Below are 60948 nucleotides of genomic sequence, written 5' to 3'. Positions count from 1 at the left end.
AAAACTACCATTGAGTTCTGCAGCCTTATTCATACAAGAGCAAGAGAGTGTGTGCTTCATTGGGACTCTGGAGACAAAATGGTGGACATGAAGGCAAGTTTGCCCACTTAACTGTATGCTAGAAAGGAAAGCCATTTGTTGAGTACACTCAGTGAAAAAAATCTTTATGATCTTTTATTCTTCCCACAACAGCGTTGTTTTCTTTCTTTCATCTTGGACCATGAAAACCAATGGTGCGTGCTTTACTTCTGTCTACAGACAGTCTCACTTCAGGCTCCCAGTTATGGCTGAGAAATGTTTATTTGTTTAAAACTAAGTTGATGATTTCAACTGAACTTTTTTTTTTTTTTTTTAAAGACCAGCTCATGGAAGATCCCATTTTGTTCTAGGTCACCCACTTAATTGGTCTGAAAGTAGACAAAAGCCAAGTGACATGGAAAGAAACAACAGCATCTTTAAAAGTCACACATCTTGCATTACCTTATATATATGCGCATGTGCTCTGGATGAACCATAGCTCAGTGCTCCTGGAGCATATGCTTTGATGCAGAAGATTTCAGTTTCAAATCCCACAATTGGGAAGGCTGTAGCTCAGTGACAGAGTATCTGGTTTGCATGCACAAGGTCCCAGGTTCAATTCCCAGCATCTCCAAGTAGGAGATGGGTCTGAAATCCTAGAGAGCCGCTGTCCGTGTAGACAGTAGAGCTAGATGGTCTCACTCTGTATAAGGCAGCTCCCTCTGTTTCAATTTCACTCACCAGCATTCCCAGTCAAATGGTCAGACAGGTTAAAAACAGAAATCAGATTTGTTCTGTAAAACATCTGACACAGTTCCAAAAAAACTAAGGGCAGTTTATAACTGGTAATAAAAGTTAAAAAATCTAAAAATTACATAATACATCTATAATAAGTCGTTCATCTCTGTAGCAAACTTAACACATTCACTGCAGCCGCCAGTGAGGTGTCCAGCACAGCATCTGCTGTAACATCATGGGATCAGCTCTAGTTGATGCAGCCTGATGATAAGGGCAAGGTGCTTGTGATTAATGCAGCCAACCAAGTGTTCACGTGCCGCTCTTGGCTTATTAAAGCTTACCAAGGGGGTGTGGCTGGGTAGATGCAGGGGGTGGTCAATCCATCCCTGGAGAGAAGGAGCAGTCCCAACCATCTTGAAAAAGGTGGTGGTTCAGCTATTCCTGAAAAAGCCCACCTTGGACCCATTGTTTTGTGACAACTACTACCTAGCTACAAATACCCCCTTTCTGGAAAAAGTGATCATGATGGTTGTGGTGAGAAAATTGCAAGTACTCTTGGATGAAACCAGTTATCTTTACACATTCCAGTCCAAGCTCAGGCCTGGTTAGGGGTCTGAATTGGCCTTGGCCTTTATCAAGAGGACAGGCGGAGTGTGACCCTCTTATTACTTGATCGTTCAGCAGTTTTTAATGCCATTGACCACAGTAGCCTCTTGAACCAACTGTGAGGTTGGCATTAGGGACACTATCTCCAGGGTTGATTTTGGAGAATAACATTAGGTGATTATCCCTTGGCCCCATGGCTGTTGTGCTGTGGGGTGCCACAGGGTTCTATCCTGTCTCAGATGCTATTTAACATCTACATGAATCCGTTGGGAGCAATCACTGGGAGATTTGTGGTGAGGTTTCATCAGTACATGGATGATACCCAGCTCTATTTCTCTAACGTTTAAATCAGGAGATACTGTGCAAGCCCTGAACCAGTACCTGGGTTTGGTGGTGGGCTGGGTTGAGGGCCAACAGATTGACTCTGAATCCTGGCAAGACAGAGGGTGAACAGTTTCTGCATCCAGATTATTAGTCAATTTCCTGCTTTAGATAAGGTCATACTTCCCCTGAAGGAGCAGGTTCATAGTCTAAGGGTGCTCCTGGATAAACCTCTGTCACTAGAGGCTCAGGTAGCCTCAATGGCTAGGCTAGGAGTGCCTTTTACCAACTTTGGTTAGTAAGACAGTCATGGCTGTTTCTGGACTGGGGTAGCCTGATCACTGTTGTCCACATGCTAGTAACCTCCACACTAGATTACTGCAATGTGGTCCATGTGGGGCTGCCTGTGAGATTGACTTGGAAGCTGCAGCTAGTGCAAAATGTGGCAGCTCAGCTGCTCACTGGGATACAATATTATCATAATATTATGCTGCTGCTGCTTCAAGAATTGCGCTGGCTGCCAATTATCTATCAGGCTAAGTGCAGGGTGCTGACACTCGTCTCCAAAGCCCTATACAGCTTGGGACCAAGATATACAAAAGATTCCTTATATACTCAACATATCATTGCATTCTACAGGTGAGGGCATTCTGCAGATACCATCATATCAGGAGGTCCATTCCACATGATATTGGCATTTGGCCTTTCGTGTGGTGGCACCTACTCTTTAGAACTCCTTACCATTCTGTATCAGCCAGGGACCATCTCTATTGTCTTTTTGTTGCCTGTTGAACACCTTTCTCTTTCCACAAGCATTCTAAGTGGAGACTTTTATCCCAGTCAGTATCTGTATTGGATTTGAAATTATTTTTAGATATGCAGTCGTTTTATACATGCTTTTATTGTATTATGAAATTGCTTGAAGAAGCAATTCATACATGAAATTAATAACATGCTTCAGAATAGTGTTAAGAACAGCAGCAGATTTAAGCAGATCTAAAATATTAAAAGGCCTGGGCAAATTAAAAGGCATTTGCTTGGAGTCAAAAACGTGATACGTTTTTGCTGCATGCTGAAAACTTGTTTACTGAGGTGTTTGCTGGCTGCTGATGCCGGCTATTTTCCATCACTTTTTAAGTTAAATTCTATAGCGCCCTTTAAACACTTCTGGATTTATTTTGTTGCTGCTATTGTATTTTTTCTTGTAATGTATTTTTTCTTTTAATACACTGTAAATGTACAGCCTTCAAGTCGATTCCGACTTATGGCAACCCTAAGAATAGGGTTTTCATGAGGCTGAGAGGCAGTGGCTGGCCCAAGGTCACCCAGTAAGCTTCATGGCTATGTGGGGATTCGAACCCTGGTGCAGGTTGTAGTCCAACACCTTAACCACTAAACCTTTCTAATAAATGAAAAAAATACAAAAGTCAAAGTAAAGTTGTGTTAAAGTTGTGTGTGGGGGGGTTAAAGTTGTGTGTGGGGGGTTCCCCCCCCAAAGTGAGAGGGTTTATTTTTATTTTATGCTGTGTGAGAGAGACATCCGCCTCTAGAGTTTTCTAGCTAGACAGTGTGGGCTGCCTAATGATGTGCGCAACGGGCCGTCAGCAAAGCCCGGCCCCTCCCCAGCCAGGCAGCGCTCGCACTTCCTAGGGTGGCGGAGGTGGAGGTGCAGCCAGCCGTTCCGCTGTTAGTGGCACGCACCTTCGCTGTTTGGCTAGCGCCATCCCCTCACATCCTTCCTCCCCCACCTCCATCGAAGAATCGTGCCCTGAACTGCCAGCACCCAAAGCGAGCGTGTCCGTGTGGCTCGCCTCCTTCCTGTAGCTTTGCCCACGCTTCCAGCGACACGCCGAGAGACCAGGAGTGCCCAGAGCCACAGCGCTCGCTTAACCACAACACCTTCCATGTGCTTCCTACTGAGAGAGAGCTAAAGGGGAAAGGGGGGCGGGGTGATTCCTCGTCTTGTCTCTGCCCAGCTACTTTCTTTTAATCGATCTGGTCCAGCTCTCCAGCGTCGGCGCCCGCAGTCACACCAGAGAGGTTTCCCACGTGGGGGGGTGGGGGAGGGGAGAGGCAGTCGGGGAAAGCGCGAGCTTCCCATTCTCGATCCAAACAACGCACGGGGGCCCTTCTGCTCCTCGTCGTAGAGCTGTTTCCCTTCTTACCTGGTCAGAGAAAGCACAAGGAGGCTCGGCGTGCGTGTGTGGAGCCTGAGCAGGCGGGCTGTACTACCTCACCCGGCGCCTGCAGGGAATCCAATGCAAACGTTTTGAAGCCATTAAAAAAAAAAAAGCGCGCGCTAGAGATCTGGGCCAGGCAGCCAGGATCGCAGTGGTTCCCGCGGCGGATTCTTCCCCGTCGTCGGAAGACTGAGCTAGAAGGCAGAAAGGCGAGCTCCCCTCGCCCCCCCGGCTTCTCTTGCCGCTTAGTACGACCCCCACACACTGGGAACTGCAGCTCGCGTGGATCTGCCTTACTCCAGGGCAAGCCTCTAGTCCCGCGCAGGAAATACACCGGGAGGGAGAGCCTCACGCCCCCGCCACGCAGCTCGCCTTTGCAGATTCCATACTCGCTCCTCCCCTCCTTCCTACCGGCCCCAAACACGGATGGAGCACGCGGCGCAAATCAATGCCTAGTCTTGCCAAGGAGGCAGCCTCGCTTCCCCAGCGGCTAGCTGCCTGCGTTCGTCTTTCTCGTCGCCACACCACTTTTGGCTTGCCAGGGGAAACTCCGGTTAGCCTTGTTGTCACCCAGGAAGAAAAAGCCTCCCTCCCCCTCGCCTCCTCCTCCTCCTCCTCTTTCAGGGCTTGTAGACAGCGCTAGCAGGTTGATCCTGTGCCGGGATGCCGGGCTGGAGGAAGAATCTGACCCTGTGTCTGCAGAGAATGCAGGACGAAGGTAAGGTTGGTTGCAGGAGCCCCTTCGGGGGCAAATACTACCGCCGGAGGGCATGCGTATACCGTTGCCTCGAGGAAACGCCGGGAGAGCTGCCTTTGCATGGGGGTGTGTGCTCTGCATTGGTTTGTTTCTGTTGTTTTTGGGGGTATGCTTGGAAATGCAAGCTGTCTTCTGAGGCCCCTCTGAAGCTCTTTGTAGTAGTATTATTAATAATTTAAAACCAGCTACAAATCTCCTATGTATTAGGCGATCATGAACAGAAGTCACCTTTTCAAACTAGGGGGGGATCCTTTTTGCAATACGATCAGCTTTCTTGGTTGATGGGAGGTAAAGGGAGGGGGATTAGGACAGCAGAATTGTTGAAGTCTAGTGGGGTGTTGTGTGTGCAGATATATGGAGAGGTTTAGTTTGTGAAAGAATAGGGGCAAAGACTGAGAAAAGCTGGGGGGGGGTTCTTTTTTTGCAGCTTCAGCCAGCATTGTTTGCGTGTGTGGGGGGGGGCAAGGTTAGCTTCAGATGTGGATTAAGGTTCTTGTGAAATTCATGGTGATCCTGTAAGATTTCATGCAGGCCCCTGAGCTCTTGGAGGTAGGGAATGGGGATCTTTGCAGGATCTGCAATGGGGGATGTTAAATGAGCGCTGCACCCACAGCTCATAAAAGTTTGGGGAAATGTCCCACCAGGTGGCAGAACATGAAGGATGTGGAAAATCTTGCACATTAGTTGGTTTTGCTTTGTGATGCTAACAATGACTGCACTCATTGAAATTACTGGCTTTTTCTTTTTACTCTTAAGTGGCAAAGTCTCAAGTAATAGTCATGAATTTCACGGGGTGTGTGTCTGATGAAGGGGAGGTTTTCAGCCTGTGTCCCATGCTTGATGTGACATGAGAGTTCCTCTGACATGCATCTTTTTATGTTCTATCTTTGTTTCTAAAAATATTATGATACCAAATGGGGATTAAGAACTATGGTGAGCCAACCGTTTGCACACTTTCTAGCTAGCAACAATTGAGATAAATGCTTTCCGCTATCCATACTGTATGCATTAGATGAGGTCTAGATTCAGTATAATAAACCAATGGTTTCAAGACATCCCATTTCTCCTGTGGTTTTGTATCCAGTTTCTCCATTATATTTTAAACAGAGAATTTGAATACTTCTGAAAAAAATGCTACTTTTGTTTCAAGGCAACCTGTTTCATTTCAATGTTTTAGATGTGTTCTGCTGGTTTCTGTGGTCTAGGTGTATCAATGTGCCCTCTTCTGCCATTACTTGGGCGATATGTCCAGTGGCTTTTAGTTTTATGCAAACATTGGCAGTTTTGAGCATTTTCAGAAATAAAGTGGTTTATGCTTGTGTTTTTGTTGCATATTTTCCTCCATGACTTTCCCAGCAAAATAACTTCCTCTTAATGTGATCTTTTTATGCATCAAGGAACAATAAGTAACTTGGTTATCTGCTAGACATGTATTATCTGTGCTACTTGGATTTGTACAAGGTGTGCCTAGAAGTAAAATAGGTAACAATACATTTGTTAAATGATCTAAAATGTGTTGTGGACCTGTTCTCTAGCTGTTAGGAAACTGAATTGGAGGAGTAGGAGGAACAGATTATCTGGCATCTGGTGAAGAGCTGGCAGATGTTGCTTATTTTGACTTGCTGTCCATTGATTCCAGAACTTCACAGCCTTAGAGGACGTGATCGGCATATTGTGAGCATCGCATTGTTATACTTGACAGAACAAGCTCTTGCAGTGCTTCCTGTTATTGAAAGTTTGATCTTGTGGTTCTGTACTGGCTACTGTCACAAAACCTGGACTAAATGAAACACAGAATAGAGAAAACAAGGCAATTTCTACACAATTCTTTTTATTTCTCTTGATAACATTATCCTTTCCAAAGAGTACTCTCCAGAGAATATGCCTAATCAATTATGTGGTCATTCCCAATCTGTCAGCTATGTATCAAAAACTGAAGACTTTCTTGCATAAAAGTTTCTTAGATTTGAGGGCCCATAATGATTATCTAAAACTAGAAAGCACAATGAATTTGTTCGAAGTTGAGATAATGAGATTACATGCTGAATCCCTGGGGAAGGGATTCCCTCTCATCTTTTGAAATTACATCTTTCTTTTCTTCTTTACAAAACAGCACTAAGCAATAATGTTTTGTATTACCAACTGAGACAGTGCCTTTCCACCGGGAAAACCAGAGATGGCCCATCAGTATTGCACCAAGAGCACATTGTTCAGCTAGGCTCCAGAAAAACTTGCCACTATATCAGGACAAGATGTGAAGTCAGCAGCCCTAAACATAGCCTTATTCAGATATTCCATTTGAAAGCCCAGTTGACCACAATGTCCCTTTTCAATTTTCTTCGCTGCCGAGTATGTTATCTATCTCTGCCTGTAGTCACGGTATAATGGAGGAAAGATGGTATTTCCAGTTTAAACATCCATGACTTGGAGCCATAAAACTTAAATAATCTTTTGTGGGAGGTGGGGTTGGGAAAGAAAGTGTGCATTAAGCTCTGAGTCAAGGTGGCTTTACACAAACTGGGCTTATTGTTGTCTGCAAGGCATTCATGTGTTGATGGCACATGCTTCAAGTAGTTAAATGTGTCCTGATAAGACACTTGAAGAGGTCAAGCTAGTGAAAACAGAAAAAAGGTCAATTGTACATACACAAACTCATTCATACCACAAAATCCCATGCATGCTTACTTGAAAGCAAGTCCCACTTAGTTCTGTGAGACTCACTCCCAGGTAAGCACTAAATAGGTTTGCAGCACTAGCCCATCCCTAAGTATCTTTATTCATTGTAGCCTACACACCTACAGTGTTTAGGATTGCAGCGTTAGTGATGTAATATATGCATATCTACCGTTCTCTCTGTCTCTCTGGACTATGGCCAGTAAACCTACCTGCTTATTTCTTACGGCAGCTTTGAGTTGGGGCAGAGTTGTAGACTCGGTGTGTATAGGCTAACATGGGGTGAATTCATCCATAGTATTTTGGATCTATGTGATGACAGTATGGTGGAATTTCCTACCGTTTTATCACACCAAATTTCTTTGATAAATAACATGAGATTCTTAGAAAGTGTCTGCAGCTTGGTGCCCTCTTTATTACAGACAGAGTAGAATGTTAGCATTCATTCACATGGTTGTGTTAGCGTGTTGGAATGAGGGTGACAAATGAATGGTAAGCTCTCAACCCATGGAAAAGTAGCAATGAAATTTCCTCTGTGTACCCAGCTCTACATACTGTGGCCCATGTCAGTCCAAATCTAGACCACTTTTGTGATTCAGTGTAGTATTACAAGGCATGATCTAACTGCATCGTAAAGCAAATAGATGAATATTTTGCCTGGGATTTCTGCATCTGTTGGACTAATGTGTACATCAGAATGTAATGATCCTTGGGATTTGCTATATAGTTCTCTGTTAGAAAAGCATACCAAAATGCTTAAAACATGAGTATTTTGGATAAAATTATATTTATAGATATATATCTTTAAATATAAATTGCCCTGCAAAATCTGTGGATTTAATGTGGAAATGGGACAGAGTGGATTTGTGAATGAACACATGAAATTGACGTGAGCTGTTAGACTGATCTGTCCATCCCTACTTCTTACTAAGCTAAAATGGCCTTTCAAATTTGATCTAAAAGTCTTGCTCATGAACACAGGCAGTATCTTTGTGGTCATGTAGCTTGGCTTTTGGGGGAAGGGTCATAGCTCAGTGGGTAGATCTGCCTTTCATGCAGAAGGATCCAGGTTCGATCCCCAGCATCTTCAGATAGGGCTGGGAGGGACAATACTGAGCTAGATAGACAAGTGGGTCCAGCTCACTATAAGGCAGCTTCCCATGTTACTGCTGCCAACCTAGAATTTGACCAAGTAAATCCATCATGAAGTTCACCATCAGTGATACCAGTGGGCATTCCAGCATAACTGACTGGCTTTACTAACTTTGCTGCAATATGACGTGGGATTTCACTGTGCCATTCATAACTGTGTGGCTTTACTAACTGTGTATTTGCTGCAATATGACATCAGATTTCACTGTCCCAGTAGCTGCATACTTACTTACCCATTTCCTACTGCAGCCTTGCTTTATGGATGGGGTGCTTTGTCATTACCATAGTGTTTGTGAGTGTTTTGGCAAGTTAAGGCATGGCATTTTGCATTCATGGGTAGACTTATTGCAGTGTTCCTAGGGATGCACTCTCGTGAAAATGTTGAAATGTCACAGACGCACAATTTCTTTAAAGAAGATTCCATGCATCCAGTCTTTTCTCAGACCCAACTCCCAGAATAATTTGATCATAAAATTTAGTGTTCCTATTGTTCAAGGAGCTACATGTACATTATCTCAGGAATCCTTACAACAGCCCTGTAAGATAAGTTGTTATAAGTATCTTAGTACTGCAGATATGGGGGTGAGGGGCTGATACTGAAAGAGAGTCACTTGCCTAAGGCCACTTAGTTAATTGTGGCAGATGCAAGAGTTGAACTGGAAATTTCCTAATTCACAGCTGTCGAGACTAACCTATAGGCAGCTGTCACAGCTGAGCCAAGAGCTGGGAGTCAGAAGCTGAGCCAACAAGTCAGAGCATAGTGACCGCTAGACGTCAGAGTAGAGAAACACACCAGAGCAAGGAAGACTTTGTTGGTCAGCCAACAATTCAGCTGGAACATGAAGTCTTTATAGCCCTTCCAGTCCAACAGGGTTCAGTGGCCATTCTGGGTGGGCAGGACTAATCAAGAGCCAGAAGGTCCTTTGCTGCTAGGAATACATCCCTAGGTGCAGTTCTGATAGCTCACCATACAGGGCAATTGCACACAGAACTGAAGGTTTCAGTTGTAGCCCACGATGCTCTTGTCAATGACCCAGTCTCTTAGCCACTACCTTACAACAATCCTGTAAGGTCAGCTAGTATTATCCTCTAAGATTCCACCCACATCTGTAATATGAGAACAGAAATGAGTTCATGGTGGAGGTAAGATTTGAATGGGGAACATGCTAGATTTGAGCAGGGAACTTGGGGGAGGCCTGTAGTTCGGTAGTAGAGCATCTGACTTGCATGCAAAAGATTGCAAGTTCGATCCCTGGCATCTCCAGGTAGAGCTAGGAGAGAGTCCTGCCTGAAACCTGGAGGGCCACTATCAGTCAATGTAGACAATAATGAACTAGATGGACCAATGGTCTTACTCTGTATAAGGCAGCTTCCTAGGTCTCAAACTCTTGGCTGCAAGGCTACAGAAGCTCTCAAAATGTTGCATGCACAAAACATTTTGATGCCATGTTTTCACATATATGCATCCACAGGAAAACATCCCGGTGTCATCCTGTAGATGCAATGACTTAATGACAACTAGTCCACAGCTTCTGCTGAGTTTTGTAGCATCAGGGCATGTGGCAGGGCTCAGCCACACATGCCTCCATGTAGTGTCTTGATGCATACATGCCTGCCAGTGATTTTGGCTTTTCTGACAGATTTTGTGAGTCGCTGCAGCCGCATGGCTGGTGGTAGAGTGCGTCCCCCATTTTTCTTGTGGACATGGCACAGTTCTTCCCTGCTGCTCCTGTGAGATGATGAACAAATAGAAGTGGTAGAGAGAGCGAAACCCTCAACTTTGTGCATAACTTTCTCTGCATGAATCAGCTGGGAAAAAGTGGGGAAGTGTAGCAAGTGAAAGCTGTTCTTTAAAAGCAGAGGTATTGTAGGATTAAATTGCTGCTGCATTGTTCGTTTCTTTCTACTGTGTCTATCCAGTTTATATCGTTCTGTGATGGTTACCTAGGAAACAGCTGTAGGAGTGTACAGTGGAATTTTTTTGGCTGTATCATTAGGGTGTCTGTTAAGGTTGTGGACAGAGGTTTCTATTGGTAGGTTTGAGAAGTTAATCCCAGAGATTGTTCTGATTTGTAAGATGAAAGAATGTTGTTAAATCTTTGATAAGGTGTACCAGTAACCTGACTTTTCACTGTGTAAACCATACCTTAAGCAATCAAATTGGAAAAAGAAAGAATTTAAAGACAAATTAAGCTGGTAATGGATAATTTTTTTTAAAAAAGGTTCTCACTTATATTCCCATGTATGGATCTAATAGTGAATTGCTTTTCATCTGGGATTCAATGTTTTTTAAATTTGATTACAGATATAGTTTTTGTTATTTCAGACATTATTCCCATACTATTTGTTTAATCTGTTTTCTGCAAAAAGAGCAGAACACTGGAAAGGCTGAGAACTTGTTTTTATTTTTAAACAATGCAATACATTTTCATTCTTGTGGACTCAGTGCTGTTCATACTCAGGAATCTCATCAAAATGCCAGCCTGTCTTTTTAAAATATACTATCCAGATTTCCCCTTATCATGGAAAATCTAAAAGAAAAACAACCCATTGTGCATCTGGAGTCTCTCCTGGTGTGGAAGGTCCATATTATTGCCGCCTTGGGCTCCTACTGGGAGAAAGGGCGGGATATAAATCTAATCAATAAATAAAATAAATAATAAATTAGTGCTTTTTCTTTTTTGGTGGGCAGTTTGTCACGCATGTGGTGATGTTTCAATGGATGGCCTCTATTGCCACAACCCCTACTTCTGTGTGCTCCTAACATGAGCAGATTTGTACAAGACCTGTAATAATGATGATGATGATGATGATGATAAATGTGTGGGGCTGCTTAATACATTGAATGGAGGGGGGATATGCAACAGTCTTTCTGTAAATCAAGATAATTCCTCTCTCCCAGCCTTCTCCAACAAACAATGAGCTTCAGCATAAAGCACCCAGGGATCCAGCTGTGTTACCGAAAGGTGGGAGGGGAATCAAATTAGTCCTCCTGAGCCTCTTCTCACTGTTTTTTTTTAACTTCTCAAAGAATCTCCTTCAGCAGGAGATAACCTAACCACATGGCAGTACCAAAGAGCTAGGGGGGTGGGTGGGGGGAAAGCAACATGAAGAGGCAAGCATCTCCACACCACATGCAGACCTCTTGCTGCCCCTTCCTGGTTTTTCCAAACCTGTGTTACTGCAGGAGACTCTTTGAGAGCTTTGAGAAAACAGCTGAAAAGAAGCTCAGGACAGATCTTGCACAATTCTGTAAAATCAGAATTGTGCAAAAAACCACCCCTTTTTAAAGAACAAGCAAACTGTCATTTCATTTGGCAGGGCTGATGGGAGTTGTAGCTCAACAACATCTGGAGGGCCAAAAGTTCCTCACACCTGCTGTAAGCTAACTGAAGAAGGAAGGAGGAGTGATCGAGGAGAAGGACAAAAAAGCTCTCCCCACCAGGGATATTTTCTGTTAAGCTCCACTTGCTGGTATGGACAGCAAACAGTGGAATAGCAATGAATGTCAGTTGAGCACATCGAAAAATTGGAGCTGAATAACCAGTCTATGAAAGAATGCCCCTGTCTGGACACAACCCGTGTCTGTGATCACCGGGGCCGCACATTATACATTATGTTTGCCCATATATGTGTGTACCTGAGGAAGGGCATGAGTAATGTGTGAATCAGCCTGTAGAAATGTAAAAAATTAACAGTATAGCAGTATGTAAAAAAATTAATATGTAGCAGTAAAAAAGGCCATGCTCCCTTGTAGTTAAGCAGATGAGCAAATATTTGCAGGGCTGAATCTTGGCTATTAATATTCCACATATCCATTACTGGTAAATCCACAAATCAGCTAAATTGGAGAACTTAGATTTGAGCCATGACAGTCCCATTTAGCCAGTAGGGCCAAATCCTAGAATTTCAACTTAACTTGTTTGGTTGATTAGATTGCTAGTTTATTCATGAACTTTAATGAGATCTTTTTATCTATTGCCCTGAAGTCTCAACTGGATGTTATAAAGTACTACTTTACTGTTAGCCAATAATTACCTGGCTTGCTTTTAACCAACCAATCAATTAATTAACTGATTAAAATAAATTGCACCATATCTCAACATAGTGGCTATGTGGAGGACATTTAATGAAGACAACAGTTAATCTTGATTAAATAAGACACAGATAACAATTTTGGCAGGATTTTCTGAAGTGTCTGTGTGGGTGTAGATGCATGGAACCAGCCATCACAATATTGAACGTACACAAACAAACCAAGAGTCCTGTGGCATCTTAAAGACTAACAAATGTATTTATTATGGTATATGCTTCCGTGGACTAAAGCCCACATTGTCAGATGCATGGAGTGAAATCTTATTTGGTAAGTATATACACAAAAGTGCAAACAAGAAAAATATAAGGTGGGGACTGAATGGTAATGCCATGCAAAAAGTACAACAGATGATAATTCAGTTCCAACTTAAATGTATTTTAAATAGGCACAGTAACCTTTTACAGTGGGAGATTGGTGATAATTTACTCAGCATTGCTGGAATAATTGACTCTATTCTGACCAAAATGTTGTATCTGATTGTTTTGTTCACAACAGCAGTTCCAAATATGTGAATATATGGTTGCATCCAAACAAAGTGTATATAGAGGAAACATCCTGATTTCTTTTGACAAAATTTGTGCTGAGGTTATACAACATTCCCGTCAAGTGGTTGTTACCATGTAGTTGCCACAAGAGCACTCTGTACTGCTATTGCTATTTATCACAAGGTACTCCGTTTCTTTGCAGTGGATTATGAAGGTCTGCTGTGATTGCACAAAGGACATATATTGGCATCTACCTGAATGTCTGAGAGATCCACACAAAAATGCAACACTCTGGAAGTGCCTCTGAGTTGTGATAGCAACATAAAAATGGAAACCAAGGATCCTTAACGGATTGTGCTTGTGGACTATGGCAGGGTTGTTTTTTTGGACAGTGTCTTTGTTCATTGTGGGGCCTCACTTCTAAAAGGGGGTGTTTGGCCAAGTTCAAATTTGGACAGTCATTTTAAACTTTGTGGTCTGGATCAATAAGCTGCGTACTTCAGGCACAGTACAGTCAAAGCTAAACACTGTTCAGGCCCTATTGATCCCAAAAGAGGAAAATCTAAACATCGGTCCTGTTTATTGATGAAAGGCTATTTCCCACAGAAAGGCTTTCATTAAAATTTAGTTAAATTCATGTTTCCTGTATAAAAGAGCCCTCCTAGAGTAGACCAAGGGCCCATCTACCTAGTACTGTGTTTCTAACTTTGGCAAGAAAGCTCCAGAAAGCCTAGAAGCTGTCTAATGTAGGAAGACTCTTTTGTAATGTCACACTGCCAAGTCAAGGTAGGTGAGCAAAGAAGTTATCTTGAGCTAAATTGTCCTTTTTCAAATTAAAAGCCATTATTTCTTTTTTGTTCCAGTTTAATGTGTAACCTGATTTTTTTTTTTGTAGATCTTCATACATTGTTAAATAAAGAATATTGTCATCCACATAAAGGCTTATTTTCCACTGAGAGTCTTTCATCTTTATGCCACTTATTTTACTACATTGTCTGATGAAAATAGGCTAGTGGCGTAACAGAGGTGGCAAAGCAGACAGTCTCACTCTGGTGAGAGATGTTGTCAAAAGCTTTTTGGAAGTCCAAACCAATAATGCGCTCTTCCTCACCCTTCCCTAAGCTTGGGTACCCACCCAGATGTTATTGGCTTACAGTCCCTATCATCTCCCACCAGCATCGCCAATGGTTACCAGACTGCCCTATTTACATGGTTGCTGGCATTTTCTAAGAATTCTTGCTAGGCAAGGCTTCTCTTTGCATAAGCCATGCTGATTTATCACCAGCAAGGCTTGTTCTTTTATGCACTTAACAATTTAACTTTAATAATGCTTTCTATGAATTTACTTTGGACAGACATTTGGCTGACAGATGTGTAATTTCCCAGATACCTCTTTTAATTTTTGTTATTGTCTGGCTTCCAGTCTTCTACTATAGAGGCAGATTTTAATATTAGCTGTGTGTTATATATTTAAACATTCAGCCATTTTGCATTCGAGCCCTTTAAAAACTCTTGAGTGAATGCCATCAATGTTAGTTCGCTCTCGTGTTCATCCTTTGTCACTACAGCTTGACATAGTCCCTCAGATGGCCTCTGAAAACAATAGCTCAGATATGGGCATCTCTCCAACAGCTTCCACAGTGAAGGCCAATGTGAAGAATTTTTTAGCCTCTCTGTAATTTTCCCTGCAGTTAAGGAATTAACTGATTAATAGCAACAATTATTCAATGTAGTACCTCTGGCACGCATTACCCTGGAGTTTTTCTTTGCAGAGTTCCTTGGCACCATTTTTCCAGTAACTGGCACAGCACCTTTCTTAGCAAATACAGGGTTGCCACGTGAGTTGTTGTTGTTTAAGATTATAAATAGTAAACAGTTGGCTGCTGCAGGACTGAGGAGCCTTTATGGATGCCTTTATACCAGCCATGGCCAACCTGGTGTCCTCCAGTTGTTTTGGACTACAACTCCCATCAGCCTCAGCCAGCTAGTTTAGGCTTACGGGAGTGGCAGGGAAAAACATTTGGGGGGCACCAGGTCAGGCAAGACTACTTCAGGCTCACTGTTGTTTCTGCAGTTTCCTCATTTCCAGTTCCTAATTTTACACAGTGTGTCAGCTTTTGGAAAGAAAGAAGCATTCACACGGTGCTTAAGAATTTATAGGCTGCTGTTTTTGATATTGCTTTTAAAACAAATTTCTAAAATTGAGCTTCTGAACTCCAGCAACCCCTACAATGTATGGTGTGGAATTAGAATGGTTTTCAAAGTCTGAGTTGGTAATGCTTAAAGGCAAATGTTCATTCAGCAAAGTGATAGGACAATAAGAAACCTCCTCAGACCCTGATGGGCTTTTCCTTCCCTTTCCTTAACATGTAGAGTGGGGCTGGGTGCAAGCATAAATGAGGGACTGTTTGTAGCGCTTCCTTTAGTCAAGGCAGCTTCTCATGGGACATTTTCCCCACCATGGGCATAATCTTTCATAGAAAAAGGTCTGTACCCAATGATGCAGCTCTGCTCGCACAACAGATGTCTGTGCGTGCACCAGAGCTTCCTGTCCTCACCCTTCCAGCACCTTGTAGTCCCTCAAAATCAGCTTCAGAAGTTGGGGAGACCCTCTGGAGCAGACCACAAAGGCATGTGTAGTAGGAACTCTGCTCGCGCAGCATTGGATACAGCACATTGTGTACATGAATGTACACTGTCACTTGTCAAGATGGAGAGTGTGTTTATTTTTGCCAGAGTTATACATATTTGGAAGTTGTTGCTTGGAGTAGTTTCCAATAATATACAACAGTGTAATTCAGGAATAGGCAACCTTTTTTTTATCTCTTAGGGATAATTTGTGGGAGCTGCCTGCCGGCAGTGGCCATAGCTAAAGCTGATGATGGGCAAATTCAGTGAAAAAAGTATTCTCATCCAGAATAAATAGTTCCCTGCTTTGTTTGTTCTGTCTATCTAATCTATCTATCTAATCTATCTATCTGTCTATATTATACACACAGCTTTGGGGAATGTGCATCTATTGACTTAATCTTGTACATTTTCCAGCCGTTATTAATAATCTCCAACGGGCTGTGGGGACCGTGCATATCTTAACTGCATTTTGTACATTCTCTAGGCCAGCCTTTCCCAACCAGTGTACCTCCAGATGTTGTTGGACCACAACTCCCATCAGCCTCAGCCAGCATTGCCAATGGTCAGGAAAGATGGGAATTGTGGTCCAACAACATCTGGAGGCACACTGGTTGGGAAAGGCTGCTCTAGGCATTATGCACACTGTCTGGTCAGTATGCATAGTCTCCAAGGAACATGCCCTTTTACTGTCTCTTGTTCAGAAGTGTGCAGTCTATGGCCTCTGGGTCACTGCCTAATCACAACTTACCGTCCCATAGTGATCAGCAGAGAGCAGCAGGAACAGGAGGGGAAAGAGGGCAGAGAGCGAGCAATTGAGTTTCCCGCATTTGGGGAAATCAAAGTGCAATGGGTGAGACTCACTCTGGGAAAATCTCCTTCATGATCAAGGTATCTTCCCTGATCCTACCCACTGCCATTTCTGACTCAGTCCACTGCTGGCAAATTATCTGCCCTCTGCCTTTCACCCCAGTTGGCACAAAATTTTCTCTGTTCCTCAAACTTTTTCTTTTTGTGGTGGGACCCTGTACTATTGTGTGTGTTACAGTTTAACATAGTTGGATGCAAACAGTAAATCTATAATGTTTTGCCCATTTTTCATTCCCTGTTGTGAAATGGAAGTTTGGGTGACATTAGAAATGTTTTGAATGGCTGGTATAGCACAGTGGGGAGGAGAGACTGGCTGGGAGTCCAGAGTCTTTGAGTTCAAATCCCTGCTCCTGTCTCCTGGGTGTAAAGGGCCAGCTAAAGATCACCCCCACAGTGAGTGGCTCAGGGTTACGTGCCCTGCCACCTGTGCAGCTGTGGGTAAGCTGCATAGTCCCAAGAAGCCCAGTTGCCCCCCAGCTGGCAGTTGCAACAAGGAAGGGGCTGGCTTGTGAAGCTGTGGCAACTTGAACAGGCCCTAGCCAGCTGGGGAGGACTAGCCTCAGAGGGAGGCAATGGTAAACCCTCTCTGAATACTGCTTACCATGAAATCTCTATTCATAGAGTCGCCATAAGTCGGGATTGACTGGAAGGCAGTCCATTTCCATTTCAGAAATGTTCTGGACCAGATGGCTCTTCAAATAAAGACACCTTCATAGAATCACAGAGTAGTAGAGTTGGAAGGAGCATATAAATTGATCGAGTCCAACCACCTGCTCAGTGCAGGAATCCAACTTAAAGCATATCCAACAGTCCTTCAGATAGAGAACTACCCGCTCATAGCTCTTCAAACAGAAAACAGTTCTCTGTAAAGTAGAACACCTGGCCATCTTACGGAACCATGCAAATTCCATTATGTTAATTGGGGCTTACTCCCAGGTACTTATCCCTCCCTCTAGCGTGAGAGCCAGTAGTATCCAGCAGGTAGTGGCTTAGCAACTGGCCTCCCAGCAGCAGAGTCACTATCGCTTACTGGAAGGGAGAGGAGGAAGGGAATGTGCAGTGGGTGGAGAAGAAACAGGAACAGAAATGTAGCTCAGTGGCAGAACATCTGCCTTGCATGCAGAAGGTCCCAGGTTCCATCCCTGGCATCTCCAGGTGGGGCTGGGAGAGTTCCCAGGCTGAAACTTTGGAGAGCTGCTGCCAGGCAGTGTAGACAATACTGAGCTAGAGGGACCACTGGTCTGACTCCAGATAAGGCATTTTCCTATGCTCCTAAGGTGGCAGAGATGTCAATGTTGTGTGGAGACACTGGCAGAGTCAATACTTTGCTCCTTCTGATGTGCCCACACAGCTCCCTGTAAGCAGCAGGCACTCTGCTGCCAGGGAGTCAGGTGTGCGATTCTGCCCTTTGCTGCTGGCTGCAACTGGTAGCAGCTACGCCTCCTTTTTTCTTTCTTTTGTTGCTCCAGGTCTCAAAAACAGCTACCTGATGGTGGGCGAGTGAGGGAGTTCATGGCAGTGGCACTGAAAAAGGCTGGGAGTAGACTGTCCACACCTGCCAGAACCACTAGCTACTACATTCACCCTGAGGTTTCCTCCACCATGTGAAGCCTCATTCACAGACCCCCATGTGAAGTAGTCTCTAAGCCTTTTCCAAAATAGCAGTTTTATAGTGATCTCTTGGTTATGGCAACAGCAATAACTGAAGAAAGAAATGTTGCTTTGGATTTATGCCACTGTGTGTGAGATGAGAATTTGCTTCAGTCTTGCCTGAGAGTTATGATGAAAAATACCCGGAGGGACTACATTTGCACTAATGCTCTAGTCCTTATAGAAAGTGATGAGTTTCCTCGTCACCAGTGCTTAATTTAGCTGAATCACAAATTATAATAATAATTTAAAAGTTTGCATTTTTAAAAATTATTTCTTATGTTCCTGCGGGCACATTCCATGGGAAGGAAGAGTAATGAAACTTTATTTTTTAGAATTCAAGAGTAATATCCTTCCTTACCCCTCATTGCTCTCCCTTCCAACCTCTTGCATTTTTTTCTTCTGAAAATGACAGTGCTCAAATCGGATAAATGTAACATCGTCAAAACTGCAGGTTTTTATGATGATTCCCATTTTGCTTGACTTTTCCTTTCATTAACATTAGATGTTTTTGGCAGCCTGTAATTACCAGCTTTGGATCTGTAGCCAGAGCTGTCGTCGACTCAAACTGATTCCAATGACAGTGTTTAAAACATTGCCTTCCACTGGGGAATTCATTCAGTCAAATGCACTCTGCTTTGACACATATAGCTCCAGGTACTCTGCATTCTGACCACACTGGATGTAAGCAGAAGGAGGCCATGGTGCACCCTGTAAAGTTCAAGGGAATGCTTCTAGATCAGCCTGTGATTAAGTCCATGCATTAAGTAGGAGATGTCACCAACCCTGCCAACTGAATAGCTCCCTTCTGGCTAGCAAAGGGCAAAGATGATGTTGTGAAGACACACACTGTCTCTCAAAGTTGACAAAGCAATTTCTCTCACGTATTCTTCACATTGGTAAGGGGTGTCCTGTTAAATAATATACATTTTCCATCACACAGCTTTACTGCTACTGAGTAAAAATGTTTTAAGCCCTTTTCATTTCTACTGAGACATGTACAAATTTTGGTGTGATTTTTTGACTGCAGACACTGGAAATATTCTCAATTTGGCTTATGGATGCTGTCCCTGTTAAAAAATTTGGCTGATGCAGTGCTGTTAGCCACCTTAGTATTCAGTTCAGCATCCAGGACATTTCAAAAGAAAGAGGGAAAGCATTCAGGTTATGCTGTCCCCATGTTAACCAAAAATGGTGGTGAGTGATGGTGCTTTAGTTGTGAGGAAATTACTTTTGGAGATGTTTTGAACAATCAAGTGTGAGAGGTGCATTTAAAGACTCTGTTTTAACACAGTTTCTTGGTTTTCATATTGCTCATCAGTTCTTTGAATCGAAATACCACACATTTATGCAGTTGAAAAGCTAGAGAACAATGAGAGGCCATCCAAATTGGGTAAGTAAGCAGGAATTGTGATGAGGTGCTCCGTGAATGCTGCTGTCCAGTTCTCTGGGTGCTTGAGGCTCACAGGGGTTTCAAGCAATGTCCAGTCGCAAGACCAAGTCAAGCAGAGAGAATACAGGGCCTTGCACAGCTCCAAGGGACCATGAAGCTACAAGGTATTTTGTCTCTGTAGAGAGCTAGAGCCATTTGAAGCTTTATGTAGGCTAACCAGGGCTAGAGTGTGGTAGGCTTCATTTTCTCGAAGGAGCTGGCTGACAGATTAAAGGGCCATTGCCTTATTTTGTAGTCTTTGGCTTCTGAGAGGCTGGGAAGACAGAAGTACTGGAGGCAACTCATCCTCTGAGTCAGATGATGATGACAAGGCTATGTCCTCCAGGCAGGAGGGCCCTGATAAGGTACTATTGGTTCTGCTCCTGAGGAAGTAGCTTGAACCTAATCCTCATCTGGGCCCTCAGCTGCACACTGCAAGCCCCTGGGTCACAACACCTGTGACAAGGTCATAAACACCCACACAATTTCATTTTTCCAAAAGCAGCAGAGAGGCAATTCTAGTTGGCACTGGTGATTCCTGGTGCATTTTATGTTAAAAGTTCACATTGACACATGATAGTGAAAACACTTTTGTAAATATTCTGGATGAATACTTAGGATCATACTAGACATGCTGTTCCTAACATCATTGGCACCAGTGTAATATATTTTTTGAAAAGTAATCAGTGCAGGTGGAGTGGTGGTGAGCCAGTTTGAGCCAGTGGTGTGGGTAGAGGCTTGGCAAGAAGTATTTAAAAGAGCTTTCAGGAATCCTAAGATAGGGATCTCTCCTGCCAAACAGCCCAGTGAACACTGAGCATACTCAATGAACATGGAATGCCAACTGACTTTTGAGAGGGATGGGACAGAAAACGGGGTGGGATGAAAGGGAGTATTTGGGAAGAGGGCATAGCTAGCTGGCTGGAAGCCTGAAGAGATGCATTCAACAATGCAACATTTTGTTGCAGAAGCCACTTTTCAATCCATATTACACCACAGAGTTCTCTGTGCATACACAGCAATCTAATAGGCCACAATGGTAGTCTGGGGGCCTACTCAAAGATTCTAGGAAATCCTGAACTTACTTCCTTAGGGTTCTACCAGCCATCTCTTCTTTTTCCATTCTCCTTGCAAAATCTCTTAATAAAGGAGTAATGAGATCTTGCTGCACCTGAATGGTTTGGAAGCAACCCAAATTCAATATATCTTCTTAGATTTCTTACTTGACGTCCATCATAATTGCTCACCAAAATAATAACTGGCAAAATATGACTGTTGGTGCTGGGGGATGTCAACATTCATGCCGAGACCGCCTTATCTGGGGCGGCTCAGGACTTCATGGTTTCCATGACAACCATGGGGCTGTCACAATATGTTATTGGCCCAACGCATGTAGCAGGACATACTCTTGATTTGGTTTTCGCAACTGGACAGGGGGATGGTGATCTGAATATTGGGAGTTTTACATCAGTCCCTTTGTCATGGACAGATCACCACTTGTTGAGGTTTAGACTTACAGCGGCTTTTCCCCTCTGCAAGGGTGGGGGATCTATTAAGATGGTCCGCCCCCAGAGACTGATGACTTCTGGTGATTTTCAAAGAGCTCTGGGGAGTTTTCCGGCTGATGGGGCTGGTGCTCCTGTCGAAACCCTGGTTGAACTGTGGAATACAGAAATGACCCGGGCAGTTGACATGATCGCTACTGTACGCCCTCTCCTGTGTAGAGCTCATAAAGCTCCAGGGTACACTCTGGAGCTGAGAGCGATGAAACAGTCTAGGAGACGGCTTGAGTGCAGATGGAGGCGAACTCCTGATGGATGCAATTATGCACTGGTAAGTGCCTATACTAAGTTATACTTAGGGGCAGTGAGGGCAGCAAAAAAGCAATATTTTGCTGCCACTATTACATCATCCATCTCCCGCCCGGCGGAGCTTTTCAAAATTGTCTGAGGTCTATTGCATTCTGGCCCTAGGGACACGGTGGAGCCATCTGAGGCCCGCTGCAATGAATTTGCTAGGCACTTCCAGGACAAAATCTCTTGCATCCGCCAGGATTTAGACTCCAATGTTATAGCAGTTGAATCGAATGAGGTATCCAGAGCTCGGCCTTGTCTTGATTTTTTGGATGAGTTTCAGTTGGTACAGCTTGAGGACGTTGACAAGGTGCTTGGACTGGTGCGTGCAACCACTTCTAGGTTGGATCCTTGCCCCTCTTGGCTGATAAAAGCTAGCAGGATTGGGACAGCCGGCTGGGCCAGGGAAGTGATTAATGCCTCATTGCGAGAGGGAGTGGTCCCTAGCTGCCTGAAAGAGGCGGTAGTAAGACCACTTCTGAAGAAATCGTCTCTGGACCCAGAAAATCTTAATAACTATAGGCCGGTAGCAAATGTTCCATTCCTGGGCAAGGTCCTGGAACGAGTGGTTGCCAACCAGCTCCAGACACTCTTGGATGAGACCGATTATTTGGATCCATTTCAGTCGGGTTTCAGGCCTGGTTTTGGTACGGAGACAGCCTTGGTCACCCTGTATGATGACCTTTGTTGGGAGAAAGACAGGGGGAGTGTGACTCTGCTTATTCTCCTTGATCTCTCAGCGGCTTTTGATACCATCGACCGTGGTATCCTTCTGGGGAGACTCGCTGATTTGGGAGTTGGTGGCACTGCTTGGCAGTGGTTCCGCTCCTACTTGGCGGGCCATCTCCAGAGGGTAGTGCTGGGGGAGCATTGCTCGACATCCTGGGCCCTCCAGTATGGAGTTCCGCAGGGGTCAATTCTGTCCCCCATGCTTTTTAATATCTACATGAAGCCGCTGGGTGCGGTCATCAGAAGTTTTGGAGTGCGTTGCCGTCAGTATGCTGATGACACGCAGCTCTACTTCTCTTTTTCATCTTTTTCAGGTGAGGCTGTCAATGTGCTGAACCAATGCCTGGCTGTGACAATGGACTGGATGAGAGCTAACGCTTAATCCAGACAAGACTGAGATGCTGTTAGTGGGCGGTTCTCCTGACCGGATGGTGGATGTTCGCCCTGTTCTGGATTGGGTTGCACTCCCCCTGAAGGAGCAGGTTCGTAGCTTGGGAGTTCTTTTAGAACCATCCCTGTCACTCGAGGCACAAGTAGCCTCGGTGGCACGGAGTGCTTTTTACTAACTTCGTTTGGTGGCCCAGCTACGTCCCTATCTGGACAGAGAGAACCTCGCTTCAGTTGTTCATGCTCTGGTAACCTCTAAATTAGATTACTGCAATGCGCTCTACGTGGGGCTGCCTTTGAAGACGGTTCGGAAAATGCAGCTCGTGCAAAATGCAGCGGCCAGATTGATAACAGGGACCCAGCGGTCCGAACATATAACACCGATTCTGGCCCGCTTGCATTGGCTGCCTATGTTTCCGGGCCCGGTTCAAAGTGCTGGTGTTAACCTATAAAGCCTTATACAGTTCGGGACCACAATACCTGATGGAACGCCTCTCCCGATATGAACCTACCCGTACACTACGCTCAACATTGAAGACCCTCCTCCGGGTGCCTACTCATAGGGAAGCTTGGAGAGTATCTACAAGAAAAAGGGCCTTTTCAGTGGTGGCCCCCGAATTATGGAACAATCTTCCTGATGAGGTACGCCTGGCGCCAACATTATTATCTTTTCGGCACCAGGTCAAAACTCTCCTCTTCTCCCAGGCATTTTAGTATGTGTTAAAAAAATTTTTTTTAACTTTTTTAAGAATTTAAAAATTTTAAAGTTGTTTTAAATTGTCTAAATATGTGGTTTATTGTATTTGATGTATGACTGTTGTGAACCACCCAGAGAGCTTCGGCTGTGGGGCAGTATATAAATTTAATAATAATAAAAATATCAATAATTTGAGATATGCAGACAATACCATACTTCTAGCAGAAACCAGTAATGATTTGAAATGAATGCTGAGGAAAGTTAAAGAGGAAAGCACAAAAGCAGGACTGAACGTCAAGAAGACTAAAGTAATGACAACATTATGTAACTTTAAAGCTGACAATGAGGACACTGAATTTGTCAAGGATTATCTATACCTTGGCACACTCATTAACCAAAATGGAGACAATAGTCATGAAATCAGAAGAAGGCTAGGACTGGGGAGGGCAGCTATGAGAGAACTAGAAAAGGTCCTCAAATGCAAATATGTATCACTGAACACTAAAGTCAGGATCATTAAGACCATGGTATTCCCAATCTCTATGCATGGATGTGAGAGTTGGACAGTGAAAAAAGCAGATAAGGGAATAATCAACTCATTTGAAATGTGATGTTGGATGAGAGCTTTGTGCATACCATGGACTGAGAAAAAGACAAATAATTGGGTGTTAGAACAAATTAAACCAGAACTATCACTAGAAGCTAAAATGATGAAACTGAGGTTATCATACTTTGGACACATAATGAGAAGACATGTTTCATTAGAAAAGACATTAATGCTGGGAAAAACAGAAGGGAGTAGAAAAAGAGGAAGGCCAAATAAGAGATGGATTGATTCCATAAAGGAAGCCAGAGACCTGAGCTTACAAGTTGTGAACAGGGTGGTTCATGACCGATGCTCTTGGAGGTTGCTGATTCATAGGGTCGCCATAAGTTGTAATCGACTTGAAGGCACATAACAAAAAATTACTTGTTTGTACTGAGTGCAGTATTGAGAAATTGTTTAACCCCAACACAAACACTAATTTTATGAAAAATGTTTCATTCAAATATCTGTATTAGGATCATTTTTGAAAATTGCATTGACCCCTGCTTTAGTGAATGAAAAACTGGGCACACACTGAATCATTCAGTGGACTGGGCCTATTCGTGCAAATCAACAGAAAAAGTCAAACCATGTTGCCTTCCAACATACGGGGGGGGGGAATAGTTGTTAGAAACCACCTCAAGTCGTGTGTGCTTGTTTTATTTCAAATAACATTTATTGAAAGCATGATCTAGAAGAAAACATATCTAAGAGCTAATATTTGCCCCAACAAATAGGAGTGCTTAATCCTGAAAAGCTTTTCCCACTGAATCAGGATGAAAGACAATGGTCGCTTCAGCTTTGTAATGCAGAAATCAGTAATGTTGGCTGGGAAGTGAATGAATATCAAAGAAAATATTTTGGCCTTTCAGCTTTTTTTTTTTTTAATAAGCCTTGTTGCAGCCTGTGTTTGGCAAGGATAGCAAGATTATGGTCCTGTCAAATAGTAGTGTAGCTTGAGCCTCAGGCTCTGTGTGTGTGTGTGTGTGTATGTATATATAGAGAGAGAGTCCAACCTTCAGATTATATATAAGTCTGACATGATAGCAGCTAACTCATTTCCTTGAGTGTGGATCCTTATGCAGTCAAAACCGCACTATCCAACACACAAGAGTGGAGGGATCAGCAGGCTTGCAGTAATCCCAGGTTAAAAAAAATAGGAAAAAAACTTTGCAGTGAAGACTGGGAATGCTCAGGGAACACAGAACACTATAACTATTGGGGGAGAGGGATGGAATGGAGTTTCCTTGAAAAGGGCTACCTGAATTTCTGATCTGGAGAATTCCACACTTCAACATTTTCTTACAGGTTCCACTTGTAGAATCTAATTGTGGATGCCATGACAGGGTTTGTTTATTTAATTTACTAATTGCCCCACATCGCATGTTCTCTGGGTGACAAACCAATTCAAAACAGGCCATTTTAAAACAAAATAATGAAATACAATCAAAGAAAACCTATCAAAGAAAATACAGCACGATACAACTCTAAACATGCACATCTGATCACAGCAGCAGCACCCTTTGTGTTAGATCTTTTCACACCCTTTGTGTTAGCATTTTCAGGACTGAGCATTTCATTAGAAATGTATCATGAGATGGAGTGCTGCAGGTAATGTTTATATTATTGCTGGATAGAGTTTATAATGTTCATATCAGTCTTGTGAATATGGTTGCTGTTCTTGGGCCACACGTTGCTGGTTGTGCATTCTGAAATTGTTACTGTTCATGGTAAGAAGATTCAGCTAGCTCCTTAAAAATCTTTACAGAGATGCAGAAATCTTTATAACTGCTTTCCAGAGCAGGGGTTTCCAAACTGTGGTCCATGGACCACCAGTGGTCTACAAGCTTCATTCAGGCGGTCTGCAGAGTGTCTGTTGATTTGTGTTTGAAGATGGGAGAAGGCACATCCATCACACTAAACATTCATATTGATCTTTAATTATATTTTATTGCTTCTTTTATTTCTTATACACATAATAAGATACAACAGATAAGAAATAAAATAAGCCATACAAACACAGTTAAAAATCATACAGCATCTAGCATACTGCATTATGATTGCTACAACAGGCAGAAAAAACCATTAAGTGGCCCACCAAAGACCCTCAGCAATGTTCAAGTGGTCCATAGGCAACTACGTTCAGGAGCCACTGTTCTAGAGCATCTTCTTACTGGTATTTTTGCCAGAGCTTGGAAAATTTACTTTTTTGAACTACAACTCCCATCAGCCCCAGTCAACATGGCCACTGGATTAGGTTGATGGGAGCTGTAGTTCAAAAAAGTAACTTTTCCAAGCTCTGATTTTTGCTTCCAAATTGTTAGCATTTTTTTTACCATAGCCCAGTGGCAGAGTCCGTGTTTGCATGCAAAAGGATCCACATTCAGTCCCTGGCGTCTCCAGTTAAAAAGAACTGGGTAGTAATAGATGTAGAAGACCTCTGCCTAGAATGCTGGAGCACTACTGCCCATCAGGGCAGACCAGAGGTGGGGAACTTCAGGCCCTGGGCTCCCAAATGCAGGCCTAAAGGCCTTTCTATCAAACCCTCAGGCCTCTCACTTGGCCACATCCTCACTGGCTCTTCTCCGTGCCGCCTCCTGTGATTTTGCCTGGTTGGAATATGTCCTTGAACTGTGATAATGCCTCTTGCTCACCTGGATGCAGAGGTGTGCCTGTCTGCAGAAACCTCTGGATTTTGCACCGTTGGAATGTAGCCTACTTTACATAGGTAAGAGTCGCATCTGTTGCCTCGCCCACTTTTTGTCTCTGGCCCCACCCACCAGTGGCAAGCGGCCCCCAGAGGCTGCTCACAAATGAAAGCAGCCCTTGGTCTTAAAAGGCTTTCTCACCCCTGGAGTAGACAACATTGGGCAACAGGATGAAATAGTCTGGCTTGATATTAGGCAGCTTCCTGTGTTGCCATGTTACATCTTATTTCCAGGATCCCATGAACTAAAAACAGATTGATCTGAGCCTACATTTCCATCTCTATTTAGTATCATGATGAGTCCTTTTTATCATAATCTCTGTGCCAATTTGCTTCTTCTAGGCAGAGTGTTTTGGAGCATTCATAACACTCTTGCAGTTGCAATCTTGTCCTGTGTGGTCTCTTCTACTGGTTCCTCCTGCCTATATGGAACACACAGAATGGTATCATACAGCCATAACCCATGGTGTGATTTCTTATCGCTCACATGACCCTTCTTTTCACTCATGCATACTGATGTGCACATCATTTGAAAACTATTGGCAAGGAACTAGAGGTTAATTTTTCAAAGTACCTGGCAATGGCAACATTATGATAATTGATGTCTTTATGCTCTATATTTTATATGGCCAAAATGAGCCTTAGGTGGGTTTCATGCCAAATATATTAATAAATAAATATTTGTTTAATTAAATTATCAATTTTATTTAATTAAATGTTAATTTAATTAAATATTAGTTTTGTTAACTATTAATTTTATTAAATATTAAACTTTAAAATTATTAATAAATGTTTATTACTACAATTAATTCCCATCTTTACTCCAAAGAACTCAAGGTGGCATACATGGTTCTCTACCTCCCCATTTTATTATCACAACTATGAGGTAGGATCAGCTGAGAGACTGTGACTGGCCCAGGGCTTCATGAATGTGTGCGGATTTGAACCCAGCTCTCCCAGGTCCTAGTCCACCATCCTAACCACTACGCTTACACTGTGACAATATACCAAGTAAGAGAAAACAAGATACAAGTCAAGGTTGGTGGGACGCCTTGAATTTTATAAAGCACACTACGTTACTACTATGAGCTACTTGCCTGTCATCTTACTTTGTGTACATGCAACTTGTACTGCTAATTTTATTTGTATTGGGGGGGAAGTGTGGTCAAATGATGATCCAGTTTTCTTTTGTTTTTGTTTTTCTCCCCGATAACTACTGCCAGAAATAGTCTGCATTTAGAAAAATAGTTTCTGACAGTCAGCTAATAATTTTGTTTTTAAATGGTCTACATGTTGCTGATTGCATGTCATCCCCAGATTTATGGAGGGGCTTGTGGATAGCCAAGAGCAGAATGGGATGCCAAAGAATTTACAGTGTGGGAATCAGGCTGTAACCAGAGAGAAGCATTAGAAGAGTCCTTCCCTCCCATCCTTATGCTCAAGATCTTGACAGCCAACAAATGGCCGTTCTCTTGTTGTCATCTTGTGTTTGCACCTCTACAATCTCCCTTGGTAGCTACAAGCTTTCTTCACCCTGACTGTTTTACATGGGCAGCCAATTGCCGCGCTTCTTTGAGTGTTTGGCATATGCCACGGACCATGTGCTGCAGGCTTGTAATGCAGACGTCGACAAAGCATCAACAAACAGCAGCCTTTTAATGGCATTTAAAGAATTAAAGAAAGAGAGGAATCCAGCTTTGAACAGGGAAGGAAGTTGGGCTGGTTTTGTTTTGTCTTGCTTTGTGTTTTGTTTTGCCACCCCATCTGCCATCTCAGATGTTAAGTACCATAAGCGTCACTGCAGAGAGAGCAGCTGTGGCCAGCAGGAGGATGCACTGAAGAATCTCCTCTTCTACAGAAGTCTGCCAAGAGCAGTTTGCTGCTCGAGGTGAAACATCATCCCTTCCTCTCCTTTCTCTGCTCCTCTCACTCCTAAATCTGGTGGCCTTTCAGTGCCGGCCCAAGGCATTTTGCTGCCCAAAGGTAAGCCAGTACACGAAGCAAAAAAAATTATTCTTCGAATTCTGCACTGCTCCAAATTTTGCGGTGCAGTTCCCCAACGAATGTGTACAAAAATGCATCTATTAGGTGGAAGTGTTCATAAAAATGCATAGTTAAAATAATGTACAAAAATTCATTACATCAGGGAGAATTGCTTGCTCCATCCATTTGGTGCAAAATGCTGCAACTGGACTGTTGATGGGGACAGACCACTGCCAGCACATAAGTCTGGTGCTTAAAAGTATACACTTGCTACACATATGCTACCAAGCATGGATCAAGGTTCTTGTATTAATTTACAGGGCCCTTTACAACTCAGGTCCAGTATATAGACAAATGCAGGATTCTGCATTTAGGCCACAAAAATGCACGGGTACAGGATGGGAAATACCCAGCTTAGCAGTAGTGCGTGTGAGAAGGACCTTGGAATTGTAGTGGATCGCAAGTTGAACATGACCCAGCAGTGTGATGCTGCGGCAAAAAAGGCAAACGCGGTTTTGGGCTGCATAAACAGAGCTATAGTTTCCAGGTCGAGGGAAGTAATAGTCCCACCATATTCTGCATTGGTCAGGCCTCATCTGGAATACTGCATTCAGTTCTGGGTGCCTCATTTTAAGAAAGATATAGACAAGTTAGAGCGGGTTCAGAAGAGGGAGGCAAGGATGATAGCCGGTATGGAGAACAAGTCTTATGAGGAAAGGTTGAAGGAACTTGGCATGTTCAGTCTGGTGAAGAGAAGGCTGAGGGGTGACATGATTACACTCTTTAAATACCTGAAGGGCTGTCACATAGAGGAGGGTACAGATTTGTTCTGTGCTGCCCCAGAGGGTAGGACTAGGTCTAATGGTTTTAAGTTGCAGGAGCGTAGATTCAGATTGGATATTAGAAGGAACTTCTTGACAGTAAGGGCAGTTCGGCAAAGGAACCGACTGCCTAGGGAGGTGGTGGGATCCCCTTCGCTGGATGTCTTCAAGCAGAGGCTGGACAGCTATCTGCGGGAGATGCTCTAGCTGTGGATTTCCTGCTGTGAGCAGGGGGTTGGACTCGATGGCCTACAAGGCCCCTTCCAACTCTATGATTCTATGATTCTATGATATCTCGGGGACCGCCTGATCCTTTATATCCCTGCCTGATCACTGAGGCCCTTGGGGGAGTCACTGTTAGTTGTCCCCCATTGCTTGGATGCACAGCTCCTGTCCTCCAGGAGCTGCATTCTCAGCACTGTGGGCCCAATTTTATGGAACTCTTCCAGTTGAGTTCAGACAGGCCTCCTCCCTGCTGAACTCCCAGCACCTTTTTTCATTCCAGCAAGCTTTGAAATTGAATTCTGATTTTATTGTATTAACTCATTTTTAGTTCTGTTGCATTGTAATTAAGTGGTATATAAATTGTCAAAATAAATCAGTATATTTGTCAATATTGCATACTAAAATGTGTGTATAAGGAGAAATTCACACTAAGATTCTGATGGATTTTCATGAGGATTTTTTTTTTAATCACAAATTGTTCCAGAAACACAAAAAAACTGAATTTAAGATTGGGAAAAAGAGACAGAAAAGTCTGTGCCTAGCCCAAATGGTGCTGTTCTCATACCACTAGGCTAACATTTTTAAAAAGTATCACTGCACCATGCAGACACCACCCTCTGCCTTCATCTACCCCCTGTTCCTTAATGGTGTCACTTAAGCAGGTCCCTGTACTCTTGCTGTGTAGCAGAGCTGCCCCAGTTGTGCTGGCTAGGGCTGATGGGAATTGTAGTCCAAAACATCTGGAGGGCACCAGGTTGCCAAAGGCTGACCTAAAAGTAATTTCCAACCGGTAGCACTGATGGCTCACCAGAGTGGGAGCTTCTGTTTCTCACACTGGCAGCTCCTGACACCTTTCTGCAACAAAGCTACGACCTCTTTTGAAACAAACAAAAAAACTGAGGGAGATAAAAAAAACTTGAGTGACTCATGAAGGGGCAGTGGGGAGAGAAAATTCATGAAATAACCAGAGCGCTTGCATCTATTTGTATTATTTACAAAAATAGTTATATACCACAATGTCATAAAAAATATCAAAGCGGTTTACACCAATTATATATGCACAATAAAGAACACATAAAAAATTAAAACAGATTCCCCGCCAACTCTTACAGAAAGTGTTTGTTTTAACTGTCTGCATATGCCTGGCAGCAAAGAAAAGTTTTTGGCAAATGTTTAAAGATCAGTATAGAAGCCACCTGCTTAATCTACAGGTTGTGGTCTGTCATCATCTTACATGCTTTCTTAGAAGTCCCATTGATTTCAGAATGATTTCATACTGAGTCTAGTATGAATGGTCCCTCTTACAGTGTTTACCTTTTGTAGTATGCGAGTGATTCTTATTAGAACAGGATTATGATCCAAATATATTTCATGTTCTTTGTTTGGTTTACTGCAGTGAAAATATTCATACCTAGATGTTGGATGTTTCAGAATGCTTTGGAATGGGTAAATTTTTGAAAGGCATAACAAACACACACACCCATCCTGTACATGAAACGTATAGAGTCTCCTATTCCACATGATTTTTCTAGTTTTGAAAGCTCTCTCCCTCAGGTTTTCTGAATCTTTAGTCAAAGGTTTCCTACATATGAGATTGTAAATACGCACACTTCTCTCTCCCTCTCCCCCTACCCCCATTTCCAGTTACATATGTCTGACATAGCTATTTTCTGTTTCTTACAAGCCAGTTTCCTTCCACTAGTCGTAGCAATAAAGTTTTAGCTGGACTTCAAACATTCTGGACGGTAGACAAGAAAGAGACTTTCAGGTCTTAGGTAGCTATACTGAAGTCGAGTCACTTTCCAAAAGAATGTTACAGAAATATTTTGGCATTTCTACAAAGTTGTGCTGTACCACATCATGAGTGTGTTGGGTTTAAATTCAGTTAGGAAATAATATATTTTATCCCAATAGATCTCTTCTGTGGCATCCATTTTCCACTGTGGCTTTCAATTAGGGGAAATTCCCTGTTTTAAAGCCATTTTTGCGCTTTTGTGGCATTTTGCGGCATTTTTGCGGCATTTTCGCACGATGCGCCCCATTATACTCAATGGGTTCTGCTTTACGGCAATTTCTGCTTTACGGTGGCAGTCTGGAATGGAACCTGCCGTATAAGCGGGGCCCGCCTGTACTGCCTTTTCCCTGTCTACAGAGCTAGGTACATAAAATGAAGCCCAGCAAGTAGGTAGGCTTCTGGAGCATGCATCTCTAATTTACAGTTTCTGTTCCAAATGGAATGGAGACCTAAACCACCCATGTTGGGTCTGTAATATATGCTTTCAAAATATTTACAGTTGTTATAATTTAGTGCTTTTATGAAGTCCTAAAATGGAGCTGTTTGGATCAAGTGGTATTTTAAATATTGGCTAGCCCTCTAGGAGTACAAGTGAGATAATAAAATTATGCAAAGTCTTCTTTTGGAATAGAGTACTTGCTGCTATGTTAGCATTTATTGGGATCCTAGGGATACGATGGACTTCTGTGCTAAGTTTCAGATATAAATGTCAGATGCTTCCAATTTTCAACCACACAAACCTTAAATTTTCTCAGAAAGAAACAATATATCCAGGGACTAGCAAATCATAGCTTTTATTTCTTTTCTTCCACTACCATTTAAGCACAATGCATTGCAAAGCTCTTTTGAGTATATACTTCTGACCAAGGATTTTGACCAGCTAGATGTATGCTCCACTTATTACTAACAATTACCCTTCAGACATCTTTTTCAAACTTGGGCAATGTCCTAGGTATGTTTTTTGATGACCTGCATCAGTTTTCCTCTCCCATATTCAACATTAAACATCTAATAGCTTTTGTCCTTGGCTTGAATATTCTTCCTACTTTGTTTTTAGACATCTCTTTTATAGAATTCCACAAAAAGCAATGAAATTTAGAATGCCTCCTATTCTGAAGAAGGGTTTTCAGATGGGTGGGAGGGTAAAATATTAAAAACTTAACTGGCACAGAGAGTTGAGGGTTCATGGATGCAATTGTTGTTCCTAAATTTTCAATGGTAATGGTTATACCAGTGGTGGCTGATGCCCATTGGCACGGGAAGGGCAGATGGTAGGGAGGCCAACAGTAGGTAAAGCCAGTGCCAGTGTTAGGCAAAGGGAACTAATTCTGGTTGAGTTGTTGAGTACTACAAGGGCAACACTGAGACTAAAGAGGAGGAAGCAGACGGGCAATGCCATCCCCTGGACTAGTTGTAAGTAAGAAGGCAGGCAGGTGGGCGCAGACTGAAGTTGGCGGGGCAATGCCTCATTTGCACCCCAAAACAGATCCACTGGGTTATGCATTGTTAAGGCTTCCTGCATTGGCCCCTGTTTGCCTATGAACCAGTTAGATGTCAATGTACATGTCTGTATCAAGGCCAGGTGGGCACAACCCATTGCCCTCCCATTATTGCACTGTGTACTGAGTATTCAGTGTACACAAAAGTGTGAGCAGATACATCCTTCAACACATTTCTGCTCTGCAGTTCAAAATGTACACAACTGGCTGTTCATGCCTGAAGGGGTGAAATGCTACTTTATGCATCTCCCTGAGGAATCATGTACACATCTACTGAGAAGTAAATTCCATTGACTTCAGTGGGACTTACTCCCAGATAAGTGGATGTAGGATTGCAGCCTTACCAGCATTTACAATTCTGATTTCCAACTCACCTTCAAGGATACCCTCTCTATGTGCTCTCAGGGTCTGTATTTGTATTTAGGAAGCATTTTCAAAAGGCTGCTCTCAGTTCACAGTGGGACTTACTTCTGAGTACACCTGCATAAGACTGAAATGTGGAGATTGGCGTCACTCATCTTTGAGAAGCTCAGTGAGTTCTCCCAAGCAAATCCCCATATCTCAGTCAGTCAGGGCTGTTGTGAGGATAAAATACTCTCTGGCTTAGGAGGAAAGGTGGGGTGCAAATAATTCAAAGAAATTGTAAATTTCCCTGATTTTGTTACATTTAGTTATTTTATTTTATTTTATTTTATTTAAGATAGTATACATAAAAACAAGCCATACAGAAAATGAAACAATAAAGTCATAATAAAACTATCCACTACCTTAAATCTTAGTCGTGCACCTGAAGTTCAACAAGGATGGTGCCTGTCTAATCTAACTTGGAAGGGAGTTTCACAGACTTGGGCCTACAACACTGAATGCATGGCTTCTAGTGGTTGCAAACTGTGCATCTGAGACACTGACAGAGACTCCCCCAAAGATCTCAGGGATTGGGCTGTGGGCCTTGAAAATTAATACAAGAACCTTGAACTTGGCTTAGTAAGATATGGGCAGCCAGTGCAAGCTTTTAATCACCAGAGGTATGTGCAGTCTGTGCCCATCAACAGTCTACTCGCAGCATTTTGCACCAGCTGGAATTTCTGGACAAGGCGCAAGGGTAACCCCATACAGAGATAACTGGAATAATCAAATGTTGAGGTCTCAATCTCAGTCTTCTTCACTGTTGTCTTCCTTGTTCATTGTCTGGAAAATAAATACAAGCTTTCCTGCTTTATTGCTCAATTTAGAATGAATGAATCCAAAGGAAGAAATAATTCTCCCTACACCTGCAGAAGAGGCTACTGCTGTTAAGAGGTAGATAACCATTTCAGTGGTTTCCTCCTTGTTCAGATCTACTCCATCTCCCCACATTCTCTATTCGTTGACGTTCTCTATCTTTGCACTTAGAGAGAGGCAAGGCCTAGAGAGAGACAGAGAGAGTGTGCACTTCATGTACACTTCCTGCAGAAAAGGACTGATCAGGTTATCTCCCATCTTCATAAACTGCTGTTGACATATTCATAGAATATAATTAGAAGTTGTATAATTAGTTTTCATGAATTAGTTTTCATTTGACCTAGGCTCTTTTTTTACTAATTGTTTTAAGAAAATTTTGAAATCTGATTTAAATAGAACTCCAAATTAAAATTTAAGAAATCCTATTTTTAATTTTTTTAAAAAGAAAATCATTGATTTGTATCAGCCCTGCCAAGTCCTAGTTGGACACTAACCACTACAGCACACTAAGCAAATTTGTTTCATATTCTGGTAGTATAAATTAGTACAAATATAATATCGGTAGATCATGGGGTCATTTCAGACATGGACAATTTCAGCAGCACCTAATCATTGCTGTTCTGTTTTAAGTTGCAAGTAGAATAGCAACTCTGCTTCCAGACTTCTACAACCCAAATAACATTCTGCAATCCCAATGTGGTGGTGGTTGTGGGGACAATTTTCCTTAGGAACATGGTGTGGGGTAGAAAGGGTAAATTACTCCCTCCCCCCTTGCTGAACTCCTAATTATAATTGTTCCTGTCTGCAACTTTTTGGGGGAGAAGCATATGTAGAAAATGAATGGATGTAAAGGTAATTCTGTTTAGCTAGGGAAGGGCTAAAGTGATAGAGTTGATTCCTAGAGAGGAGAGAACAACAATAAAGAAGGAAATGGCTAGAACAGTTTATAGAGCCCACAACTGGCCAGTATAGCTGTGCAGTAAGCCAGCTGTTCCATTGTATTAAAAAAGTAGTATTTCTGAGCTGGGGGGGGGGCAGAAGGTGAAGCGGGAAAATATGGAGGAGCATGTTTCAATCATGACATCATACAGGCATAAAAAGTAAGCAAATGAAACGTGGCTATTCCACAGTAGATATTTAGTGTGGAAGCAGCCACTCCACATCATATTGTCTGAAATTATGTATGAGCAACTTCATGTTTATAAGGGCCTTTTTACACACTGCGTTTTTAGTTATACCTCTGGGATTTTTTTTTAATGGCACACCGAGAAAGGAAACGGGGAAGGGTGTCCGGTTCAGAGCGGGAATCACGAGTCGGAGACGAGGGTGCAAGGAACTCTTGCTTTATAAACGTAATGGATACATCAAAGGCTGAGCGCCTCATAGAAAAGAGCCTATGCTAACTCACTACAAGTCCCTAACTACCCTCTAGACATGCTCTGCAACGTGTGATGAAAGTTGACTCAACGCCCCATTCACAGCACGACAGTCTTAAATAGGAGAGGTCTTGGAGCGTAACCTCTCACTCCTTCGCACGCACGCCCTCTTCCCTGTCTGCTTCTCCCTACGTTGTGAGCACGGTGAAGTGGGGCAAGTCTCTGTGGGCTCATCTGACAGAACAGGGTCCTCATCTGCAGGGGGGGAAGCAGAAGGCTGGGAAGCATCAGGCGTCTCTAGGATACTGTTTGGCACAGGAGGAGTTACAGGAGGTGGCAGGAGACGAGCCTCCCCGGGCGGAACAATATGGTGGAGGCCTCAGCAGCAGTCTCTCCGAACAGAGACAGACTGTGAAAAAGGAACAGGAAGAGGAGGCGCCACACTGTGGGGCAAGCAACAGGCTGGCATCGGTGAAAAATCCACTCAATTCTGGCCAGGTGGTATTGGAATTCACCTAATTTTTTGCCCTTCCCAGTCTGCAGCCTGCTGCTTGCCCTGAAGTGTCGTGCCTCCTCGTCCTGTTCCTCTTTCTCTTCTCTGGTCTGTCCCTGCTGGGGAGGCTGTTGTCGTGGCCTCCACTGTATTGTTTGCCCCAGGTAGGGGCTCATCCCCTTTTGCCTTCTCCGTGATGATGGAGTCGGTGGGCATGGAACAGAGCGGCAGCGCATCTGTAGCAGTTGCACATTCTATCCCTAACATTTTTGTGTGTATATCTTGGCTTAATAATAATAAGCCAAGATGTGTACATTCAAACCAGGCCAGTATGTCTGACCTATACAAACAAAGAAGAATGCCATGTGTACTCATTTGTATTGTCCAACAATTAAACAGAACTTGCAAAAGTATTTTTTAAGTGTATCTTAAAAAGTGCTAATAAGGAGGTTTGAAAACACATGTATCATGCAGTCATCAGAGAACCAGAATTGCCTGTTGTGTCTCCCTGTTACAAAGTGGCAAACACAGGATTGTTACTATGCAATGTGTGAAACAGCCCCAAAGGCCCACACTATCAAAATTTGAAGGTTAAACTGTATTCTGAATCTGAATTTTGAGCTGGCAGAAATGAATACCCTTCTCTTCTTTATGTATTTATTTATGTTAAATGAGTAACTTGATATAGGTATGGAAAACAAATGACTCAAGTATTTCTGTTACATTTTCTTCTAATACTGGAAGAGTCTTATCACTATTCTACTGTGCATAGACAAATTCCTTTTCTGGGTATCCACACGTTATTAAGTTACTGAAGTCCATCGGATCAGCCTGCAGGTTGGTAACAAAAAACTCCAAATTGCCTTTGAACCTTCTGAGGGTTAGGGTTTTTCTAAAGAACAGCCTTGGTCTCTTGCATAGTTATGCAGGTGATATTGTGCCCGATCATTCCTTAAAAACAAAGAAAACAAAACAAAAACCTCAGTGTGTGTGTGTGTGTGTGTGTGTGTGTGTGTGTGTGTGTGTGTGTGTGTGTCAGAGAGAGAGAGAGAGAGAGAGAGAGAGAGAGAGATGCTGGTTCAGTAACTGATTACAATTAATAATATGGGCTATGTGACTGGTTGCAGAGAACTGTTGGGGGGCAAGATGGTATTCATTGACATGATATAAATGATTAATATAGAGCTGTGGGCAGAGGAGAATGTTTGCTGTGAGCTGTGATTGCTTGGGTGGACCTGATGGCTGAGGGACTCCTTATTGGCTGGTTGTGCTGCCATTGGAGTTGTCACAATAGGAAGGAAGGTGAAGCATTTGACTCTAGTACCTTCAGCCTCCTGGAATTAATTTCACCTGTATCTCAAAACCAAAGAAGTGTTTTGGGGAACATGTTGCCGTTCAGCTTTCCTCTGTTGAAATGTACACCTTGGAATCCATCTCTTTTTGGAGAAAGCACCATTATGCACCAAAGTTTTGTTATAGAAACCCTAAGTTGTCCATGACTGAGAATACACTGTGGCAGGCCCATCGTCATGGTTAGCAAAGCTGAAGAAAACCTTTCACCTGTTTTTTGGTTGGAACTCTTGCTGTAGATGAAGATGGTGAAGATGTATTGCTAACAGTTTTGAGCACCCACAGCAACTTTTCATGGAGATTTTTTGACTCTATGTGTAGTTAGTGTTTGGGGGTCTTCGGGTGACAAAGTGCACAACACTAGTGCACAGCAAAAGAAGACATCACCTTGGATTTTAAGATACTGGAACAGAATCTGAACAGACACAATTCTTCAGATCCTTCCAAACTGCTGACCATAAGAATTCACATCTGTTCAACAGAGGAGGATATGTGCATCCTAAACTTTTCACTTACTTTCTTACAGCAATGGTACTGGAAAGTGAACCTCAAAGCCCAGGAAATAATGTAAATGAATACCCCAAGCCAGCCAGCCAGCCAGCCAGCTGTATGTGCCTGATGTCTTTTTTTAGTTTCAACTTACCCGTAATGGTAAGGAGACAGATATATCTTTCCTTTTTCCCCCTCTTCTTTTCTCCCTGAATTTTAATTAATTTTTATCAGATTTCACAAAGAAGAAAAAAAGGAGGGAAAACAAAGGGGAAAAAACAGGTCAGGGGAAAAATAAGACACAATCACAAAAAGCACTGTCAGCTCACATCCCAAGATACAACCACCATCAGTACCTCTGTCTGAAATTCAGCATACAAGTCAATATAAGCCCTCCAGATATCTAAAAAGGTATTCACACAAGATTGGCGTTTATAGAAAATATGCTGTCTTTGAATTTTAAAATGATAGTGATGGGTCTAAGAGTTAGGGAACAAAAGGTACAGTTTTCCTATTTTTAGGCCTAACTTTATTCCTGTGTTGTCAGTAAGTCTCTCACCAGGTTAAAGAGTTATGAACCAAATATGACTTTTGCCAGGCAAAGTTATACTACACACCAGATATCTTGTAGTGTGTAGGTTAGGGAACCTGGAGACCTCCAGATTTTGTTGGATTCCAACTCTCATCAGCCACAGCCAGCATGGCCAATGGTCAGCGACGATGGGAGTAGTAGACCAGCAACATGGGGAGAGCCACATGTTCCCCACACCTATAGTAAGGTGTTGTGGATAATGGAGAAGGAAGCAGGGCTAAAGGTGACATGATAAACTAATACACACACACACAAACCATGGATGGATGGATAGCTAGATATAGATCTGAATGAATCGATAGGAGTTAGATGTGCCTTCCTGTTTTTCTTCAGTAAACTATTGAATGTGGGGCTTCTGTCCAGAGATCTATACCACTTGTGGTGCATTTGTGTTGGCCCCATGACACTATGTGACAAGGAACCTCCTGTACTCATCTTTTCTCTGCCATGTTCATTCCACTGCAGCATGTTCTTCCACATTCTTGGTATCCCTGGCCATGCCGCCATCTCATTTGACTGCTTTGGAGATGCACAGCTATGACAGTGGGAACGGACACATGCATTGCATACCAAACAGTTGAGAATTGCATGAAGTCCTGTCTCAGGAACATGAATGGCAGGGTAAGTATCTGCATCTGTGAAGCAGGCATTCCCCACGTCAGTGGAAGGTAGCAGTTCAGAGTAATTATTATGGCAGCAAGGAGAGCAGGATCAGAATCCACAGCTGACTTCATCTAGCAAAACTCCTGGCTGGAATGGATAGAGAGTGTCTTGTGTCTTTCTACACACGCATCCAAGATTCACAATATTAAGACGAATTAAAATCCCACAAAACAGGAAGTGAGCTGTTGAGTCCCCCAACTTGAGGCTCTTGTTATGTTCCTGATTGCACTCCCCTCTCCTTTCAACATATTCTCTGGGCTGGACTGTAACAAATGGCTCTGTCTAGAAACAAAAAGGTATTCCTGTGCCTTTTCTGGCCAACCCATAATAGCTCAGCAATGATAATGACCATTGTAAGATCAGAAGACTCAAGCTGGCTTCATCCTTGGCAGACACGGGGTTGTAAACTAGTTTAGAGCAGTTTATTTTTTTTTAAGTATTATTAAATCACCCATCAATCAGCAGTGTCTGTTTCTGTAGGCATGAAAACGTAGACATTTATTTGAGGATGTGTCTGTTTTAAGGGCAAAGTGTTTGCTCTTAAGGACCCTTGAGTCTCATTTTTCATTCACTAAGAATTGGAGGTTATTTCAAACAAAACAGATCAATTCCAGTCTGACAGTCTCAGTAAGAAACATAGGTAAGCACTAAATCGGTAGTTGAATGATACATAGTACATTTATAGACCTGTATAAGTGAGAACAGGATGCCATTTCTTTAAAGAGGGAGCACGCTCACTTCTCTCCGTCTCCTGAAATATAGAAAGTGCACAGTAGTGTAGCAAGAATTGGGCAATAGGAGCACCTGCCCTGGCATGGTACAATCAGGTTAGGGGAGCAAAACAGGTATCAAAGATGATGTAACATACTGAGTTATTAATACAGGGGTCATCAGTGTGGTGCCCATGGACACCAGTGTGCCCACTAGTATGGCACCTATGAAAGATCTCAGTAAAAATCTTTCAAAAATCCACAGTGCACAAGAGACTTTTGTTCTTCCTGCTCAGTTCCTGTTTGCACTGGCTTGGCTTCTCCTGTATTGAAGGTGCACCCTCAGACATGCCCATATTTCATTGATGCCAGGATTGGACACTCATCTTTCCTTCTCTTCTAAAAACGGGAGAGGTGCAAAGAGCTCCTCTCTGTGAGTGAATGTGGTGGTGGCTGATGTGTCTTTTCCTGCATTGGGGGGGGGGGCTGATGTTAGCTATGCCCACATCTTTTTGTTGTCCGTTTTCTTTTCTTTTAGATGTGGCAGCCATTTTGAATCATGCCATACCCCACAACAGTCATTTTGTGACTGATGCCCACAGCAGTTTCTCAAAACTCCAAATGTGCCCACTTGCCTCAAAACATTGGCAACCCCTGTACTAATAGGAGGCTAAATTGTGTTTCTGATATGGAATAACTAACCATGTTTCCAAGTCTTGACTGGCCCAGGTATGTCTAGATTTAGGTAGGCCTTGTGTTGGTTGTAGCTCTTCTCCCTATCAGTTGAAACCTTATGAAGGCTGGCAAGGACTATTCTACAAAAAGTCCCACCTCCCTGGAGGTACTGAATGTTTTGCTTGAAGGGCTGTTGTTAGGTTTTGTAACAGCTGGATTCTACAAGGCAGAGGAGATGGAGACTGTATTGGGGAGGTTCCTATAAGGCAGAACAGTTACGTCCTCAGATGTAGGAAGGGCATGGGAGGAGGTGCTGATGGTTTCTGATGAGAGGGACAGCCTGTATCTTCTCCTCATCCAAGTCTTTTTCAGGGCAGCACAGAGAGCTAGGTTTGAGGGTCATGACATCTGTTTAGCAACCAAATATTGCTGTAGGGATGAGACTCAGTGACATGTAACACAGGACAGCAGCTGACCTTGATCCAGCACGTTCTTCACTGCAGGCTATATTACTTTTCCTGAGACAACAAGAAAGCTGGGAAAAGCAGAGAAAACAAGTGACTTGGGATGGCTGGACATATTTCTGTTTTACTGCCAAAGCATACGTTTGTTTTGTGCCAGAAATCAAATGTGTGTGCCAAGAGAATGTTTTTGAGTTACAGTGGATATACTAGTTCTGGTTTTTCCTGACACATTTCTTGCTTTCCCTGATGGGATACGTTGTCCTCATAGAGATAGTTAGCTCTAAATAAGGCACACATGTACAGAGAGGTCCATGTGCTTGTGATGACTACTGATTAGGATAACCATTACAGGCACCTGTGGAGGAGAACTCCCTTCCAGTCCTAAGTTTGCTCATAGCAAAGAGAGTGGCTTCTACTTTTGTCACTTCACTTGTAGGCAATATCTTGCACTTTCTTGGCAGAGGAAAGGAGGAAGTTGGTGTACTGCAGGCTGTTGTCACAGTGGGTGGGTGCAGAGTTTCAAGTGGTGGCTGCAGCTGCCCCCCCCCGGAAAGGTGTTCCCCCTCAGAGACTGATGGAACCTTATCGTGGCTTTCAATACTATCCACAATATAATCCTTCTGGACCAGCGTTGTGGGATGGGAATTGGGGGCATTGTGTTATACTGGTTGTGATCTTATCTACGTGGCCATGTCCAGAAAGTAGCACTGGGAGAGTGCTTTTTGACCCCCCCCCCAACATCCTATGGGGTGCTGCAAGGCACTATGTTGTCTCCAATGCTATTTAATATCTATTTGAAGCCACTGGGAGTAGTCATTAGATTTGCCACAAGGTGCCATCAGATGCTGATGACACTCGGCTCTATTTCTCCATGATATCTGAATTAAGAGAGGCCATTCAGGTCCTGGACTGGTGCTTGTGTGCAGTGGACTGGATGAGGGAAAATAAGCTGACTCTAAATCCCAGGAAGATGGGGGCACTGTGGGTGAGTGGTTCCTGATTGCCTGCCCTGAGCAGGGTTGCACTTCCCCTGAAGTAGTGGGTACACAGTCTGTGGGTGCTTCTGGAACTAGCTTTGTCACTTGGTAGCTAGGAGTGCCTTTTACTGGCTTTGGCTGGTATGACAGCTATGGTCGTTCTTGGACTGAGATAGCTTGACCACTGTGATCCAGGAATTTTTGACTTCAAGACTGGATTACTCCAGTGCACTGTATGTGGGGCTTCCCTTGTTCTTGGTCCAGAAACTTTAGTTAGTACAGACTGCTTCAGCACAAATGCTAACAGGAGGGGGAGACCCTGTCAGCATGTTACACCTCTAGTCAGAGATCTGCATGGGCTGCTAATTTGTTACTGGGCCAAATTCAAGGTGTTACTATTGATACATAAAGCTCTTAACAGCTTGGGATCAGTTTACTTGAAGAAGTGCCATACCTCCAATATGCCCACTTGACTGCTTTGATCTGTGGAACTGGCACATTTACAAGTGCCACAAAATGCTGATTCCATACTTGCAAGGAATTGATCCTTCAGTATAGCAGTATCTACACTTTGGAATTCCCTGCCCCACTGATATTAGGCAGGCTTAATATCTTTACTGTACTGTTCTCAGTGTCTGCTAAAACCTTTTTTGTTTAAGCCTACCCAGACATGTACGTTTGACACTTATTTTAATATGTAATTTTATTTTTATAATGTATGAATTTAAAACTGTTAGTTTTATTTTGATTTTTTTAGGTTAACTGCTTTTAACATCTGCTTTGTTTGTAATTTGTATGTATATTTTATATTATATATAAACCTCTTGGAGGTTTTGATGATTATTTAATTCCTGTTAAATAAAAATAAATAAAAGGGTTGGCAGCTGTAGTGGCTAGAAGCTGCTACAGGTGCATGGAGTCTTCTGTACACATTTTCTCACACTGAGAGGATAATGTGTGAATCTTTCTACAATCTCTACTGCTTCTGGGATAAATGTAAGTGTATTTTCTACTTTACCTTCAAGCCTGGTAGTGTCATTAATACAGACACTATGTAGTAACCTTAGAGGGCAGGTGCTTCTTCCATGGACTAGACAGTACACAATGACTTTGGCAGCAGGAAGGATCAACTTCCCAGTAGGGCATGCTTCTCTAGCATGATAACAAAGAAATGTTCTGAATTCACTGATTGCAAAGGTGGTAACTCTATTTCCATATGAATGTTTTTGGAAACCTTTTCTAAACATTACATCTTTCTTTTCAAGCTGAACACTTATGTCAAATGAGAAGTTGTACATTGGATCCACAGCACCCATCGAAACAACTCGTCAACGGAAAAGATATGCAACAAGATTGTCTTGCAAAAATTGCCTGCGTAAATCTTGCAATTCATTATCTGGGGACTGTGTGTGTTCCCTTTTGTTCTGGAAATTTCACTGTACTAAAAGCTCCCAATTAGAATTATACATGCACACAGAGCTGCAAGTTAATTTGAGGTAAGTTATTTAATGCTTGCCAAACCTCAGTGCTTTTAATAATCCCTGCAAAATATCAGTAGTGCTTTTTTTCTGATTCAGTCAGCCTTTAGCTACGTGACAGAGGATGACTTTCTGATATCATGATCTAGAGCAAGCTTACTCTGAACATTCTGATCAAAATTAGAAATGTCAATTGAATTGCAGGCGCTGTTGGGCAAGCATTTTTTGGGGAAAATAACAGTTAAAAACTAATTGCATGCAACAAAGAAGTAACAAGTCGGACCACAAAATATACATGACAGGGGCAGGTTTCAAGCCCCAGTTTGGGAAAGAGCTGGATGTTAATTATCAGCCAAAATCAGGAGGACTTCCTGAAACACTTGGGATGTCCTCTCTTTGGGGCACAAGGAGACAGGAATGACAGCAGCAACTTTCTTTCAGGAGAGATAATTTCCTTCCCCAAGCCAGTCTCTTTTCTGCCCTTGTGAAGACAGGTGGTTTCGGTTTGAACTCCTTGAGTTCTGTCAGCAAATAAATGAGCTTTAACTTTACCTCACCTAGTTAGATGTCATAAGTCAGGGAGAGCGACACACCTTTCTCAGAGGTTGCCATGGGATTGGGGAAGACCACCATGCTAGGTGAAGAGAGTTGCTGAGCAGATCTGGGCTGCTTGATTTTCTCCCACTAAGATGGAGATCCACAGAACAGGGAATCAGTCATGGCCCTCATCTTACCTCCCAAACACTGCTTCAGCAGCCAAGATCACACACATGGGAACTCCTCAGAACTGGCAGGCACAGGGGTGTATTCAACCAATTCATGTTAGCGGAAGTCACCACAAGGATTCCTGCTAGCACAACAGGGCTTACCCGACAATACCTTGTACCCTCCCCAGATCTGCTCTGGAGGGTCAGGAGAACCCCCAGAACAGCGCTCAGGATATGAGAGGGGAGATTGTTCTGTGCAAACAAATGCTTGCACTGATGGGACAATCTCCTTAGCACTATGTTAAATACAACCCACAGGGCCCAGCTTGGGTTCCATCATGTACACCTTAACTCCCAGGTGGGGCTCAGGAAGCCATGGCTATCTAGAAGGACAAAAAGCATACAAAGGCTAAAGGCAGCTGGTTTGGATGCTGGGGATTAAATCTTCTATATATAAAAAGCACATAGCTACAACCCCTTCCCATATTCCCAGAAGTTGTGTGATGTAGCACACAACTGGGAATATGGAAAGTTGTACTGCTTGGCTGGAATTAGTCAGTCTTTCCTGGGGTTCATGAGATAGGGAGGGGCAAGGAAGATAGATATTCTGGAGCTGAGATTTTATTCTCTAAATTTCCATTATATATAAGATGCCCATGGGTAACAGAACCACCAACTTTGCATGGTCACATGTGGAGACACACACTTGGACATTGATGTACATCCCAGATGATCTTACAATATTACATATTCATTCCTAGCAATGTTTTTACGCTTGCAATTGCCTGTAATATTTGTTATGTTTTTGTTTAAAAATACTAATCAAAGTATTTTGAAAATTTGTCAGCATTCTAATGCCAATTTCTCCTAACACACATTTTTGTAAGCAATTTTGCCTGATATGCACATTTTTGCAAGCAGTTTCGCCTGATATGCACATTTTTGCAAGCAGTTTCTCCTAACATAATTCATTTGATATGTTATTTTAAGTAATATATGCATGTTTATACACTTTACCTTAATATGCACATTATTTACTGTATACATCTTTTGTGGAGAACTGCATCACAGAATTGGTGGAAGTGCGACTTTGAAAAATACCTGTGTTTCAGTTCGTGCATTGTTTCAGAATTAGGTAGGTTCGCATTGAATTCAAAGCAAATGTCCTCTGCATCGCTATTATCAATCAGCCCAAGAAGCATAAAGCTATGATCAGGAGGGATTCATTCATCGGAACTCTGCCTTCTGGCTCATCAAAGATGCACAGAATATGGGTTGGGATGGGTAAAGGGGGAGTTAATGTCTCACTGAGCAACTGCTGCACCTTGTTTGGAAAGCCTTCCTGTTTGGGAATGATGGTGCTAATGTAACCAAAGGTGTGTTGTAAAGATAATTTTGTTAAACTCAGCAGAAGCCTCATTTGTGGGCATTTCTGGGGCATGTTAATATTATGTGCAATTATAAATCTCTCTGGCTAGCTATGTTGAATTAAATTATGCTATGGATAAGTAAATTGGATTCAGTAGTGCTGGTAAATATGCTAAGGGCAGTGTTTCATATGTGTTCCTTCCAATACATTTAGTTCCTCCTGATTATATTTGCATTTACAGGTTCCTTTACGCTTTGGAGTTCCTTTGCTGCACAATTGATGAAATTCTTCATCTGATGCTCTGGTAAAATGCTGCCGCCCCCAACTCCATTTCAGCACTGTGCCAGGGACTTGACACAGAACACAGGAAACAGATAACTGGAAGAACCAGTTTAGAGAATGTGGGACTTGGACAGATGATCTGTGGGTTTAAAAGCCTGTTCAGCCATGCAATACATGGCATTAAGCCAGTCAATACTGTCCAGTCTAACAGAAGTAGGCAACATGGTGTCCTCCAGATGATGTTGGACTGCAACTCCCATCCCTGACCATTTGCCATGCTGGCTGGGGCTGATGTAAGTTGGAGTCCAGTAGCAACTAGAAGGCACCATGTTGACTACCCCATTGCTGTGAGGGTCAAATAACTTATGTATGCTACTCTGAGCTCCTTGGAGACAGGGTGGGATCCAAACGGAATAAACCAAATCAAGGGGTTGGTGGGATCCTTGGAGGCCATCTAGCCCAGCCGCTGCTTGATACAGGAAATTCAGAACTAGGGTATCTTCAAAAGATGGATCTCCAAAAGATGGCTTGAAGCTACCTGCTTTTCTTTAGCAATGAGTTTGCATTTCAGTTTATGTGTTGCAACAATACATCAACAGCAGTAGTAGCTTGACTGGTGTGTTGGAACTGCAACAGTAGCCTGTCAGCAGAAGTGTTGATGCCATTTCCTGGGAGGAGAAGGCAGGCTGCAGCTGCAGTGAGGTCTGGGCTGCTCAGACACGCTGGTGGAGCAAACTTGGCACTCTTGCTATTGCTGCAGCTCCTCCCCACCAAGTGAACTGCTCCTAAAGTCTCTGATGACTAGTTCACACATTCTTTCTAAGTGGGACATTAAAGCTGCCTCTATTGTTGGAACAGCAAAATTAGATAAGATGTGCTTACAGTGCCAGGTTGGTTTTCTGACATTGCTGCTTGTCAGTTCTCTTACTTGGTATACCATCTCCCTCTGTGATCCAAGCACAGCAAAACACATTGATTGTCAAATCCTGCAGCCCCTCAGGAGCTCCAGTGTGCAGTACCATCTCATTCTCCACAGAGTGCCAAACTAGTTCTGGTGCATGCATGAGCCTTAATTGGTAGTCAGAAATTGCTACATATTTCTCACCTGGAATGCTGTCCTCCAAGTAGCAAAATACATCTACTTGCTGTAGAGAAATTGTACGCTGCATTGTTTTGTAAGTGGACTGCTAACCTTTTCTTCCATTCCAGAGCGAGCTCTTGCCTTTTGGTGGGATCTCTGTGGGCTTTCTCCACAGTGATAATTAATCCTGACATGCTGTGCTTTTTGCTGCAGGGCCCATCTTCATTTTGGAGGGGGGCGATATTCCAACATGTTTTGAAAGCGCGAGAATGAGTTGTTATTTGTCTGGTAAATGCAAACTGAAACCTAGTGAATTTCATTGAACCTTTTAAAAAAGAAATCCTTTCAACATCCTGCAGATGTTTTGCTGAGCAGGACATCAGCGTTTGCCTCAAGTGTCACTTTAAGTGGCATCCTGAGTTGTATGCATGCAGGTTTCAGGAGAAGGTGGCCGGGGGCATCAGTTCATCTAAGCAAGTGAAGGCTTGTCCTTTTAGCCTAAGCTGGGAAGCAGCAGGTTCAGTGGCCTTGGTTGATAGGCTGTCTCCATTCCTATTAAGAGCACCACTACATCGCACACATTGGGATGGATCCAAAGGTGCCCTTCCACTGATGAAAGGAATCCAGCAGATACTGTCACTGGCAAAAAGGATGGGAAGACAATTTTTGATAATCAGCTCTCCACCTCCACCTCTCATGCCCTTCTGGAGGACCCCTTACTCTCTGGAACAGATTTTCACAGGGGGAAGGGGGATCTGATTATCTCCTTTCTTCCATTAGTGGGTACCAGGAGTGTTGTTTCCATGAAATAACTTTGCTTAGGATCTAAAGATGCAACTCTTTATGTTTCCACAGCATTTGTTTCTTGATTGATTATATTATTGTCATTATCATTATCTATAACCTGCTCTTCAACCAAAGGTCCAGGGTGGGTTACAATAGTTCTGGAATATAACTTGTAAACAACCTAAAATTCCCAAAGAGGGTGGGTCTTACAAATACATATCTCAGGTGCCAAAGGCCAGGCTAAAGACGTGCATGTTCAGCATTCACCTAAAACTGTACAGTGAAGTTGCCAGATGCACCTTTATTTTGCCATCTATCTTCACATTTTCCACAGACCAGAACAACCATCCATACTTTACTGTTTACCTCTATTGCATTTCCTTCTGCTATTGCTAGGGTTAAGCATGCAGCTATTCAGACAATTGTGTTTGGATACACCAAAAAATGACCATTGTCTTTGGATACACCAAACAAGGATTAAATATAACAGGCATGTTCCAGAAAAGGCTGTGGCTCTATGGTACAGCATCTGCTTTACATGCACAAGGTCCCAGGCTCAATCCCCAGCATCTCCGGGTAAGGCTGGGGGTATCCCCTGTCTCAAACCCTGGAGAGCAGCTGCTAGTCAGTGTGGTCAGTGCTGAGCCAGACCGACCAATGGTCCGACATGGTATACTATTCCTATGTTCCTATCCAACTTTCAGGAAGGCAACACTATACATGTGGGCTCCATGTGCAAAGGCTATTCCCTCTTCTGCCTTGGGGAATACAGTACAATCACAAGGAATCCCACTGTATCCAGGCAGAGTTCCCCATCTTAAAAACAAGGACAGGTAGCTCCTCTACACACAAAACTTCCTTTGGGTGCTAGAGACCCTGCATGTGCATCAGAGCCACTAACTCACAGTCACAAGCGCCTATAGAAGCTCTGAAAGTGGCCTGGAAGCTGATCTCTGAAGAAGAGAATGGCCAAGAAGTTGGTAGTTTGCACAGGAGATCCTGAAAGGCGGTCAGTTTCTGTCGCAGAATTGCCTTTTCTGGGTATGAGACCTTAAATCATAACGATATGAAGGCATATCCAGTGCAACCGCTCTCATTCCATGTGAATATGTTTTCTGTTCTGGCAGAGATGCCTTTGCAAACGAAAGTGCTACTGAGACAGAAATAAAAAGTTATTTTATACTGGCCGTGCTGTCTCTTGTGATGCCATTGGATCTCTCTCTTGAAGCAGGGAGGAAGAGAGAAAAGGAGAAAAGTGTACTGGATGTTAACCCCATGGGCTGTGGGGCAGGGAGAGGCAGTTGCATGCCCCCTTTCTTCAGTGCTGTGTTTCCAGTTCACTTCATGCATTAAAGAAGACATTAATAGTCCCCAATGACAGTTTCACGCTCTTTGCATTCTTTCTAACAAGTTCCCTTCACTTTTTTTTAATGGGTATATTTTCTCAGAGTCAAGTTGTACATATTACAGACAGTGCAAAACAGTGGACTGCCCCCACACCCCTGCTGGCTTCCAACTTGCATAAATGTTTTTCTAGTTTATTGTGTTAACTTATTGAAAGCTTAGCTTTTGTTTAGGTCAGGAAACAGATGGGATTGAATCACTGAATCATAGAATAGTAGAGTTGGAAGACGCCTATAAGGCCATCGAGTCCAACCCCCTGTTTAGTACAGGAATTCCAGGGCAGAGTGGGGTGCCCTGGCCTCACCCTGCTGTTTAACTTGCCTTGACGCTTCGTCAGCTGGGGATTCCCTCCAGCTTGTGGAGCCTGAGTCATTGTAGACAATATTGAGCTAGATGGACCAACAGTCAGTACCTCTGTTCCTGTTGTAACTTACAGTAGTCATAATGGAGTATTCAGATTCCCAGGGCTTAAAGATGTGAAATTGCCCACCCAGGTCTCTAGACCAAATTGGCATCAGAGTCTGGCTCATCCATTTGTAGCTATGATTTCTTCAGGTCTGAATTTTGTTCTGTTATTCACACCTGCTTCAACAGCTGGTGCAGCGTAATGACTGGAAGTGTGAGCTGTGGACTGGAAAGTCCCTAGTTCGTAGCTCACCTCTGAAGACAGTGATTCAGACTTCTCAAAGAAGAAACCAGAATCTCTGTTACTAGCACTCCACCAAATCCACTTACTGCTCTGAAGGCTTCTAGCAGAGAAAAGAGAATGCAGCCCAGCAGTTGTAGAATGTATGGTTCCACATCCATCCCTTTACATCTCTCCTAGCACTTAGCTGAGTTTTAGGGACTTGGTAGACCTGCTTTACTTTTGAGACCCAGTTAAGTGCAGACTGTCTGACTGTCAAAGCAAGGTCTGATTGCTGGGAACTCTCCCTAGTCCTGAAGAAGCTGACCTTATTCTGTTGTCCAGATCCTGCTGCCTGGAACCTGATAGGTAGTCCCTGACGCATGATCTCTGTTAACTGGAATCAGATGAGCTGATGACTATTCAAGCCTTGCTTCATGGGCAATGAGGACTTGAGCCAGCGGGTGCAGAACTCTTTTTTGGAGCACTTCTGCTGCTGCTGTGGCAATAGCATTCAGTGCCCAGAGAAATACATTTTGCAGCCAGATTGGAGATTTTAAACATATTTAGTTAAAAGGGGGGGATAAATGGCAGTGCTTATCTGAGGGCTCATTTTTATTTTTTAAAAAAGTATTTATATACCGTCCCCTAATAAAATATCAGGGCAGTGCACAGGAATTTTTTTAAAAAAAAACCATTAAAAACAGTATAGAACAGAGTTGGGACTTGGTTAGGTAGTGTTTGGTGCATTGGGGCAGAGCCATGGACCAGTCTCCCATCACTGGGGTTACTGAAGCTTACTGGTATGGGTATTGGGCATGGCAGCATAGAGATGAGGTTGGGGCTGTTCTGGAGCCAATCCAGTGCTCCTGCTGATGCATCTGTGAAGCCCCAATCTTCCATCTACCCTGCCCCAGCCCCGTCCAGGTGAGCTGCAGAGTCACTGGTTTCAGAAGGATGGCTCCACAGCTCTGTCCCACCACACCATCCTCTACTAGGAGCCGAAACTGGCTTTAGTTTCAAACCCTGTTCATCCAGGTCATTCAGATCTGCCCCTCCACACTGCTCCTTAGCTCTTGCCTTGGCAGGCACCACTGTGATTTTTGAACCACCAGGACTGTAGACTTGGGAATACAAGTGCATATATGGAAATGGATGTCACATGGAGAATGAACACAGTGGTTCCTAATGCACAGGATTGTGCTATAATGCTCACATCCCTCAAGGGCAAAGAGAGGGATGGAAGGAGATAAGCCTTTGGAAGATGTGGTTCAGGAGACCAGTTTCAAATAGATGGACAGTGCGTTTTGTGGAGGGGGGGAATAAGTGGAAATAAAAAGGTTGTTTGCTTTATCATCCATGAAAGAGGACAAGGGGCAGATGTCAGGAACAGATGGGACAGCTAATCACAACAGCCAAATGTCTGAAGGCAGGGGGTGGGGTGGGATGGAGTGGAGGAGAAGAAACATAGATGGCTGAACAAAGTGTCAAAAAGAGGGGAAACACCAGCGGAAGTATGCAGGAGGGAAAGATATGGAGTTGGGCCAGGCATCAGTGGACTGCATTGAAACTGGGTAGAGAATGGCTAGGAAGTGGGAACAGGAATCTAAATACCTGCAAGCAATATTTAATGAGAGAGAGAGATGCTGGGAAATGTTCCTAGAGCCTGCAGATTTCTGCAAGTTAAATATTTAGGTCTGTTGAAATATTCCAATGTAAGCAGAGGTTTATCATCAGGCCTCAGTTGGGAGAGGGGTGGGGTTTATGATCCATTTTCTCTTTCCTCTCCTGACGGAGCCAAATCAGGAATTTATGCTCAGCCTGTTCTCTTCATCCTCCTGAACCCAGACCTCTGCTCCCATCAGTTGTGCCTCCTTGTTCCTTATTATAATGTTTACTGGCTATGAGCATGTGACAGTGTCCAAAATTTGGGGGACCCCAGTCCTCACAAGATCATCCGTATCTTCTGCCCATCCGGACTCCAGACCTGGATTGAGCTGTAGTTTCATTCACTCAGCTGACAGCACCTCGCATGAGACATCTCCTCCCCTATCAAGTTAACATGTCCTTTTCTTCATTCCTGTTTGCATCCTGTCCCACACACAGGTAGCTTCATTCCTGGAGCAAAGTTACTGGCAACTTCATTTAAAATGGTAGCTATCCGTAGTTTACATCTCTGTAATACTTACCATTCAAGTGTAGGGATGGGTGAATCTGTCCATTTCAGTTTCATTCCCTTTTCCATTTTTCCAATCTTAAGTTCAGTTCTTCGTATTTGTACGTTTGCTTTTTTTTTTAGTCCATATGAAAATTCATTAGTATTTTAGAGCAAGTTTCTCCTAATATACACATTAATATGCCATGTTGCCTAATACATACACTTTTGCAAAGTAACTTTCCCTAATACAATGCATTTTGTATGTTATTTTCAGTTATATATGCATTTTAATGCACACTTTACCCAAATATATGCATTTTGGTACATATTACTTAGCTGGAGAGCTGAATTGCAAAATGTGGAGATCTGTGAATTTTGACCACATATTGTTTGGGAAATTGCAAATTTGGTAGGTTTACCTTGAAACACAAACTAAATCAAATTTCTCCCCCATTCTTTTTCAAGTGGTACAGCTGGAGTTTGGATGGCTTTAAAAGAGGTTTAGACAAATTCATGGAGGAAAAGGCTATCAGTGGCGACTTGCCATGTTGGCTGTGCTCTCCTCCCATGGTCAGAGGCAGTTTGCTCCGAATAGCAGTTTCTGGAAACCACAGGAGGGGAGAGTGCTGTTGCACTCAAGTCCTGCTTGTGGGCTTTCCACAGGCATCTGGCTGGCTGCCATGAGAACAGGATGCTGGACTAGATGGGCCACTGGCCTGATCTAGCAGGCTTTTTTATGTTCTTATAGTTTGGTAGAGGCCAGTTGGTTATGAATTCCAGAGCTGAGGATATGGAAAATGCCTTTCCTCTCGAACCCACCAACTTAACTACTCTTCATGGCAGGTAGGCAAGAGAGGTTTCTGTTGTTGATCTCCTGTATACAGTCCCACAAGAGTAACTATTGGATGTACACTTGACCAAAGTGGCTAGATGGCTAGCAGAATTCAAATGAATCTTTTTACTAAATGACAACAATAAGGTGACAGTCTTTAAAACAGCCTTAATTACAGTGGGTGTAGTTGAGATTTGGTCACAAATTGTGAAAAATGATATTTCAGGCAGTAGAGGTGATGATTAATATTGACTTTATAAAGCTGTATTTTTGATGTTAGTGGAGTATACTGTAGATCTGGATATTGTTGATTGATTTGACACATATTGTATGACAATATTTTATTTATTTGTTAAATTTATAACTCACCATTCCTCCCAGAAGGAGCCTTGGGCAGCAAACAAAAGACTAAAAAAACTGAAAAATGGACTGCCTTCAAGCCAATCCCAACTTATGGTGACCCTATGAATAAGGTTTTCACAGTAAGCGGTATTCAGAGGTGGTTTACCATTGCCTTCCTCTGAAGCTGAGAAGCAGTGATTGGCCCAAGGTCACCCAGTGCGCTTCATGGCTGTGTGGGGATTCAAATCCTGGTCTCCCAGGTCGTAGTCCAACACTCTAACCAGTACACCAGACTGGCTCTAAAACATCTTAAAAACAGACTTTAAAATATATTAAAAGAAACTTTTTAAAAAACATATTAAACTTTAAAACACCTTTTTAAAAAAATCTGCAAAAAATCCTAAAAAACAATTCCAATGCAGACTTGGATAAGGTCTCTAATTAAAAGGCTTGTTGAAAGAGGAAGGTCTTCCGTAGGTGTCAAAAAGATTACAGAGATGATGCCTGTCTAATATTTAAGTGGAGGGAATTCCAAAGGGTAGGTGCTTTCTATGTTGTGCGGAATGGACCTTCTGATAACATAGTACCTGCAGGAGGCCCTCAGCTGCAGAGTGCAGTGATTGAGTGGGTGTATAAGGGGTAAGATGATCTTTCAGATATCCTGGTCCCAAGCTGCATAGGGCTTTATATACCAAAAACAGAACCTTGAACTTGACCCAGTAGCTAATGGGTAGCCAATGCAATTCTTTCAGCAGCATAGTGACATGTTGGTGATACCCTGTCCTACTGAGCAGTCACGCTGCCACATTTTGCACCAGCTGCAGCTTCCGGACCAACCTCAAGGGCAGCCCCACATAGTATATGCACACATAGAGTGCATTACAGTAATCCAGCCTAGACGTTACCAGTGCATGGACAACAGTGATCAGGCCATCCCAGTCCAGAAATGACTGCAGCTGTTTTACTAGCCAAAGCTGGTAAAAGGTATTTCTAGCCACTGAGGTCATCTGGGCCTCTAGCAACAAAGATGGATCCAGGAGTCCACCAGACTTTGAACCTGCTCTTTCAGAGAGAGTACAACCCCATCCAAAGCAGGCAACTGACCTTGGTAACCACCAACCCACAGTGTCTTGGGAACCACCAACCCATAGCGTCTCTGTCTTGCTAGGATTCAGACTCAGTTTATTGGTCCTCATCCAGCCCACCACTGAGTCCAGGCACCGGTCCAGGGCTTACACAGCCTCTCCTGATTCAGATATTAGATTCACAAATGGTTGGTTGATGGACTCATTGTTGGAGTGAAATAAATTCTATCCAAGTAAGAGATTTATTTTATTTTATTTGAGACATTTTTATATCACTTAATCATTAGCATTCGTAAGTGACGTACATAAAAATAAACCATACAGAAAATAAAATAATAAAACAATAAAATGTATCATAAAACTGAATACTACCTTAAAATGCCTGCTGGAACAAGAAAGTCTTAGTCATGCGCCTTTCTAAGGAGGGTGCCTGTCTGATCGCAACTGGGGTGGGGGAGTTCCACAGGCTTGGCCCACAAAATGGAATGTGCTGCCTCTAGTAGTCACAAGCCATGCACCTGAGCCATGTGGGAACATCAAGAGAAACTCCCCCAAAGATCTCAGTGATCAGGCTGGGATATAAAGGATCAGGCAGTCCTGAAGATATCCTGGACCCAAGTTATTAAGGGCCTTGTAAATTAATGAAAGAACCTTGAACCTGACCCGGTAACTCCTGGGCAGCCAGCACTGGATTTTAAGCATTGGAGTTATGTGCTGGCAATATGAGCATTTTGGAACCTGTTACTAGAAAAAATATGTGCCAAACCTTAGAAGAGTTCGACCCTTCTGTTTTGAATGCCTTGACTTAACTCTAGGACATGATTACAAAAAGAAGAAAAAGTGTGTACCCTGAAGTTGTCCAGAGTGCAACCCAGCACCACTGAGCAACTACAGCCAGACCCTACACATCTGGGATTAAGGGAAAGGGCTTCCAAGTTAAAGAATGTGCCTTCTGTTGAAGTTTGAACCATAGCCTTTTCCTTTTAATAGCCACTGAGTAATGCATGCAATTTAGAGAGACCTCTATTCCAGACACTGGTTAGGGGCTGTTGCTTCTGGGGACAAATGATATTCCTTGAGAATTCAATCTGTACTTTCTGTGGCAAAAGACTTAGAGATAGTTCAAGAGTTTCTCTGTATTCTGCATCTGCCAAGATTTCAAGGATCAGGAGCAGCTGGGCAGAAGATATCAGCCAGCAAATGTATGGACGAATGCATGCGCATGCACACAGACACACACACACAAGACAAACAAGTAAAGGAGCAAGCAAGCATGCAAAAGCAATTGAGCTTTAGATGCAATTTTCATTCCATTAAGTGCAAAGACTGTCTGCTTTACATTCTTCTGCTATAGAGGTCTGTGCAGGAGGCATTTTCCTATTTTGATGCTTGGTAGACTATGAAATGTACTTAGTCACACTGCTCTGTTGTTGATCACAAAGATTGCTCTGATCTGCAGCTAATAAAGGCTTCTTAAAGACATCTTAATTCTTTTCAGAATGCAAATACCTTTCACTTTTTTGGTGTCCCTGAATGCAAATGTTTTTTGGAAACCTGATTTTCCTTTAAAAAAAAAATTATGTCCTTTATTGTCACAGTCTTTCTCTGCTACTGCAAGCTAGTGTATTTACTTTGTGGTGTTAGTAGGCAAGTGACTCTGTGGCAAACACTCTGTATATTATGATTACCATTGCATCATTATTTTGTCTTGCAGTTTGCCTGCTGGAAAATAACTACTGGGGTCCACAAAGTGTGGGTGGCATTGGTATACACTATACAGACATTATCTTACATAAATGCACTCTGACTATGGAACCCCCTTCTCAAAGGAGATCTGTCTGGTGCCTTCTTTACTATTTTTTAGGTAACAAATGATTTGTCCTCTTTACCCAAGCCATTGGTGGGTGATTTATTTGTATTGTTTGGCTCTGCTTTCATTATGCTGATGTGCTTGGTGTAGTTAATTAATTTGGATTTCTTTCTGTCAGAATTATCTGGCTACCACTCCAGTTGTTTTAGTTTATTGTAAATGGATGCTTTTAAAAAAAAGTCTGATTTTATTTTTTAAATTACTGGGTGACATAAGTAGTATCCAATTGAATCATACTCTGAATAAACCCACTGAAATGAATGGACTGAACTAACAAGTTCATTGATTTTAATGAATCGACACTGAATATAACTTTGGATATCACCCACTGTTTTGATGTTTCAGCCCCAGCTGCAGCAGCAGGGAGTTAGGATTGCTCTGTCAGTGACTGAATCAAAGCTAGGGAAATGGAATACAGATTCTTGGATTGCCTTCATGTTGAGATGACATGGACAAAAACCCAACTAGAGAAAAATCATGTGCATGCAGACCAGCATAGTGAAAGGATTATTTTACAAGATTAGAGCTTGTGAGTTTGTGGAAGATATGCTAGATTTACTTCTGATTGAAAGGGACACACTCATTGTCAAGAGACTCATCAACTGTCCCAATATTATGCATTATCTTCATAATGCTGGCTTACCTTACAGGTTTGTTGTTATGATTACTGAGATAATGCCCTAGTTTGCACATAATGTTTAGCCAAATCATGGCCAGAGCTTGTTTAGCCAAATCATGGCCAGAGCTGATGGGAGTTGTAGTTTAAAAAAGTAACTTTTCCAAGCTCTGATCATGGCTAAGTGTGAATGCTCAAGCATGTATGCTGCCAAAGAAGAGATCGCTTTGTTTCTCCTCCAGTCCCACTGCTACTGCATTAGTGTATCATCCAGACTCGGGCTTGTGGTTTACAGCTGTGCTTGTGCTTTACAGTTGTCTGGAGGAGACAGACCACGAGCTTAGCTCACAGCAGCATAGCAACAGCAGAATAAAGGATGGAACAAAGCGGCTGCAATCTCCCCTCTGGGAGCCTGCATTCTCTCACATTCATGCTAAGCCATGGTTTGGCTTACCATAATGTGCAAACTGAGTCAATGTATGTGAAGCAATTTGAACACTTGAAATGTGCTTTATAAATGCTATGAAAATGACACTGATTATCTCTTCTATTTTGCACTGAAAGAACTGGGCATGTTTAGCCTTGAGAAGATAATACTGAGGGGAGATATGATAGCACTCTTCAAATACTTGAAAGGTTGTCACATAGAGGAAGGCCAGGATGTCTTCATCTCAGAGTGCAGGGCACTGAATAATGGGCTCAAATTACAGGAAGCTAGATTTCGACTGAACATCAGGAAGAATTTCCTAACTATTAGAGTGGTACGGCCGTGGAACCTATTACCTAGGGAGGTGATGAGCGCTCCAACACTGGAGGCATTCAAGAGGCAGCTGGACAGCCACCTGATGGGTATGCTTTAACTTGGATCCCTGCATTGAGCAGGGGGCTGGACCCGATGGCCTTACAGGCCCCCTCCACTATTCAATGATTCTGTGACTATGTGTGAAATAACATTGCTCAGCAATTGACTTGAAAACCCCTACTTTTATTTATTTATTTGTTTGTTTCATTTTTAAACCGCCCATAGCGAATAGCTCTCTGGGCGGTGTACAAAAGGATTAAAATACTTTTAGACCATTAGTAGGAGACATATATTTGCCACTTATGCAGAGCTTTGAATAGACCGTTGTGTATGCAGAGTAATGCAGTGTGGAGTTCCATAACCTAAACCAAGAAGCCATAATAATTCTGTCGCTTGCATTAAAGGGCATCTTCTGCCTTGCACAGGCCTTTAGGAGCAGAAAGGTTGCAAGTCCTTGCTGCAGACTTCCCCACTTCTGACTTGAAATTAAAATTTCCAGCACAGCCATTTAACCTTCAGGCAGAAGCTTAGCCATGAAGGATGTCTTGCTACTATTATGGTTGATGCCTCTGGTTTTTAATTTCGCTCCCCACAGAGGTCACAGAACTGATCAAGTAGTGTCTGTTTCTCCCTCCCTGGGGAATGTAATTACTTGGGGAGGGTAGATGATGGGGAGGGAAGGCAGCAAGTATAAAGGTGCTGCTTGGCTTTAAGGCTTGGGAGAGCAGGACTAGCTTTTCACTCTTGTTTTAATCTACCGTTGTATCTCTGTGTAACCTTGTCACTGGCTGTCCAAAGCTAAGGATGAAGGAGATTCAACCATAACCATATTTTCCTAAGGATTTCTTACCTTGTGAAAAAAAGGAGTGGGGACAGAAATGCCTTTTTAAAATATAAAGCTTGCTTACAAAAAGAAATGTTGCTTTAGGTGAAATGTGTGGACACCTATAACACAAACAGGAGCAGAGCTTGGAAAAGTTACTTTTTTGAACTACAACTCCCATCAGCCCAATCCAGTGGCCATGGTGGCTGGGGCTGATGGGAGTTGTAGTTTAAAAAAGGAACTTTTCCAAGCTCTGAACAGGAGTCCTGGGGGTCAGAATGTGCTGAGGATTGGCTAAAGTCCCTTTGGGGTCCAAGGAGTGGATGCGAGACAAAATGGCAAGCTGGATGTGGGTTCCCCTAAGTGAGAGGCCAAGGGATGGGTTTTGGGGAGCCATTTGTGTAACTGGTCATGTATTAATCATTGCATCATTTGCTGGCTTTTGGGAAAGGCTGTTGAGACACATTTCTTCCATGTGGCTATTTGTTTGACTGGCTAGGCTGCTGCACTGGGGGGGAGTGGGGGATGGCTGTTGCTGCTGCTCTCTTACTCTGTTATATTTTATTGCATCTGTGTAAAGCCTCGTTTGAGCTGTGGAAAGGTGGCAAAATTTTATTTATATATTTTATTTAATTTGGGGGGGGCTCTTTGAAATTATAAAATGCCACTGCTGTAAGAACAATCTGATCATGTGAACTGGCTTAGAAGCAGCTATAGGGTACCTCCTAGGGTTCCTTCTGGGAGGAAGGGCAGGATAGAAGTTAAATGAGTAATATAGCTGAGGCTGGAACTAGATATTATGGAAGATGCATGTGTAACTTACTCTTATTTTCTACCAGGGTTCAATTGAAGGTCTAAGAGCAATTCTTATCTTCAGATCTGCTGGCTGGAGGGGGCTAGGATGAGGTCTCTCAGCTTGTGAAGAAAAGCTGTTCCTGCCCCCCCCCCCAAGTAGGGATATCTGCCCAGCCACCAGAGGCTTCAGTTACATCTCCAGAAGGCTCCATGGTTGATCTGCCAGTGGCAATGTTTCCCATGGTTCTCCTGAGAGGCCCCAGAATCAGGCCCCTCGATTATGGCAGCCTGGAGCTGGTGTTAGCGTCTCCTGATCAAAACCAATAGGGTTTTTTTAAAAAGAAAGGAGAGCTGGCTGAAGAAAAAGAAGGGAAAAACCAGCTCCCTCACCTCCCAACACTGCAGGCATGGATCCCTTTACCCCCTCCCCCCCGTTAAGATTGCTTTGTGACACTGAACCTGTTTCACAGGCAATTACAACAAATACACATCTACACACATTTATGTTATTAGCAATTATAATCCTTTATTGATGGAAACTCATAAATCATCATCATAAAAACATGCTTGAAATCCTTGCCCAGCTGCGCAGATTTTCTTTTGTAAAGATGTAACTGAGGGACCCATTTCTTTCTCTTCTCCAAGGCAAGGGTAAAATATGAATGCAGAAACCTGGGGAAAAAGTTGAAAAATACATTTAATAGTGTGTGGCCACTCAATTAGGCACAGAGAAATATTGTAAGATCCTGTCTGTATTTTTTTTTAGGCTGCAACTTTATACAAACGTACCTGGGAATAACTCCCATTGGTCTCAGTGGGGCTTACTTCTAAGTTGACATGCATAGAATTGCACAAAGTTAATCTCCTTGATACATGGCTTTACCCGAGATCAAACTGTTCAGAGCTCAAAATTAATCTTTAGTTAATTCTTCTAAGCTAGGCCTGAACCCCACAGCAGCCAGTGTGAAGTGAACCCCTCCAGGCAAGCAGATCATGACTAAGCATGTGCAGCTCTATGTGCTGTTACTCCATTAACTTATGGAATTCAACCCCAAGGGTTATGTCAGCAGCTTCATCACTTCCTCCTTCCCCACTCCCCCATAATAGCCTGGCTCACACATCACAATAAGCCAAACAAGGGCTTACTGATACTCTGCGAATGTGCGGGCTGGAGCTCCCAGCCACTTTGCTCTTCTCCATTACTTCTGTGCTGAGCTAAGCCAAGGTTAGGGATGGGTGAATCTGTGAATTATGGTTTCTCTCCTTTCTCAGATTTTCCAATCTTAAATTCAGTTCTTCACATTTCCACATCAGTTCGTGATTTTTTTTTTAAAAAAAGTCCTCCTGAAGGTTCATCAGCATTTTAGTGTGCATTTCTCCTAATACACACATTTTTGTATGCAATTTTACCTATTGTACACATTTGGTATGTTATTTTCAGTATATGCATGTTTGTCCACTCTTTACCCAAGTATATGCATTTTTGTACACATTATTTGGCTGGAGAACTGCATTGCAAAATTCACAGCAGTGCAGAGAAATGCAAATTGTCCTCCATTCTTAGCCATGGGTTGGCTTAGCATGTTGTCCAAAAGGACTCATGGTGAAGTTCTCTCCTCATTAACCATGTGTTGTAGCCAAAGTTTGGTCTTGGCTACAGCTCATGGTTAACGAGAAGAGAGCTTAACCACAAGTCCCAGTTTGGATGACATATTAAGGCAAATCTTGGCTTAGCTTGGTCTATCACAGCAGTAAAAAGCAGCTGCATGCTCCTCTCTGGGAGTCTGCATGTTCAGCTTACCATATCGTGCGAATCAGATCACTGTGTAGTAAGAGAAAACCTGTGATGTGGCATCATAGTTCTCTGAGTTCCCTGCTCTGCTTCATTGGCTGCTGCCTCCAAGGGTGGCCAGGTAGGGAAAATTCAGAGTGTGATTACTAACCATTGCTGGAGAGAACAGATTGCTTTAAGTTGGGTTCCTGTATTGATCGAGG

General features: G+C 43.0%; 1 long non-coding RNA gene across 1 annotated transcript; it reads left to right on the top strand.

Annotated features, from left to right (window-relative positions):
- The first annotated feature begins 3767 nt into the window (after positions 1 to 3767).
- On the top strand, positions 3768 to 45555 carry LOC133382342 (uncharacterized). The gene is made up of 4 exons (XR_009761912.1): positions 3768 to 4581; positions 37855 to 37979; positions 38875 to 39030; positions 43164 to 45555. It is a non-coding gene; the product is annotated as an uncharacterized LOC133382342 (long non-coding RNA).
- Positions 45556 to 60948: the final 15393 nt, after the last annotated feature.

This window comes from Rhineura floridana, chromosome 3, assembly GCF_030035675.1.
Source record: "Rhineura floridana isolate rRhiFlo1 chromosome 3, rRhiFlo1.hap2, whole genome shotgun sequence".
Lineage (NCBI taxonomy): Eukaryota > Metazoa > Chordata > Lepidosauria > Squamata > Rhineuridae > Rhineura > Rhineura floridana.
The sequence above is the reverse complement of the archived record's forward strand: the minus strand, read 5'-3'. Positions and strand labels throughout refer to the sequence as shown.